Raw genomic sequence first — 72,089 nt, 5'->3', positions numbered from 1 at the left:
GCACTGTTCATACACTTAAGTCCATTCACTCACGTTCCAAACGCGAAACACAATTTAACTCTTTTCTTGACCGAAGACCGAACATACTAATTAAAACCGCAAAGTTACCTCATAACTTTTGACCGACACCAGGACCTCGTCCTGTAGTAGTTCGTCTGACAGCCAAGATCTAAGAAAGACTAAATCTTCTTTATTGACGGCAACGGCTTTATATACGTTCATTTCGCGTTTTTTAGACCCGTCAAGATTTGACTAAAGTTCGAAAAATTGAAGAGATTATATTTTTTACTCGGTTTGATTGATAGTTCTCCACACGGTGGCGCTATATTATTACTTTGATATAGTTTCCGCGGGAGTTTTGAATAATTATCATTCAATAAACAATATATACAGATATTGTATTAATCCGTTTAGTTCATAATCATAATTGTTCCTTTACTTGAACATTTTCCCTAAGGAAGTCAATGTCTCGGCGGTGAACTATCCGCATTGTAACAATGCGACCCGAGTTCAATTCCTGATCGCGATCACATTTTACATTAAAATACTAAAATATTTAATTAAATATAAGATTAATATAATCTATAAATATTTAATTAAATATAAGATTAAATTCATTTATAAATATTTAATTAAATTTAAGATTAATATAATTTATAAATATTTAATTAAATATAAGATTAATTTAATTTATAAATATTTAAAATGATGTAGAATAAATTATAGTACCTAACTTAATAACTTTGTAAAGGACATTCGCCAAAGCTGTTTTTTACAAAAACACCGTAACTTAAGTGGTTAGAGTACATCTCTTGCACGAGGCAGACCCGGGTTCGATTCCCGGCCGGCGCGAAAAATTCGCAAATTGATACTAAGACGAATACCGTGTACAACTGGTGGAAACCCTGCCATTGGACGTTGAGAGGTAGCATTACACTCAGCACTCGGTCTGTCGTAAAGTCATTAAGAAGAAGTTGGAGAGAAAACGCCCATACAAACACAACAGGCTCAACATCCACAACCATCATAACACAAACTCAACACTCACAACCGTCATAACACGTACTCAAAATCCACAACAATCATAACACAAACTCAACACCCACAACACGAAATCAACATTCACGACCTACAACATAACAATAACGAAATATCCTGTGAGCGTTGACCAAAAAAAAGGCCAACCAAACCCAACCTCAAATCAATCCGTTAACGCTCACCGTCACACGGTGGTTTTGCCAACCCTTCGAGAAACTGCGTACGCAATGATTACACTTTGCTACACAAATGCGAACGCATTCGCAGGCCTGACAGACAGACCCACAGACCCACAGACAGACACGGTGATTGTATAACCCCTCCTAGGGGACTTTGTCCCCTCGGAGAGGTAAAAACTATATAAGTCAATTAACGTTAATTTGGTACATAAGCCTCTAGTAATAGAAGATTTGAAAATCCCGAATTATTTATAAAATCAGTTGTAATTGCGCAATCAGAAAGAACTCTTGAATTTAGAAGAGTAGAGTATAGAGATCAGTCTTAACTTCTAACGTAATTAAAAACACGTTGTTAGATCAAATATTAGATTGTTGGAAATTGTCACTTCTATAGTTATCGTTCGAAACGGAAGTCTTTTTTAGGAAGGAAGCCATATCTCTACTAGGAAAGCTTATCGTGGCAGAGTTTCGCCTCGATGTGCCTGACGGTTTAACAATCACCGTGTCTGTCTGTCTGGGCTGCGATCGACTACGCATTTTCGGGGCCAAGTTAATCACTGCGTTCGCAGTTTCTTGGAATTACGGAAAAGTATTTTCCAAAAGAACCTTATCTTTGTCATTGGGTGTAGTATACATTTTGTTCAATTTGCGTTAGCATCGGACGTGATTCGAACCCGAGCCCTCTAGCACGACAGGTGAGCATTCTACCCCAGAACCACGGATACATGTTACGCTTCACTGAAAATAAGAAAATCTTCCGTGCAGAGGTATATTTTGGCTTGCCAAATTGTTTGACGTCACTTTGTTAACTTAACAAACAACTACGTGAGAGGGGAGTGAGCACAGAGGGGATTATTGTTATATCGTAGGTGGGGCCAAAGCTTCAAGAGTTATCTTACCATACGCGATACGTTCATATCTTGAAAATAGATTCTTATTTTAGTACGAAATTTTAACTGCTTAATTTGTATGATTTTCAATTAAGCCTTAAACTCCGGGTTGAAGTTATAGGTTAAATATACACCATCTATTCTTTGAACCTGATCACTAGCCGATGTACCTTTGATTAAAATAATCATAACGCTATTAATAGCAGCCTTAGCATTACCAAAGGCTGTATTAAGTCTCATATTTTTAAGATTTGTGTAAATATTTTTAAGCAGTGTTTAGCCCCTCGCTTCTTGAAGATCCTTTTTGCTTTATAAATGATAAAAATAAATTTTTATCTTGTTTAAGACTTAATTAGACTTGCAATTTTACAACGTTATTAAAATTTCTATGAAGTGGGAAAGAAGTCTGAATTATTTATTTAATAAAATAAGTAAAAAAAACCTTCGATTGAGATAATAATACTTTACTTAAACTAGTTTTGATGGCGGAAGGTCTTAAATCGTGTCGTAACTCAAAATTCATTTCAACTGATTTTTACAGAATACAATCATGGACGGAATGTGCATCTTTACTGTTTGGTTGGTTTTTACGGTAACTTTCACCCATGCTCAGATGAGTTGCAGTTTGGAATCTGCAGATCAAATACGGAAGAAGTATTGCCGTATAAATTCGCCACGTACGTTCACAAATTAATTTAGCATTTTTAAGTAATTTAGAAAATCTCGAGAGGCTTATTCGAAACGGAAACTAATCTTGTGCCACTGGTTAATGTTAGACAAAAAATACCATCTATAGTTACACTGATTACGATGCAGCTTTCTAGTCTGAAATTCACACAATGCAAATTGTATTTCTTCTTCATCCCTTTTAATTTATTTTTATAATGTTAGCTTTTTTTAAATAATAGGCTATGATTATTCACTTGAGGATGTTCCTAAATCTGTAGCTCTAATTATCCGAAACCTTCAGTTTCAAAACTTGAATCTTCATTGTAAAATTGACGAGCAGGCAAAAGATTTAAATAAATGAAAACTCTCACTCGCGAGTTTGAACAGAGAAAATACCATGGTCAAGTAAAATATAAGGAAGCTCAACAACAATACGTCGGAGTTAGGAAAAGTGGAAATTTGAAGTAACAGCTTAAAGGAAAAGATTTGGTCTTTACAAAACAAAATGTCATCTATAACTATTGAAAATGACAAACAAAGTTAGAATAACTGATTTCTGTAAACCACTTTTGGTAATTCAACAGTTCTCGTGAAATAGAGTATCGCATTCTTCAACTATGTTAAAATTTTACACTAGCCTAGATTTATACCAAGATATATTTAACAATATAGAGCCGGATTTAAAAAACCTATCGATAAACAGTGGCTTAAATACATATAAACGCCAAAATGAGGGGGATGACCATAAGCTTCCTGGTCGTCCTATGGCCTTATCGTTTCAAGATCAGTTGTTCCTTGTACTTTGTGGGCTAAAAGCGGGCTTACAGATTCCAGGTTTCTATTTCAACTGTTTCTAACATATGTTTGACTTCGTTTGACCTATTAGAAAAAAGGTTGACAAGCTTTAGAATCTGGCCCTCTTGAGCAATAATAGATAAAAGTAGTATACAAATGAGAGAACGCTCTATGGGGCATCGGGCATCATGCCATATAGAAATAACATGGGGTATCATTTTGACAGTAACTCACCGAGCATGATGCCCCATAGATTTAACACGTGGTATTATTTTGACGGCATCTAGAATAAAAGTACCGGCTCAACATCGAAGCGTTCGCCGACCGTAAATGTACGCATCGGGTATCATGCCCCAAAGAAATAACATGGGGTATTATTTTGACGGTAACTAGCCAGGCATGATACCCCATCGAAATAACACGGGATTTTATTTTGACGGCATCTAGATAGAAGTACCGGCTCAACATCGAAGCGTTCGCCAATTTTAATTGTACCGCGAGCGGGCACCGTATTCCGAGAACGCTCTATGGGGCATCGGGCATCATGCCCCTTAGAAATAACATGATATACCGTCAAAATAATACCCCAACGGGCACCGTGCCGCATAGAATTAACATCGGGAATTTTATTGACGGTATTTGATGTGTTCGGCTTTCGATATTGTACCGCGAGAGAGCTGTGAGCACCGTATCTCATAGAAAATACATGGAGACAGGGATTTGAATATTGACCGTGAATTGTTTAACTGCGTATTGCGCCGATATACCCTTAATTTCCAAAGCCTGCTTAATCTGCTGTTTCGAACGTGGTGGCACAATCCTAATTGTTTAAGGCATGGTACAAAGTACAATAACCTGGGTGAGAGATAGCGGGCACGCCCGGATTACCTGGGGCGCGGTTTTAGCGTGCGCGGATTGAGACGCGGTTAATTTGAATTTTAAACATGGATTTGAGTGTTTTGACGTCATGGAATATTCGCTGTTAAAGAAACATAGAATGAAATTAATTTTAAACTCCATTTAATGTCATTAAGTGTCTATTTTAATCAATAAGATAGAATCATTAAGTACTTTGAGGGTATAAAAAGAAGGAACTCGTTCAGTGTTTAAACCACATTCCAATAGTTTATCACTGAAATAGAAGCAATCCCTAGAAAACCTTAAAAGATGTAAGTATAAAATCTGTTCAAAATTAAATTATTTGTCTCTTAACATATATGTATATTTATTTGATTTTAACTATAAACCTGCTATATTATTTAGCAAAGGACTGAAAATGTTTCCCATATCCCAAGTTAAAGGTATCGCAGTTACACCGGATTGTGAAATCTTTTTTGGAACAATAGATGGGAAAAGGGGGATTAAGCTAACAGGAGAAGAATTACATCTATTATGGATGAAACGGGAAGAGATTTCATCGTTTTTTCAGGCCGAGTACTCCCAATGCTCTACGTCGTTTTTCGAGGGATCACCGACCAGACAAATAGATCTGTGTATTTTACGAAACGTGAAAATTCTCAACATACGAAAAATGTGTCGCGGGACTGAACCGCTTGAAGAAACGCTATTCCCTACCAGAGAGGGCTTTGCGGTCACATATTCGTCGTGGAGGAAATTTACTCAAAATTTATGATGAACTATAAGTATATTTTAATGAGGTCAAACGAGTTCACAATCTAATTAGTGATAATATCGAAATTCAACTACGTAAATTCATTCGAAACAAGTGTTACGGGTGTGAAATATCGCACGAGTCCCAATTACAACATGACTGTTTAATGATGGAGTGGTATCAAAGAGTTGATTTACACTTTTTAGATGCTGTTAGTAACTTAAACTATTTAGAAATCAATATGATGTATTCTGGTAAATCATTTCTGGAAAATAATTTCTGCGAACTTAACGTAAGTAAAATTGTTCGTAAGACGAAGCAAATGTTGTGGAAGAGCAATACGAACCCGACCGGTTACGGACTGAAAAATAACCGGGGTTTGGGGAGATAAAAACTTAACTAAAGTAATTTAAGATTAAACAGGGTTGTGAGCGACTACTACAATCTAGATTAAAAAACATGACAACGGTAAATTTAAACAATAACACTGGATTTATTAGGGAATAACTACTACAATATTTCTCGTTAAAGGGCAGTAGTTGGAATTTCGTTTCGCGAATACGCGCGATCAAACTTGACCATTCGGTCCGGGAAAAATAACACAACTCCTTTTTAAAAACGAGCCAGCTACCCCACACCTCGGAGAAAACCCGCGCGTTACACGAAGGGACGAAATCGGCCAAAACCGAATGCGTCATGGAAATTTCGAGTTGCTTGGAATCTTCCAACTTGTGTTCAGGATATATTGGTCCTCCTTCACACGTACGTTTGGAAACTAAAGGGGCGCGGGAATCGGCGCCAGAAATCTCAACCGTCCGTTGCTGATCAAAGGGTTCCCCCTTGGAGGGGGCACGCGCTGAAAGGGTGGAAAGGGGGCTACTGAAACAGGCGCTTCTCCACAAATACCATTTCTAATGATACAAAAATGGAAAAATACTCAATACAAGATATCAAAAGTAAATGAAACTAAAGTACACTCAAAACATAACAACCAAATGAAATACAATACAATAATATAAAATGCAATAAGAACTTAATTATACAGGGTCTTTTTTTTTGCTCGGAAAAGTGTTTTTTTCAAAAACTATTTATAGTACCGATTTCAAATTTGGAAGGTCAATTCTCTATACCGGGGGACATCAGTTTGAGAAATTTGAGCGTTTTCGGTAATGTTTTTCATCAATTTTGAAAAATTATTTTTCGACCACTAGGTGCGAGATAAAAAATTTCTATTATAAAGTTGTAGGCCGTCATCGAAAACCCTTAAAAATTGTTCACTCGACGAAAAACAACTTATTTATCAGTGAAAATTCGAGCTTGAAAAATTTACAAGTTGGTGAAGCCAAATTACGATTGTTTGAAACGATAATTGAAAAGGGAACAAGTCTAATACAAACGTAGTAGAGTTTTCACACTTGAAAAAATGTACACGTTTGGTTTTTAAATGCAGATATTTTATTCACATAAATTTTTACAAAACATTTTCAATAATATCACCATTGGCTGCAACACAGGTTTGTGCGCGGACAATTAAGTTCTCAAACGCTTTCTCTACCATTTCTGGTGTGACGTCTCGGCAAGCACTGATTATTCGTCTAATGAGTTCCTCCCTAGTTTCAATGGGCGTGGCGTATACCTTTGCTTTAACGAATCCCCAGAGAAAATAATCCAGCGGTGTTAGGTCAGGTGACCTTGCTGGCCAATGCACTGGACCATTTCTCCCTATCCACCTTTCAGGAAACTCGTTGTTGAGGTGCTCAGTTACTGCCGGGAAAAATGCGGAGGGGCGCCATCTTGCTGAAACCACAACTGACGTCTTTCAGCCAATGGAAGGTCGTCGATTGCGTCACTCAGTTCGTTCTGTAGAAAATGTAAATACCTTTGACCGTTGAGATTCGTCGGCAGGAAAGAGGGACCAATCAAACGGTTTCCAACAAGTCCAACCCAAACATTGACCCGTTCAAATTGAACCTGGTGATGATATTCAAAACCCCAATGTGGGTTGATGTCAGACCAAAGATGGCTGTTTTGATGATTAAAGGGCCCATCTCTAGAAAATGACGCTTCGTCGGAGAACAAAACATGGCGCAAAAATTGTCTATCTTCTTGGACAGCATTTAGTAACCAGTTGCTAAATTCATAACGTCTTTGATGGTCTCCGTCAATTAGTCCTTGGTGGAGCGTAGCTCTGTATGGGTGATAGCGATTCTTACGAAGAATTTTCCACACACGATTTGCAGAACAACCCAAATCAGCAGCGGCGTTAGCGCAACTGTGACGAGGATATGCCACAAAGTACGCGAGTACATTGTTCTCGAAATCTAAATCCGGTTTCCCAATCCGCGAAACCTAGGTTGCAAGTGACCAAATTGATTGAAATCGTGAATTGCTCGTCTTACTGTATTTACAGATGGTGCTCCATTTGGATGTCTTTCTGCGAAGATTTCAGTCACTCTTCTAAGGTTTTGCGCTGCTTCTCCATAGTAAATGGCAACTATCTCGGTACGCTCAGCTACTGAATAACGAGGCATTGTTCGAAATATTATCAAACACTGATAATAATCTCCCAAAGTTTTCCTTTAAATACCCAATGCATGTTTAGGATTGACCTATAGCCTCGTGTTTTTTAAATCCGGTCGTTTTTTTAACCAAAGTTTCAACTGGATTAGGTAATTCGGTTTCAATTATCGTTTCAAACAATCGTAATTTGGCTTCACCAACTTGTAAATTTTTCAAGCTCGAATTTTCACTGATAAATAAATTGTTTTTCGTCGAATGAACAATTTTTAAGGGTTTTCGATGACGGCCTACAACTTTATAATAGAAATTTTTTATCTCGCACCTAGTGGTCGAAAAATAATTTTTCAAAATTGGTGAAAAACATTACCGAAAACGCTCAAATTTCTCAAACTGATGTCCCCCGGTATAGAGAATTGACCTTCCAAATTTGAAATAGGTACTACAAATAGTTTTTGAAAAAAAAAACACTTTTCCGAGCAAAAAAAAAGACCCTGTATACAAAATATTATGAATATTTTACACACTCCCCCCTTGAGCAATGCTCAAGTCTATAGGTTTATCAGTGATTTTTAAGTTATATAATAGCTTAATGGGCCTTTTAATATGGGTCCCATTAGATAACCTTACATTACAAGATCTTACAATGTTGTCTCTACCTCTAAAAAGTTCCTCTACAACGGCCACCGTCCGACACAGACGGGGCATTTTGTTTTCTTCAACTATCACAACATCACCCTCTTTTAGTTCAGGAGTCGCGTTTACATAAGCGAGATGATGGGCAGTTCTTAGTTCAAGTAAATATTCGTGCTTCCACCGAGACCAAAGTCTTTCTAAGAGAGCTAGTTGGTGCTTGTAACGAATTCGAATGTCTTCTCGAGTGACGGGACGAACGTCTTTTTCGGAGAATTTTTTGGATGGAAACACGGTTAACCTTCCACCACCAGTTAGGAAGTGGGCGTAGGTCAATGGAATTGGATCCCCAGCTTCTTGGGATACGAAAGTTATAGGCCGCGAATTAATTGTGGCTTCGACTTCGGCTAAAACGGTGGTTAATTCGACGTTTGATAGGTTAGCGTTTCCGAATGTTTGTTTTAAGCTCTTTTCAACTAAACGGTTGAGCCTTTCATAAAATCCACCAACGAATGGTGCGCGATCAACTATAAACCGCCAATTCACACCTAAATTACTAAAGTAATTAATCACATCTGGATTTCTTAAATTCTCGAAAATATCTATTAAATCGGCGTTTGCGCGTTTAAACGACTTGGCATTGTCGGAATCAATCACGGTGGGAAGGGCCCCGAAGGCAGCGAATCTACGGAACGCCAGCAAAAAACACTCAGTGGACATATTTTTGGCTAACTCGAGATAAATGCCGCGCGTAACCGCGCAAGTAAATAAAACGAAATAACACTTCTCGTCTTTCTGATTATGAAGTGGTCCCGCGAAGTCTAGACCGATGACATTAAACGACGGCGTGGGGTCGTCCTCTCTTCAGGGAGAGGTGGCATTTTCGCGACACATGGTTTGACGCGAAACCGACGACACATAATACAACTGGCAACAACCCTTTTTACGAGTTGACGCACGCGGATAATCCAGTAGTTTTCGCGGAGTTGGAAAAGTACGTCGTTAACCCTGGTGGGGTACAGATGCGCGTGGCAGCGCTGGGCGAATAGCTCGGAAAACCGTTGGTTGTTCGGAAGAATCCATGGATGTGTCTCTCTGTAAGTCAGGGATTTCGTCTTTAATCTTCCGCTGATGACTAGTAGTACATCTTCGTCCAATTGAGGGCCTAGATAGCGAATGGGAGACTCCTTGTCGATTTCTTGATTCGCCTGCAACTTGGTAATGTCTTAGGGAAATGATTCTTTTTGGGTGATCTTTATCCATAACTTTTCGGAATCGTGAATTTCTTCCGCTAGTAAAGGGCCTGTCCGCTTATGTTTTCTGAGGTGGAGGAAACTCCTTACGTAAGCAGTTACACGGAATACTTTTGTGATTGAGCTGAATGCTGTGAGATCAAACGGTGGGTTAACTTTGATAGCCGCAGTGACTACTCCTTGCGCCACTAAGCGGGCTTCTGGTCTCATCTCATCCAAAATTTATGGCGGGAATGGCTCCCGATTTGGTTTCACTTCGTAGGGGATCTCGTTGGCCGGTCCGGATAGATACTGTGGTCCGCGCCACCATCTCTAATTAGTTAGGAGGTCTTCGGCGCTTCAACCCCTTGTTGGCAGGTCTGCCAGATTATCTTTTGTTGAGCAGTAATTCCAAATCTTCGGATCGGATGTCGCTTGTATTTGACGTATGCGGTTTGAGATGAAAGGGCGCCACGTACTTGAGTCATCTCTTATCCAACCCAGAATGATTTTGGAGTCTGTCCTCATGTGAACGGCGTCGGGTTTCTTAAGTAGCGCGTTGTCAACGGTTTTTACTAGGCGGGCACCCAGGACTGCACCCATCAGCTCCAGCCGGGGAATACATAGCTTGGCGAGAGGCGTAACTCTGGTTTTGGCAGCAACGAGACGGGCGCCAATTTCTCCGATGTATGTCGTGTAACGGTTGTAAACTGCAGCGGCAAATCCTCTTTCAAACGCATCGACATAGCAATGTAGGTCCGTCGTGAACTGACTGTTCTCTTGAATTCCAGAAAAGTAAAATCTAGGAATCTTTAATTTGCTCAGACTTGAAATTTCGGAACACCAGGAATTAAAAGGGTTTGCCAGTTCTTTCGGGAGAGGATCGTCCCATTTCAGCTTGCGTTTCTTCTGTTTATCCTCATATTCCCACAGCTGTTGATACAGGAACTTCGCACGGACGGTAAATGGGGAGAGGAGACCCAGCGGGTCGTAAATTCTGGCGAGTGATTTTAGTACCCATCTTTTTCTTTCCTGTTTGTCTACGAGGAATTCTATAAATTTGTTGATCTCGAAGCTTAGGGAATCTTGTTGGCTGTTCCAAATGAACCCGAGGACTTTCTGCTGGCCTGGATTGGCGAGGTGATGGGTTAAATTTTCTTCTTGTTGGTTTCCTTCTCCCCTCAGCTCTCGTAGCTCGAGCATTTGTACTCCATTTCCAGAGGTTCATTCTGGCTTTTTTGATGATTTGTTTACTTTCCTTGGTGACCTGGTATGCTTTCTTCACGTTGTCAGCTCCTGATAGTAAATCGTCAACGTACAGACCCGATGTCAGCATTCTGCACGTTTCTTCAAACCGGTCTTCAAACTGGCGGATGTGGAATCTCAGCGTTGCGACTTGGAGGAACGGGCTGCAGGTAGCTCCGAATGGGACTCTAGTGATTCTGAAAGTTTTCAGTTGGGCTTTTCTGGGATTGCTGACATCTGAGGTCCAAAGGAAGTGAAGGGCATCTCTATCGGCGGGATTAACTGAAATTTGCAGGAATGCCTTCTCGATGTCGCTGGAAAAGGCGACGCGATGTTCTCGGAAACGAAGGAGGACCTGGATAAGCTCCGGATTCAGATTAGAACCAGACTCTAGGACGTCGTTGTGGGATGGGAAATTGGAGCTATGGGAGGATGCGTGGTAGACTATACGCCTTTCGTCGTGGCGCTGCTTTCTCTGGTGACCGCTCGGTGCGGGAGATAGTAAGCGAGCTGGGGGACTGTATCCGGATTGATTTCCTCGACGATTCCCTCTGAAAATTGTCTTCTTAAGATGTCGTCGTATTCCCTGAGGTGTACTGGATTGCTGGCTAACTTGTTTAAGAGACTCGTTGTTCGTTTCGTTGCCACAACCAGGTTATCTTCTAAGGCGTCCTTGTTTTGTTTCCAGGGTAGCTGGACTTCATAGCGGTCACTGACTAATTTGACGGTTTGGTTGAAGAAATCTAGGACATCGGTGTCGGCGGGGTTCTCTTGTTCTTCGGGTTTTACACCCATGATTTCCAAGTCCCAAAAAGAGCGTAATTGTTTTGAAACGAGCTCTTCTTCCGACACGCGTTCCGCGGCTACGCGCATCACATCGTAGTCGGCCCGACTGCTACGAATTTCGTCGGGAAGAAGGTGTCGGATGTGCTGTCCATTCAGTGGCAACTGAAGAGTCGGGATGTCCTACCCAGCCTACTGTTGGCCGACTGATTTTAGATATACTGTCGGCCCGAAATAAAAAATCTGAAATAAAAATATTGGTCGGTATTACCGACTTTAAATTTAGAGGTGCAAAAAAGTCGGCAAATGCGACTTATCTGAAACTGACTGTCGGAGAGCCCGACTCATGCATAACTATTTGAACAACAGACGGAAAAGAGTAGGAAAATTGGACCACATTTTTTCACGTATTTCATATGACGGGCTTGAGTCGGTTGCAGTCGGGAGAACCGACCTGACTGTTATCCGACTATCAGACTCTTATCGGACTACTAACCGACAGTGCTGTGCTACATGGGATTTACCGAATTTACGCCAACGATGGCCGAACCGACACTTAACGCGCTGGGCCCCTGGATGGTCCATACAAGAACCGTTTCGATCGCGGCTGTTGACCTTCCGAGTCGCTCGTGACGGTCTCGCGCGACTTCCCAGTAGAAATCCGACCCGATTAACACTTCTACCGACGCGTGTTCGCGGTTAGGACGACGAACATTTGGATAATCGGCCATAATTAAGCCTACTTTGCATTTTCTGAACGATTTCACAAATAGGGACTGAAATTACCGATCCGCATATTTTCGGGGTTTCGAAAGCTGTGATTGACACTGACCGGTTAGGGTCATGGATGTTGCACAATACGACGCGTACTTTCTTTCTCTTGGAATAAATTGGAGTATCGCTACCGAATAACTTCTAATTGCAGACGGCGCGATTCTTCTTCCTTAATGAACGATAATTGACTCCCGGTGTCTAGCAAACAGCGGAGTTGACTGGAGTCTTGGGCGTCGGGGCTTTTCACGGTGGCCAAAGCTGTCTACAGTTTCAGTACGAGTAGTTTTCTCTCCTTCTCCTTCAGTTGCATTAACTTCTCTTCGACGATATCTACACCGGGCGTTCTTTACTTGATCTCTGCTTCAATCGCTTTTATAACGTTCGTGGTACTAGTCCGTAATGCAGAGCGCTTTTTTGTTGCTTTATCAATGTCCGAAATGATGAATAACAGTTCTTACAGTCCGAGAAATTTAGTCCAAAATCAAAACATCCAAAGGTGGCTCCCGGGTTTCGGCACCAAAATGTGGGAGAGCAATACGAACTTGACCGGTTACCGACTGAAAAATAACCGGGGGTTTGGGGAGCAAAAACTTAACTAAAGTAATTTAAGATTAAACAGGGTTGTGAGCGACTACTACAATCTAGATTAAAAAACATGACAACGGTAAATTTAAACAATAACACTGGATTTATTAGGGAGGAACTACTACAATATTTCTCGTTAAAGAGCAGTAGTTGAAACTTCGTTGGAGGGGGCACGCGCTGAAAGGGTGTGAAGGGGGCTACTGAAACAGGCGCCGCTCCACAAATACAATTTCTAATGATACAAAAATGGAAAATACTCAATACAAGATATCAAAAGTAAATGTGTAAAAGTACACTAAAAACATTACAAAAATGAAATAACAACCAAATGAAATAAAATACAATAATATAAAATGCAATAAGAACTTAATTATATACAAAATATTATGAATATTTTACAAATGTTATTATAGAGAAATATAATTATTTCAATGTAATTTGTTAAAAATGAATAGTTGATATCTAGATGGAATCATATATTACCTACTTTATCAAGTTCAGTCTTTAACGTATTAAAAGTAGAATAAAATATGCATACGTAAATTCATATTTTCTTCAAACTTTCAATTCGTTATAATTTGAATTTAAATGAAAACATCATGGATTATAGATGCGTAAATTCTACAGAAATACCTCAACTCGGCGTTCAATACGTTAAAATACTTTTCCGATACGCAAATATAGGTAGAAAGATACTATTAAAACATCTTAACTCTACTTTAAATCAGGTAAAATATTTTTTAGATATGCAAATTCATAGAAAAATACCACAAAAATTTAGATGCTGTTAGTAACTTAAACTATTCGGAAACAATATGATGTATTCTGGTAAATCATTTCTGGAAAATAATTTCTGCGAACTTATCGTAAGTAAAATTGTTTGTCAGACGAAGCAAATGTTATTATAGACAAATATAATTATTTCAATGAAATTTGTTAATTATAGATAGTTGATATCTAGATGGAATCGTATATTACCTACTTTATCAAGTTAAGTCTTTAACGTATTAAAAGTAGAATAAAAGATGCATACGTAGAATTAATTAAATTACAATATGAAAATATATATAGAAAAATTGTATTAATGTGGAATCCGCAACCTAGCTCATGGACATAAAGATATGCAATTCTAAATTAAATCCTTATATTTAATTAAATAGGAAGAAATGGACGCTTCGATCAGAGGCATGTCATTATTTTAACGTATTAAACTTAGAGTAAGAGGCTTTTGTAGTACTTAATACCATTATTTGCCTTTCAGAAATCTATTTTAACATATTGGATGCCAAGAATAGAGGTTTTTGTAGTATTTTCCTCCTATATTTACATATTGTAATGTAATTTAACAAATTGAAGGTAGAGTTTAGAGATTTTGTAGTATTTTACCACCTATATTGGCATTTTGAAAATGTATTTTAACGTGTTGAATTATCTTATTGATTTAAATAGACACTTAATGCCATTAAATGGAGTACTAGAAAACTTTGTTTATCGCCAAATGATGATAAGAGATACATTCTACCCTGCAGGGTTCGTATCTTAGCTCACGGTCATAAAGATATTGAAAAATGATAATGAATGCTTGTATTTACGTATATATAAAAACTGTTATTGCTGTTAATTGTAAAAAAAATATTTTATTTAATACCTTTTGTACATAAACTCTTTAATCATTTTATCGTTTAAATTTTTATATTTCTTAAACCTAGACACAATGTTATACATTTCTATTCCTTTACACCTGTTTATAGCAAAATAGATACACAATGCTCCACATGTATTACTAGAATTATTCTGTAACTGATTAGAATTAAAAGTAACAGTTTTACTGTTTCGTTCAATAAAGTCGATAAATTTAAAATAATCTTGCTGGTTTCCAAAGGAATCCATGAATTCACTATTTTTATGTTTAGAAAAATATATTATAACCCAGTGTTCTCCAGGTCCAGCACTCGTATTGGTATTTACAATAAATAGAGAAGGGAATATTTTTACATATTTAGGTAGTTTATCAGTCGCGAACACGCCTCGGAATATACTTTTAGTATAAAAAGACCACGTTCATAGTCTTCGTGGCGGATGACGTGTCTAATAACGTTCATAGCAACGCCCTTGCAAACCTTTTTATGGTTTAAAATTGACTTTAAAGATTTCCCCAATCGCAACTCTTTTTCTATCTCTTGAGCGGTCTTAGACTCCCCGTACAATTTAATGGAATAAAGCTTTGGACGAAGTCCTACAAAGCTTTGAATTAACTGTGAATTTATCTCGCCTTTAAAATAACCGAGAGCTTTTTTATTCTGATTAGAATGAAGGAAATGCGAAGGTAGATAATCAGAGAAGTCAAAGCGGTTTTTATGAACTTCAAAGTCTTTATAAACATCATCCGTCTTAATGTTGTACGTTAAACTGTCTGTAAATATTTTATATATTAGTACTATCAGAAATACATGAACCGAAATTATCAGCGACTGCTTTTTTATTCTGAGGCGTTTTCCCACAGCGCTAGGGGAGGGTGACAAGGAAGCATTCAAATATTTCAACCCACCCGCGGCCAAGGTATATTTTTGAGTGCATGCCGGGTAGAGTATTATGCCATCTAGTGAGTGAAAAATGAAATAGTTCCAGTTGAACGAAGGTCAAATTATCGAACGTATTATAGTCTGCGAACCTAGGCTTACTAGTTGATAGATTGTGAAGTTGTAGTATCATTTAGTATGCAGTCGGAAAGTAGTTTAACTTTTTAAATAATGGAAGAAAACTTAAGAATACGTGATAAATTGATAGGATATTTAAAAAACCTTAACCGCCCGTTTGTTGCGTCAAGAAAGCAGGTTTTTTTTAACTAAATTGATATCTGATATAATGGTAGCTGTAATTCTTTACACTGACTGAAAAAGGTACTTTTTAAGTATTTTTTTAGTCCGTGTTTTTTTAAAGTTTCTCACGGCGGCCAACAGGGTGAGTATTCAAATCTGTACCACGGACCCGTAGAGGATTGCATTCCGCGGAGGGGGGGACTACAACCGAGTAAAGAGAGGGGGAGACGGGGAAAACGCCTTTAGTATAAGCGGGATAGGTCGCTGATAATTTCGGTTCATGTATTTCTGGTACTATTGAACAAATCATATTAAATTAAATTAACAGTGTCTGTAAATAATAGTGATGCTTTGTTCCCGTACGTATTTTTTATGAATCCATAATGGAACCGATACATGAGGTCCTTAAATAAATCTAGAATGGTGAATCCGGCAAATATAGGCCGGTTAAGAACAATATTAGCTCTCTTCTTATTGCGCCGGCTACCTCTTCATTAAAGATGTTAGAGTGTTCAAACTGCGGGGAACTTGTAACTTTTAACATTCTTTCTGGTTTATGAATCAACTCGAAATTTATATGCTTGCGTAGATTTTCCAATGTTTTTCTAAAGAATTAAATGAAGTAAGGGAAAAAACAGCAAGAAATTATTTAAATTGATTTACCCAAAAACAGACTTAATTATAAGTTTCCAGAAATTCTTTTCAAATGAGCTCTTGGATAATTTCCTCTGTTCAGTGTTGAATCTAACATATTTTTCCAACCATTTTCCTTGAGTGAAGGTTAAAGCTAGATATACCTTGGTTATTTTCAAACCTAATTCTAAATAATATTTTAAATTGCGGTAATGTACTATGTATTTCTATTTATTATTTAAATTAGGAAGAAGTTTCGGTAAACTTTGATTCCCATTAATATTTAATTTTAGTTAGAGATCTTTGGAGTATGGAGATAACATATCAGGTGTGATAACTTTAGATTCCGCCGCTACTGGGAGATCGTTATGTAAGTCATGCAACTCTGGAGGATATTCAAGATCCACCTGCAAAGGAAACAATTCTTTAAAAATATAATTCAATAATTATAACACTTGTTATTTACCTCTAAAATGTATCCGTTTACAACGTTATTGGGAATACTCAGAATATTTTCACCGAGTGTTTGCAAATCATCCCCATGAACCCATTGGAAGTCGCCTAGCGGTAGTGGTTCACACATAACAGTACCATACAAACTATTCGCATCTTCAATTAAGTTAAATTAAGTTAATTAAAATAATTAAAATTAAAATTAAAATTTAAATAATTAAAATTTAAATAATTAAAATTTAAATAATTAAAATTTAAATAATTAAAATTTAAATAATTAAAATTTAAATAATTAAAATTTAAATAATAAAAATTTAAATAAAAAAATAAAAATTAAAATAATAAAAATTAAAATAAAAAAATAAAAATTAAAATAATAAAAATTAAAATAAATAAAATTAAAATTAAAATAATTAAAATTAAAATAATTAAAATTAAAATAATTAAAATTAAAAAATTAAAATTAAAATTAAAAAATTAGAATTAAAATAATTAAAATTAAAATTAAAATAATTAAAATTAAAATAAATAAAATTAAAATAATTAAAATTAAAATTAAAATTAAAATAATTAAAATTAAAATAATTAAAAAAAATATAGTTTTAAATGTAAATTACCTAAATAGCATATATAACTGCTCTCTCATATGTGTCGGGCAAATATTTGTTATTCAGAATAACGAGTTGAGATCATTGAAACACCTCCTCGAATACTTAAAAATTCAATGTAAATACAATAATATTTAAAATATCACAAAAGCGTTACCCTTTTCCATATACTCATAAGGATATACGCCCTTCCACAGAAGCAGATGAACTTTATCGTTATCGAAATATTTCTTAACAATCTGAAATTTACTGGCTCCTTCCAAGACGAGATTAGATACTATTGTATCGAGACTATCACTTAGAAATCAATAAGAGTCTAAAAACCGAAATCTCAGTAAAAAACGATAAAATTAATGTTAAGGTTAATTTCATAATTAAATATATTTTACCTAGTTTGAGCGAAATATAATTTTCACTAGTGGAAGGAATACAGTCAAGTGTCTGTTCCTTAAAATGACCAATCTCCTGGCATATAAGATGTAAATCGTATCTATGATGATTTATTATTATTATTATTATTATTATTATTATTATTATTATTATTATTATTATTATTATTATTATTATTATTATTATTATTATTATTATTATTATTATTATTATTATTATTATTATTATTATTCCTGGTTAATTAACTTATTTAATTTACCTGCTAAGGTTATGAATGAAAATAGGGATAAATTCTGGAACTTTTTTTCCAACAAGCACCCACGAATACGCGCAACTGATATGCGTGTTTACTTTGCTGGTATTTATATCAGGATCTAGATCACATCCTTGAACTCTCGGTAGGATTGCTTCAAAATCGGCGTAAAATATATCCTGCACCTAATAATTCCATTTCATTAGGAGTTAAATTAAATAATTTTTATTTTACTTTTTCCGTCCACACATATTTATCAAAATAAACCGCCTTCGTCTTGGTGGGGAAAACTGTTTTTTGGACGCCGTGGGTGGCGCATTCTTCGATATGCGCATCACGTAGCTGTTCCGCGTTGTTTCCACTGAATCGGTGAATACACATTCTAATTCAGAAAATAATTAGTAGAATGCAAACTAATATATTGGAAACTAAAATACCTGCAATAATAACTTGTGCTTCTGTTTTTTGTTAGATGCTGTAGCAGTTTTCCTAGGTCTCGTATAAGACAGTTATGTCTATTCTCATCATCAATAACTTTAGTTTCGTCGGTGATGTATAGTTAATCAACCTCCCTTTCCTTACCGCACTTGTTAGCGCTTACGTAAAGGGGGAATATGTCTCCCGCGAAGCCGAACACAGATATTAATAATTATACATAAATTCAAATTTTTTAAGTTCCGTAGCGTTTAATTTGAAACGAAAAGATATATCACTGGTATCAAGTTCATTTTCATAAGGTGTATATTTGGAAACACTGTTAGGGTGATGAAGCCTAGAAAGTGGGTGAAGTTTAGCTAGAATTGACCTGAGAAAACATTTCTCGTCATTTTCGTTTCTAATATTAAGAATCGCACGACGTTGAGATAGTTTTTCAGGTAGTTCCATATACGATGACCCCCGTAATGGCTGGTAAGATGCTACATTTAATTCTACAAACAGAATATTATCAATAACTCAACCCGATACTATCAAAAATATAATGTTTTAGTTCAAAATATAACTTATAAATTTTAGTACATACCTGTCGCTTCAAAGTTTTCCGCTGCTTACTGTATTGTTTCAATGCAGTCATTGTTAATGTTGTTTGTAAAGTGCTCGAGAAATAGGGTCGTACTTCCGCTCTTTGTTCCGCACCCCCTTAAGGTCTCATATAGGTTGATCTTACGAATAAGAACCATTTAATTCCACGTTTACTGGCGAGTCTTTCCATTTGAAATTTACTGAAAGCGGCTCGGTAACGTCCGATAAACATCCCCGCATCAATATCATAGTCTTCAGCATTGTAACGGATAGATGCTAACGTATCATTTAAGGCCTGGACCATACTTGAGGATGCTGGTCGTGTTTCATCACGTATTGATGAGGCGGGAACAGGCGATGGCGATGGGTTGTCGGGTAAATCCGCTGTAGATGGTTGTGTATGGGTAGATTCCAGTTGAATGTCTTGAAGCCGGCTAGGGGACGGTGGACGGGAAGACGCTGGTGAACATTGCATTGGTGACGGTGTGCGAGACAGGTTTATAGGTTAGGAAGAGCCGGGTGCATTCAAGTCATGAGTTCGTTGATGGTTCTTGTAATGTTCCAATCTAGCAACAAACTTATGTCTATCACCGTGTACTTCTCCAACATGCCGATTAATATTTGATTTGATGGAAAAACCTTTCGCGCACGTAGGGCAAATATGTTGGGCTTTAGGCATCTTGAATATAGCTACCGCAGTTAACCGTAGAATGACCTCCCAACAACGCTATACAACCCCTTTTATAGTATATTCAAGTATCATTTGAGAACGATACGTTTCTCATACTAAAACTTGAGAAATTCGTTTTAAGAAATACTCGTGATATAGGTTCAAGTGCCAAGCATATTTAAGTACTACTTACGTGCTAATGATATTAAAATGAAGTTTAAAAATATTTTCAATTCTACGTCATTTTAACAACGAATATTCCATGATGTCAAAACACTCAAATCCATGTTTTATATTCAAATTAACCACGTCCCGATCCGCGCGCGTGAAAACCGCGCCCCAGGTAATCCGCGGGCGCGCTATCTCCCACCCAGGTTATAAAGTATCATAATATAATTTCAACTTATTCCATACGATAAAACGCGAGATAAACAAGCCGTACGTTCAAGTACCATATAAGTGTACTCTTCGAGATAAGCGGAAATAAAGATAACATAAAAACAAGCCGGTCCTGAAAAACATATGTTGATATGAGAAAAAACAAATCGTCGCGAAAACTATCATAAATACATTGACTTTTTAACGATTTTACCACTATTTCCCCCCTTAAATCCCGGATCCCCTATCCCGGGATCGGAGTGTCGACGTTACTTTCCTTCTACTCGTAACCTACATCTTTTTGATAAACTACTCGATCGGGGGAAGCCCCTAACATTGGCAAGGTAGGATTGACCCAAAGCCCAATGGGAAATGTTTTCGTATTTTAATGACAATTTTGGTATTTTCCTTTTCTTATTTTTCATAATTTAATCCTTCCTGGTCATTCCTATTTTAAAAACTTTTCGAAAAACCTTAAAAGGAAGGCTTCGTGAACTTCTTTGCGACGATTACAAATAAAATCTTTCCCTATTCCATAGAGGGCAATTTGATTTCCCTCTCAAGTTAAATTCGAAGCTGACAGTTGTAGGCAGTGTTATTTTTAAGGCACCTTGGGTTACAGCTAGAGCACGACTTATAATGCAAATAAACTTCAGTCTAGTTCAATCATTCCTATGTGAGGGAATTTCGGCCACTGACAGGATTTTCAGAAAATGAAAATTACCTTCCTTTCCAACAATTGCTGGCTGATTGATTTCAGAAGGAACAAAATTGTTTTCTATTTGAATATCACGAAGAAATTACCGTCCCGCTTTAAGTCTATCACAGACAATTTGTTAACGATTTTTCATGTTGAGACAGTTCTATTTAGTTCCAAATTCTAGTTAAGTGGAATAACTTGCTTGTCCGGTAATTTCTCACTTGACTTCCCCGGCATGAGGTTAATAAAATAAACACAGGAGATCTTGGTGGTGAAGAGCTTCATTTGAGTACTTGGAACACCCCAAGCTGGTGCCTTTGCAGTACAAGCAAGGTTTTCTGGAATATACTCTCTTCCGTCTCTTCTACAGTTTACAAAGTACAACAATGATTCTTCTACGTGTTTACGAACACCACCTTCGCCAGCACTACATTCACGACACGAACAATCAAATAAGTCCGTATCACAGTTAAGGTTTATAATTACCTCATAAGGCAAAATAAGACTGAATGAGGTTCCGACTTGGCTCTTGACAAGTGTGTGATGAGAGTGACGTAGGTATGATATTCCCAGAAGATGTTTTTGAATGGCCCCTGGTCAAACCACCATCACCTCAATTAATTTATTTGTTTTGAACATCTTATAACATTGAGGCAGGCGTCTCTTCGCTTTGGAATTGATATGCCGTTTCAAAATTGTATTCTCATGAAAACGCTGTGGTTAACCTTTCAGTTACTTGCTCCTATTGCCCTTTGGTAAAGTCACTTTTTATGAAATCTTCAGACTCAACCGAGGTAACAACAAATATTTTAGGATTCAATTATTAAAATTTTGTAATTTATTTTAAGAAATACACTTCTGTGTTTAATTTCTTCGCTGCTTTAATGACTTTATCGTAACTTTAAAGACAGGCCTAACGTCGGGATCTAGCGCCAAATATAGTTTTGCCTAAAAATTTTCATTTTCAGAAGGTAAAATTTATGCACACAACATGGACAGATTTACTAGTGAAAAGTGCAAAGAAGTACGTTGAAATTTTTATATAATTGGTCACATTAAAAATTGTAATGAAAAACACCAATTAAGATGGGTCACTAACATTCCGAGAATATCTCTTTCGAGAAGGGTGTATTATACACTAGAATTATTCAGTAGTCCCTCCAACTGTCATGGCTATTGCTTATAACAAAAAGGAGCTAAACTATAACAAACTTAAAGTAAAGATAAAACTTACGAAATAATCGGACCAATTGATCTTCGAGAATATTATTGAAGCGCGAAACTTGGAAAGCCGAATAGCCTTTGGCGTTTTAATTTTATTCTCGAAGACCTATTAGTCCAAGTATTTCATCAGTTTTAACATAACTTTAAATAAGTTAGGGTTTAGTTTTTGGCCCCTTTTTTTAAGGACGTTTCTACGTTTTTGCGTTTTTTACCGGCATTATTGTCCATAGGTGGTTTTAATTAACTTTAACTTATGGATATTACTTCACAATTTTATATTGAAAATATAGAGAACTAAACCTTTTAAACAAGTATGGAGTTATTGTTAAATATTATCATTATATGTCGACAAACATCTTTATTCTTTAGAGACGCAATTTGATACTGTTGCAAATTTTACAGTGAAAAGATTCTGATCACAGAAACATAGGACCTCAAGAGTTGGGAAATTTACAATTTCATGAAACTGATAACGTGTTAAAATTAATTTTAATTTCTTTTGCAGGTTAATGATAAATTCCTGAAAAATTTAACGAGAGCTTGCTTTGTAAGTTGCGAAAACTTACGTACGAATGTTGCACTCTAGAAACGAACCAGGACAATTCAAAATCTGTTAATTTTAACAAATTTTACCTTTGAAGGCATTGAGGCCTGTAGAAATTTTATTAAGGGTGAAATCTAAATGCGTAATCTAAAAGAGAAGGGCCTCAGCATCATGCTGCGGTTATTTTATAATTAAAATACTAATTTACTTTAATCGGGTCTTTTAGATCCTTTAAATATATTTCGGTTCTAATGAAAAAATGTTGTGTTTTTAATTGAAAGTCGCATTGGGTTGAGCCCGACCTCCTTTTATAGAAAAGGTTGAAACAAGGAATATCAATGATTCACTAGAGCGCAAAAGAGTTAATAAGTTAAAACCTCTTGAAACATCAATTTTTAAACTTTTAAGTACATATTCCTTGACGAATCGATTTCAAGTTCGTTAAGGAATCATCTGTTAGTCACGCTGGTTCCAATTTCAATCGTCCAAAGCTGTTGCGTATGTTCAAATTCGTTTTCTTGAATATAAAATGTTAGTTTTATGACCGACTGTTTATTGCATTAAACACCAGATTAACAAATTTCTATTTATGAATTAAAAAATTGTTTTGGATTTTATAATTTTCGCATTAAAAACCACGTTAAAATTTTATAACTTAGGTTTTGAAATAGTCAAATATCTCAAAATTACGATCGTGTTGGTTAAAAGGTTTTGCTATGGGACAGCCGCACTACTCTCCTAATGGAATTCCAAAAAAGTTATTTTAGCTTGATCAACTTGTCACTTTTTCCAGTCGTATTTTGTCAGTGAAAAAGACCGTCTATTTTTTTTCGTGCCAACGCTATTTGTACATTTTCGGTGACGTTCTATTTTCTCATTGACAATTTTCTTATAGCACCTAGCGGTTAAAATTTTAATTTTCAAAAAACTGGAAATACTTTTCGATTTAGATGCAATTTTGTTATAAAGTGTCCCCCGGCACGTACAACGTACAGTACAAATTTCAACTTTCTAGAAAACATAGTTTTGAAGAAAAAATCACTTTTTCGAGCAAAAAAACACCTTGTATACATACACAATACAAATCATGTTGCGTAAGGTTAGGTTAGTTCTTAACAGTTTTTATCCCTTTCAAACAATTATCATTCACTGAATTTTTTTAAAAGATCGAATTTGCGGATTTCAAATGTTTTAATGTATTTGTCATTTAAACGTCATTTTCACTCTCATATTTTCGCATCCCGAAAATTCATTTTTTTTTTTACATTTATGCCTTGAATTAAGTCAAAATCATTCTACAAAACCAATTGGAAATTAAGTGCTTAAGAGTAAGAAGTGAGGGTTTTTTATATTGCTTCAGTTATTTACTCATAGTGCCCTTACATAAACTTATAAGAAGTCTATCAAAAGCCCAATTTTAATCTAATCTAAAAGCAACGAAGTAGTACTAAAAGAGAAATCTTTGAAATCGTTAAGTAAAATTCCATCCTTAACCTTATTGATTAGATTTTATTGCAAATAAAATTCTTTAACATATTATGAGAAAAAGGATATCGTTAAATCCATCAATTCTAATATATGATATTAATAATAATTAAAATAATAATTAATTGCGCTAATACCCTAGGCCAGTGGCGTAGCTACTGTGGCGGCCACCCGTTTAGGCGTGATTTGGAGGTGACACGGGTCCGTGAAAAAAAAAATTTCACAAACTAGTGACTAGTAAGTATAGCACACCATGATATTCGCCCCGGGTGTCAGCCCATGCTATGATATTCGCCCCGGGTGTAACCCATTCTAGCTACGCCACTGCCGAAGGCACCACCTTAGGCCAAAATTATTCAGGTGGTCGGATTATGCTGTGAAGTAGGTTGGTGGCAAGTTCTTCATGTTATGGGAGCCTACAGATATAGACATACGAATACCATTACCCGCAACACGTTTTCCTCGTGTGATAGTCCGATGGTCACCCAGGACGCTATGGTGAAAACAAATCTTTCGTAAAATCTAATGGCCCGAATTTTCCGAAACCACTCCCCCTTTCTGTTAATTTAGTGCGTAATCGCTATTTGTCGATTTTTAAAAATGTCTCTGCACCAAGCCATAAATCTTTCTATAAACGTAACCAACAACTTGGTTGTTTACAAATTATTTCAGAAAAATAAGCGGTTTCCTACCGAATGGGGCTATAAACCCAGCTATTGCGGAATGTTTTGGAAAGGTATTTAGAAATATTTGGTCGAAAGGGATTTTTTCGATTATTCTTGTTCCGTTTCAACATTCCTATATGTATTTGGTTCTAAGATTTGCTAAAAATATTACCAAGCTCTCTTTCTGATGACCAATTCCAAGATATAATATAAAAGCATGATAGTTTTATTATAGACTTTGGACGATCGATATTTGAACAACCGCTACCAAACCCTAAACAAAAATGAGGTTGCCGTAACATTTTAAGATTAAAACTAAACTAACACTAATTTCTAAAGGCAATATTTCTATTGAATAAGAATTAGCATTTTTAAATGCGTTCTTCCAAAAGAGAAGTAATTAAAATTTTTATCATCTTGCCTAAATAGTTTTTGATTTTAATTTCTACTTTTGAGTTTATTTCTTTTAGAGCACTCTGTTTTCAACGTTTAATTCGAGACTACTTATTAGTCTCATAAAAACTAGTTTGCCTTAAAATGTACCAGGTATAACTTATTAAGTAAGAATAAAGTTAATTAATTTCACGGTTACACATATGATAATTAAATAACATTAAAGACAACAGCCTTTTTGATGATGAAATTTGTAGAAAAACAGAATTTGAACCATTAGCCCTAGATCGTTTTTGGTGGACAAAGTGAATACCGTTTTGTTCGAAATAGATTATCTAACGAAGGTTTTGTTTCATTTTAGACTAAAAAAAAAGATGAAGTACGTAACCTAATTTCATTTAAATACATCTTAGGTTGTGGGTACTGTTGAACAATGTTTGTGAAATCTATGAAATTATTAGGTTGTAGAGTATGAAACTTATGAAGTATACTTAATATACTGTTTCGTTAATGATCCTAACGTCGCTTAGTGTTGAGAGCAATCCACGATCTGTTACTATTGTATATGTTATTGTGTCTTAGGAATTTCTGTGGACAGCGTTCGGGGTACGCGAGACAGGCTAAAGCCTACGTTGGTTTTTCACTTAAGGGCCCACAAAGTCTAATGGTCTTTTTGTAAAAAGGCCACATATGAGATGAAATTTAAAATAATATTTGGCTCCCTATAAAATTAAATGATTTACCTTTTTCTTCACTCATTTAAGAAAAAACTTTCCTTTTATAGTTTAAATATACAATTACTTTGTTTCGTTCTGTATTATACATTCTAATATAAGTATTTCCTTATATAAGTACTCTTTTGCAAATGTTAAAGTTATCGAAGGCACTGAAAAATTTTGGTGGCAAAAACTAAGTTTTAAAATGAAATTGTGTAGAATTAGCTTTTGAATTATGAAAATCACATGATCGAAAATTAATCATTGGGTTGAAATTGTCCAAACTGGAATAAACTATAGGGAAATTGCGATGCCGGTTTGAACCTTTATGCCTGTATAAAAATTGTTATTTAATTTTACTAGCCGTCGTTTGATCATTACAATTCTATTAATAATTTATTTTGACGGAATGTTGTTTACGATTGTGCTAAAAGATTCAGCTCATAAAACTTTATAATTTGACTCGGTCAATTTTGGAAACTAGCTGCATGATTCCGTCGTAATCATAAGCCTTGTACAGTATCGTATTAAGTGTGTAATATATTTTTATATTTGCTCTTTGCTATTTTAGTTTTGCGAGAATTGGACAGGTGTAAGTTCGCATTTTATTTAAATACTTATAAGACAATTAATTTAAGGCTTTCTCTTAATAGAGAACAACCACCAATCTCTTTAAAGAATATGACCAGGTAAGAACGTATTTCTGGAATAAAAATGTAATAGTCAAGGTGGAAAATGCCTTGTATCTGATTCGTGTTTAACACAAATAACCCATCTATATCTTGAGAACTAAAGAACTGTCCTATTTTTGTTACTCTGAATTTAGCTTTTTTCAAAATTTTATTTCGTTAATTATAATAGACATATTATTTAATAAATATATTGGTTGAGGGTAGAGTAGGGCAAAACATCGGTTTCCGACGCATAAGGGGTTTGAGGTCGCTGCGCATATGAACCTGCCCAGTGATAGCGCGAGAAAGTTGAGCATTTTAAGTCGGCGCCCTTTCACCAATAATGTTGCATCTCTAATCGCTTGGTTAGAAGATTACTTGTAAAGTAATTTTTGATAGGTACTGACCAATTTAAATTGTAATAAATCTTCACTATATGCCACTAGGAACGCTGAGATAAAATATTTTTCGGTCGTTATTACAAACTATCTCGCGTGACGCTTACATCATCTGGCAAAGTAGACTGTTTCCTCTGTGCCGTTTCCAGCTTGCGGGTTTCCAATGCCGTTTACGGGGACCAGAGGATGAGCAAAACTACAAGATTTCCGTGACGTGAGAGTTAATGGTCGAGTTCTTCTTGTCTATAAAATCTCTTTTCCCACTTAAAGCAAAAGAATGCTTTTAATTGTCCGTAACTGCAAAAATAATGTAGAGAATAATTTAATTTTCTATATTTAAAATCATATTAAACATTAATCGCACTCACAACAAACGTGCACAATCTAACCAATTTCCCACAAAAACTTCATAATAATAATTATAATTATCAGCTAGGCTAATATCTAAGGCACCACAACATAACTTCAAATGCTCTACTTTCACGCGCCGGCATCCAGCAGACGCGTGATCAGCAACAACAAAATAAGAGATTCAATAAGCAAAATTATGTACAATAGACCTTTCCATAAAATGTTACGTTACGAGGGGGAAGGAAAACGGTTTTTGCAAGTATTTTTTAGATCAACGTTACATATATTACTTCTTGTTTTTACGCTCGCTCGATTCTTGAGCTCGGTATGTCGTCTGCTACCGAGTGCAAGTACTTAATTAATACAAATGAAATTTGTTATATCAAATGTTTAAAGTATAAAAGTATTTCTTTTACTTAATAAGTCATAAAAGGAGATAATTTAAATATTTAAAATAACGAAAAATTTACCACGGTTATTAATGTTTATAGCCTTGTGAACTATGTTCATTGTCAGCCACAGTAGTGTATCAGGTAAATATTGTTGTTTAAATAAAATACAAGCTAATAAATATCTAAGTATTGACAATACTTTCAAAGAGTTCATATGAGCATTGCATTAATAATTCATTTAATTAGTATCGAAGATAAATTAAAATTCGTTTGAACTCTGAAGTCAATAAGCCTAAACCCAGCTCCGTGTAAAACGTGTGGGGAAATCTTACCTTAAAATGCAAAAAGTACAGCCAATTTTTTGTTAAGTTTTAGCGAAATTGGTGGTGTGTGACGTAGAAAAAACAGTATAAGCACGTATAAATATTTTATGGAAAGGCCTATTACGTCAAAATAGGAATCCGTCCGTCTCGTGAACTATGAAAATAACATTTGTACGATTTTTCTTAACTTTAAGAATTGTTTTAAACGACTATCACCACCGTGAGCTAGGCGTAACTAATCTCTTTATTAACTGAACCAGCCGATGGAATCAAAGTTTGTTTAACTTTAACTGACGTATAATATGATATGCCACTTAATTGTACAAGAAAGAAGAGGGAGTAACGAGCAGAATATATGGGACATTTTAACCCCTATTAACGTTACAAGTACACCATCTAATTGTTTATTTCCGTTTCTGTTCAAAGATCGATGACATTAAATAACTTCATTTGCGGGTTGAATTTCTCACAGTTTTCGCCAGAAATTAAATAATGAAAATATAGGGTTTTTCGATCGTTCACGGTTCACAATTACAAGTTTTCGTTGCTCTTTGAACGCTACGCAATTTAAACTGGCCAAGCGGTGCACATGCTCACCATAGTCCACCTTCGCGAAAAGAAAATGCTTTCCGTTGAACTTTTATTAATTTTTCCTTCTTCCTTAAACTATTATCTCGCAATCGTCTCCTTAAGAAATGTTTGCCATAGTTACAAAATAATTTTAAGATTCGTCTTGGAGGCTGTTCACAAATGATATAATCAACTTTTCTCCCCCTCGTAACAAAGCGTCACATTTTGAAAGAGCCCCTCCCCGTTAATAACCTGGCAAATTCTCAACCTCCCTGAATAACAAGAGCAGCATGAACAATAAAATACAGCGTCCAACCAAAAAGGGATTTCTGATAAACAAATAGAAGTGTATTAACTTTTAGTAAAAAGGGCCAACGAAATGCAAAACAGAAGTAAACCTCACTTATCTCTGGTGAAAAGGTTTATTTATTTCAGTTAAAAAAATTAATTTACTTGTTTTAAAAAAGGCCAATTAAATGTAAAAGTTTAAATACGTGCAAAACACCGCAAAACACCGCGTAAAACCTGAAAGTTTCTTTACTTCTTTAAAACAGACCAACAAAATGCAAAGCAGAAGTAAACCTCACTTACGTCTGGTAAAATAAGCTACCGAAGCCTCTGTCCAAATGTTTCAAAATAATTAAATTGAATTAATTGCTATTTAAAGCAATATTGTTTAGGCATGGACGCAGAGTCGTACGAAGTCCTATGCCATCGGAACCCTACAGTCAGCATTAAATGTACAAAGTAGGAGTATAAAATAGAGATATACGTTTCAAGACAATAACAAACACATTTAATACGACAAAGGTACTGTTTTGAACTAGATACCTTTAGGGGACCTACCTCATCACAAAACCATGATAAAAAATAATTAAATTAGATTAACGGCTCTTGAGGTCAGTTTCACGGAAGCACTAACGCACGGTGGGGAAACCTTCACAGAAATTCCGGGTGGTGGTTCAGTTAATGTCGCGCTTATTTGGAACTGAATGATCTTGGTTTGGCAGGTAAAGCGAAGCCTTTTAAACAATTTAGATGGACAGTCCTAGCAAAATGTAAACAGAGCTGTTGCAAATGAGGTCAACGACATTTTAAAGAAACCAATTCATTCAATACCAATTTATATTACGATGTTGATCTCAGAAAATTATTAAATTGATAGGGTACCTGAAAATTATTGATAATTTAGGTTCTGGTTTAGAGTTATGAAACGTGACGTCACATATTCCCACATACAACATTTAGTCCCGCTTACTTCGTTACGTAATTTGTGAACGGCTTCTTGAAGATTTGTTTTAGGTATTTCTATTATAATTATATCCAGATATACTAATATTTTTCTCTTTGATATTTCAAACAGTGCGTTCGTGAGGAAATTCGAAAATAATAAGGCAATTAGTAGCTGTTAAAAGTATAAAATTAAAGCTCATTAAAATGAATTAAAACAAAGTTGAGCAAACTGATGTAATTATTTATCCTCTGGTTCAATCCCCAAAATCATCTAAAACACATGGTGTTTGAGGTTATTTTCAGTTTGAACCAATATTTCAAATAGTTTATATGAAAGCAAAATACACAAATTCTGTATTATTGACGTTTTTTGGGGCTAAACCAAGCTATGGTGAAATAGGCGTCATGCAGGTAGGTTAGAAATAAATGGTTTACGTAACTAGAACTAACGAGAAACTCGATGCAATAAGTAAGATCTTGAATAGCGTCGAATGGGTAAGGGAGCAAATCAAATATATTCTTTGTTGTACCATATGCTCCTCTAACCACTACAGGGGTTCATGTTTAAGTTTAACCGAGTTAAAAAGTTGACCACATAAATTGACCTTACTAGCTGTAAATTATAGTACAAGGTGTTATTTACCATTTATTATCATCAACTTCGATACAATGTACGATAACAGGCCTAACAAATAAAATTTAAAAAAGAGTTTTTATTTTATTTATTATCGGCATTATCTGAAATGTTTCAATCAAACATTCTTACAGATATTTGTTCTTTGATTGTTTGTAGACTATTTAGTTGAAGACATCTTATACTTTTAAGGCACTTGATGTGCCACAGAGGCTTAACCAGCTTTTTTAACCAATAAGGTTGGTTGCCCAATAGGCTACGATAGCCGTGATTAAATGGTCATATCTCCACATGTGACTTCGGTCTGGCAGGGTCAAGGAACTGAGTTTTCGGCGCCAGCTGTCCGAAGGGAGCTGGGTTGTGGTGTTCCCTTTGTTTCGCCTTTCTGTACATTTTCTCAAGGGCGTTATAGCTCTTTTCCTACGTATGCTGGCGGTCTGCTGGAGAGGACATAGAATCCACCCTAATTCTCACAGCTGTGTGGGAAATGGATTGGTGGCGTGGTTAACACTTTAGCCTCGCATCAAGAAGAGGCTGGTTCGATCCAATCTTTTGGGACTTGGTGAAAAATTGGAACTACTCCTGCTGGGTAGAGTTTTAATGTTATCTCCCCACTGTTTAGAGGGGTTAACCCCGAGCTTATCTAGGATATGAATTTGCATTTTTTACTAACTTTTAGACCTAAAAGCCACTTAAGACGCAAAATAACTGATACGTTTGGCACCCTTCTCAATTTCATTCCCTTACCACCGTTTAAATACGCCCTTACTTTTAACTTCTGGAAATTTTATGCCTATGAGACTCGTTTTTTTTGGGTAGAACATCATCTTGAAAGCTCAATATTTATTTTGGGGACCAGGTGCTGTATAGTACCCATTTCTGTGATTTTGGCATTCTTCTATTGGAAATTAAGGTATTTAATAATAATCTCAACAAAAAGCCATTCTGAATCATCAGCTAAGAAGTGTCGTAACAAACCAAAGCAAGAGAGTATTAATGAAACCTTACTTCGCATTCATAGTTCAAAAGAAGAGGCTAAGAACAAGAGACATGAAGAGAAAATGGCCCTCATCCGTGATACCCTTACCCCACAATCTTCAAATATGTGATTGAAGATATTATGTGCGTTAAAAATATAAGCTACAAAGTGATATTTAGTGTTTAAAACATTCAGTATCTTTGAAAGGTTGTTTTCACTCTAATAGAAACATGGTGATACTAATAATATTTTATTATATATTATAAGTCTAAAGCTACTCTGTGAAATAGTGAATACTAGCTATAGCCTTAAAGGCATTAAAGTAATTAACCTAAGTGTTCAAAATAAAAATCTTTTGTCTGAAATGTAATATTTTGATATATTTAAATGCATTTATTTCAAAATTCTTTTCTTGAAAGTTAATAAACAAAAAAGCCAAGCCTGTAGTTTACTCATTAGCAAACATTGCGCAAATGCGATTTCTCTTGTTTTCTCCTAGAAGCTTTAATAATTCATCTCTTCTATTTCGTGGAAAGTGTGGTTCCCCTTCTCTCTCCTCTTCATCAGTAGAGCTATTATCATCAAAGTTATCATCATCCCTCAAAGATCCCGATTATTAATACAAATGTTATGAAGAGCGCAACAGGCTAAGATGAATTTCGCTATGGTATCCACTCTGTGAAAATCAGTTCGAACCAACTGACGAAAGCGCTGTTTCAATATTCCAAAACAGTTCTCAATTAAAACTCTAGTTCCAGATAGACGTTCATTGAAACGCAATTGATTTTCAGATACATTTCCGTAATTTCGAACCACTCCCTAATTAGAAAAGCTCCATCTCCTAGTATATGATAGTCATCACCGCAAACAGCAGGAAGTTCCTTGCTAATGAATGACAAGCGAAAGACACGAGAGTCATGAATCTTGCTAGATATCCCCGTGTAGACATCCAAAAATTTCCTTTCTTAATCACAAATTCCCTGAAGTGTTATTGCTGGTTTGTCATGACGGTTAACGTAGGTAGACTTTATTGTATGTGCTGACGTTCGTATATTAATATATGACCCATCCACACATCCAATAACACCTGGAAATCCACTAACCTGCATCCAAACATTTTAATAACTAACTACCTTATAATAACAATCGAGTATAAAGAGTAAAAATAATATTACTGCTCTAAAATTTTCTTCCATTTCTTCAATATCTTCATCAGTGACAGGAAATTTAATAACTGAAAGGGCTAGATCGACTGAAAAATTAACTACTCGCTGCATTTGCCTATGGAACGATGATTCACTGACTCCAAAACGACCAGCTACATCTCTTGTAGCACTTTTGTTACCCGCATTCCTAGAAATATATTTCAATATATTAATTTTTTCAATTATTATAATAGGAGATAAATTCACTAAAGAAAGGACAGAATATGAACTTCTGCTGGATAGAAATTTGAATTTTGAAACCTGGTTATTAGCTCATCACATGTGTCACGTTCAAGTCTAAAATTCCTTCGGAACTATGAAGTTCATTAGTATGAATCAGGCACGACCAAAGATATATGAAATATGCTATTACATATATCTATGGGCGCAACTACATGTTTAATATGATTTCAAATTATTTACGAATAAAAAATAATTACTTCTTCGTTGGAGTAATTATAAACAACTTCTTCAACATAATTGTTAATTTTTGGGCGGTCATTTCTTGTGTTATAATTCCAAACAGTGCCAATTTCATCTTCTGAACTATCTGAAGATGATTCCAACAATAAAAAAGCAAGTTTCACAGCGTCTCGTCTTTCTAAGCCTTGGACTGTCATTTTGCAAATGGAAAACGCAAAAAAATGCTTCGATCTCGATCTCTTTCTGTTGATCGGTGGAAAACGGCAGATCGGATTTCGGTGATCTCGGAGCACCCGAGAGCAGCAAATGGAACACGTGAAACTTGATTGGAGCAGATCCGAGCACGCAAACGGAACTTAAAAAGTTGATAAGAGTGCTCGAGAGCAGTCGAATGGAAAACGCTATAAGCCTAAATATTAAAAAATTCAAAACGAGTTGCGTAGCAACTGAAAGCCGAATAGGGGGAGAGTGGTGGAGATTAGTATATACGCAATGTTAAGTTAAAAGGAACCACTTATGGACTGCATTATAAAGGATGATAAAATTAGCGAATTAGTAGATAAGTCCATTAGAAAAGGGATATCTAATATCTCGAATAATAATCATGCTAGAGTAACTAGGCCAATTGGATAAGCGTTACCACAATGCGTTTTACTCCCACGTTAAATATCTTCCCAATTGCTTAGTAGTCATCCACGACGGCGGGAATACGTAACAAAAAGGACCATTTCCTATCATCAGATCTGATTCAACCATAAACCTATTTGTGAAAAAGAATTGGAAAATTAAAGCAGCATTAAGGTTTTCCCTGCATTTATCTGGACACGTCTGCGTAGGTTCATTTCAATTTCAGTGTATTGCAATATCCATTTTCGATGTGTTACATTAAGATAAGGGCTAAGTCGATAGTCCATTTGTTAGCCCTTTGATGCTTTGTAATAAAGAGGGTGGAAGTATATTAATTAAAAAATATAATTTGAGCATTCTAACTAAGATAATGAAATCGATAAAGAATTTTGTATAATTACGGTTTTTAGATTTTTTTGGAAAGGTTTCATAAGCTTCAGTAGTTACTAATGTTGCTAAGGTGTCAAATTATTTGACTCCATCGTACATTTTCTTTGTGCCGTTTTATATTTGACGTTTTATTTCGTATACGAAATATATATCATATCTTAATTTTTGTCATATTTAGTTAAAAGTTATTAAAAGCAACTTCGGTTGCACTCAAATGAGTATTTACCAGCTATATTCTAAATAGATCAAATTATTTTTATCGTATTTCATCTTTTTGTATTAGAAAATATGTTCGTCTTATTTTGCATGAATTTACTCTTTTTAGGACGTAAAATTTTGTCGGTTAGCGGAAATTCTTAAATTTTTAAAGGAATCTGTAATACTTGTGATATGATAAATTAATTTGAGCTATAGGTTCCAATACACACCCAAAAATAACAATGAAAAGAATTTACCTAATTTAAATTATAGCAATTTAAAATACGCTTATATTACATAAATAAAAGCTTAGTTTGATGAAAATATAAGTAATGTTTTAATAAATTACCCTAATTGGCGGGTCAGCCGAGAAATCTATTCTAAACTACGGCAGTGCCACCTAGTCACACTGCCCAGAACTATATTTCGGTGATACGGGTAATGGTGTTTGTGAAAATGCACGTTTTATAACATCAATTAAAACATTTTACTAATGAGTTTAGCATATTTTCGAAAGCTTGTTCGAATGCTTCGCCTTAACATATACGATATTTATTTGTTACTTTATTTATTAAATTCTTATTTGAAAGTTAAATAACACTATGAGTAGGCCTTGGCAGAATTCATACATTGGATTTATTTGAATTTTAAAGTTTTAACACTTGCAATTAATTGAATTTTGGGAATCTTATCGAACATGACGTTTCAAATAGGTATGTAGGAATTTAATTATTATTATCTTCTCAATAAAAAAACCCAGTTTGTAATCATTTCATAGAGTTCTAAGACTAGTAGATATTTTGTCATCGGTTCCACGAATTTCTTTTTTATGGTAAGAGGGGAAAACGCAAATGCCCTGACTGACCTTAACTTCTTTTCCCCACTTTTTTTTCATCATCGACTCGTTCACATTATGGGTGAGAGCTGTGGGTTATATTTATAATAACTACTAGGTAAGCATCAGTTTTCTCTATTTTCTTCGCTTGTAAAACTTTTGACAGCCTCGCGACGCGTTTCGTATTTTGAAAGAAAGTTCTTTTTCGTCTTCATTCTTGTTTCTTCCGTATGTATTGAAAATCGTTTACCAGCTCTTTAGTTTTTATCGTGGTTTTGTCCATTGTAAAATGTAGCTTTGTTTTCCTTAAAAAGTTTGAATCAAAGTAAAGGAGAAAAAACTCGCGAATTCCAGCCATTACACGCGCTCCGCTCAATTTTATGTCGAGTACGCCCGTTTCGGGTTTTGAGATGCCATGGTTATTATACGTATGTTGCGTTAAATAACGCTATATAACCACTCTCCTCGTTGCCAGAATTAAAGCCCCATTTTCATGCTCGCTGGTAGCGGGTAAAAATTGACAAAATCCGCTTCCGCTACACACTTTTTCACTTTCCGCGTCGATCTGTTTCAAACAGATATTTTAGCTTTATTTTCACGCTTGCGAGTAGCGGATGCGAATTTTGACAATTTTTATCCGCTACCAGCGAGCATGAAAATGGGCCTTTACAGAATTAGAATCTTCCGAACTTGCGGATCTACGCGAAGACCCGTTATCAGACATTGACATATGGTTAGCGGAAAATGTATACGGTTTGTAAAATGTTTCTTTCCTATATCTGTATAACAGCCTACCGTCATTTTAATCCTTTAGCAAAAGCTTTGTTTCGGGCACCGTCAATTTAAGCCTCAGACCCCACGTCTACTACAGCAGCATATTTCGCGGATAGTGTGGTCCTACTGGCGCCATTACCACTCCAAACAAATTAAGAAAGGCTGATTTTCGAAAGGGCAAAAACGGCGAGTTCTCTTCGCCGCGGCGAGAATTCTACGCCCCGAACCGTTCGGTTCTTATACATCTTTAAAATTAATATACCTTTTAAAAAATATTATTTGCGGTTAATAATTTTTGCACCATTAGGTTCCCCTTATTAAGAACGTTGGTAAGGTGGAACTGTAAAGCGTAAAAAATGTGGTGGAGCTATTGTTGAAAATAACCAAAGAAGCTGAATCGAAAATCCGTAAAATAAATTCTTCTGATTTGTTCTCGCACAATTTTACTGATGAAATTTTGATAGAAACCCCAAATGTGTCCGATGAATATGAAACCCCGTTTCCTAAGAAATCTACAGAAGATAATTTCTTTAAGGAATGTGTCAAAGTAAATTTGGAAAGAGCAGAAATTAGATCAAATATCATTCGAATGGAGATAATTCTGTATGAATATACTTTATTTCAGAACAACAAATCACGTAAGGAACTTAACAAGTTCATGACATGGTTCATGATATCTTGATTAAGAGATGGGTATGCATTTCGTTCACCATTGTTTATGTTTTTAAAGTGTTCATCTTTTTTGAACGGAGCCAATATTGTGCGACTTTCATAAGCAGATATAACAATCTAATAGGAGTATCATGATATGAAGCAACTGCGATTAATTCTTCAGGCGTAACTTCTAATTGCACTAGCTTGCCTTGTCTCTTTTTATATTTTTATTTAATATAGCCTAAAAATACCAAAACTCACTATAATTATATATTTTCCTTTCAGACCATGATGTTATAGAAACATACTTAAATCTTGGGTAGAAAAGTAATTTGCTACAAGCGAAAGCGCAAATGGAATATCTGTTGTCTTAATTTTTTTGGTAAAGAAACTTCATCTGTTATTGTAGGTTGATCACTTTGGTTTCTCTTTCTCTTTCTAATAGTTGTATCATTCTTTGAACCCACAAACGCGTTCAAATCCTTCCACGCCGAAGGAGGTATTAAAGTTCCCAAAATGTCAGTTTGTGATTCCTTATTTACTTGAGCATTTGACTGTTTCTCAGAAGCTTCTTGTAAATAAAAATTGCATTGCGTTGCTTGAACTTTAGGTACAGTGTTCAGTCCCAGAGGAGGAAGCGGTTTTTTCCGGGCATATTGATACTAATAATAAGCTAAAAAATAAAACGTACTATAAACAATGAAATGAATCTACACAACACAGCCGACACGCGATTACCGGAAAAACGAAGCGGATGTCGTGAAGATAATCGCTCGCTTCAAATACCTACCCAGAAGCCTCTAGAGGACACTTTTTTAAGAAAAAGGCACGAATTTCTAGCAATCCTATTGGCTCTCTGATTCAAATGTTATCCAGTGCGATTAAAAGCATAGCAACCACGGTGGAAGCTACAAGAAGGGGGCAGTGCAAGACTTTCTCTCCAATATTTACTTTTGGTTTGATCTACAAATGTAAAGCAGGATTAAGAATTTTTTAACTTTTGGATATATCGTCTTAAAAAAATGAGATTTACTATTTATAATTTCAAAAACTCTGGTTCTTCTTGGAGCTAGTTGGTTCTTTCTTTTCCATGCTCAGCTAGTTTCCAAAATAAAATAATGCGACAAAAGTCCCTCTGCAGTAATGAATTGTTTTTTTCTTCTCATTGATACTTGAACTTTCTGCAAGTATTTAGAAATACATATATATATACATGATTTTAATTTAAGTTGACACCGACAGATCCCAGACTGTTAGATTGTAACACCCCTGACCAATATGAATATTTCATACAATTATATAATTAAAAACAACGTGGCAACCTTAGGGTAATTCACTGAACGAACCTGATATATATACAATTTGATACTACGGGCAGAGAGATTAGTTAAGCGCCAACTATAGCTTCTTTGTAAATTTGTATTCAGGTGGATAATTTTCCCCTAGGGGTTTTTTTTCAATTTTTTCTTAATCCTTTGACTTAAAGATAAAGTTTTACTTCCCGAAATTTCATTATAAATTACCTTCCATAATAACCCCTGTAGCACACGGGAGTCGGTTACGGGTCGAAAAGTCGGTTTTAGGTCTCAAGCAAGGCAAGAACTACGCACAGCACACTAGACAATGGCCGATATATTTCACAAACGATCGATAATTTTGAAAATCTTAGGGGGTCAATAGACGATTGGGGTACATTTGTTCGAATTTCATTCTACAAATGTCCGAATGCCGGAAAACAGGATCGTATGTCCGAAAACGTATTTCATTTGCCCGAAAAATTTATCACAACTTTTGTTGGTGATTTAGTCGTTCAATTTATAATAACTTTACTGGCGAATTTCATTTGTTCGAATAATCGTTTGTCCGTTTTTTCGAACATTAGGAATTGGTTGTTTTTTTTTAAATATTGTTAATATAAGAAAATAGTAACATTCACGTGAACCTAAGGTAACCTAACCTAAAATATCCACAACATTCAACGCAATTCCCACTTACTATATCGGCCAAAGGAAAAATGGACATGTAATAGGATAAAAGATTAGACATTATAATGCTTATATCCGTTCATTATTGAAATATTTGACATTTCAGAAAAAACAACTTGAACAAACAACGATATTTACAATGTAGTTTTTTATTTTTTATTCTGGCACTAAAAAAAATCCGGACAAAAAAAAACAGCAACAAGAAATACTAATTTAGCGACAGAATTCGGCCAAGTGATGCTACCGATTCGGACGAATGAAACAAACAAGTTGTCCAATTCGAAAAATTGAAACATTTTTTATTTCGGCGGTTCGGACGAATGAAATTCGAACATTTGTTCCACCGTTCGGACGAATGAAATTCGAACATTTGTTCCACCGTTCGGACGATTGAAATTTGAACAAATGTACCTACCTCCAATAGACATCTTCGACGAGCTTAAGCGCTACCTCCCGGCGACTAGGCGGTATTAAATTAAGGAGCGGATTTTCAAATTAATTTTCGTTGATATTGGTGCAAAATATTTTAACACACTCTTTTAAATTTTATACGTGGGGACCTCCATCATCTTTTCATGTAACATCTGGGGACATTTTAAGAGTCATACAAAATATTGGATATTCTTACAAAATCGACAATTTGTGTTTGAAAAATGTTTGTTTTAAAGACTTGGGGACTTTCCCAATCTTTATAATTGACATGAGGGGACATGGTAATATACTATTTTTTAATAGATTTTTTTTAATTTTGTTGTTTTAAGTTGGCTTTGTTTTATTAATTTTGTATTAAATTGTTTTTAAAATCAAATTTAATCTCATGCAACATTCGGGAACATTTAAAAACTTACACATTCAATTACTAACGATACACAAAATATTGGGATATTCTTATAATATTCCAATTTTTGAGGTTTGAAAATATTTGTCTTAAGTTGGAGACATAAACTATTCCCTTGTTCCGGAGTATTACTTTTTCTGAAAAGAAGTTGTAAAGGAGTAAATCAGATTTTGTCGTCTGCTAGCCAGAATTTTCCTGCTGAAAAGGCCATAGGCAGCCATTTTTGAAAAAAAAACTCAACTATTCGCCACCACCGAATCGGAATAAAATCACGTCATAGCCTTACTCTTCTTACCCTACTCCGAAATCCCGGAACCAGCGAAAAGAAACCAACTACTGATCTTTTAATTCAACATCCGGGGACATTTAAAAACTCACACATTCGATATCCAATAAAATATTAGAATGTATTTAGAAAACTTTTAATATTGCTTTTGAAATTTTTTTGTTTTAGTTTCTTTTACCTAGTAATTAGGATTAAATCAATTTTATCACGGTATAATCAATCATTTAAATGGTGATATAATAATGATTAAATTATTTCAATGAAGACGTAATCATGAATAAATCATATTAATGATGACGCAATCATGATTAAATCATTTTAGTGACGTCGTAATCCTGATTAAAACATTTTAATCACGATTTAAAAAATTTCATCACGAATTTTGTTATGTTAATCGTGTTTTAATCTTTTAATCACTTATTCACGGTTTAATAATCTAAATCATGATTTAATGCTTTTAAACACGATTTTATCATTATTTAACTATTTTAATCACAAAGTAAACAATTACATCACGATACAAACATTTTTATTACGATTTAATCATTTTTATCTTGATTTAATCACTTTTCCCGATTGAATCATATTAATTACGATGCATTCATTTCAATAAGTATTTATTCGGTTTAAATTAAATTTAATCCTTGAATCATAATTAAATCTATTGAGGATCTAATTTAAGTTTACTCCTGCTAATATAATCTCCCTGTAATTAACAAGTGGGGACCCGGACTTAAAATATGTCGCAATGACCTGTTACTGCTTAAGTACTTTTGGTACTAATTTAGATTTTTTAGTCCCCAGTTTTAAGGTGAAAAGATTGTAGGTCTCAAGGTCCCCACGTTTAAAGTTAACGTTTTGCGTAACGATTGTTTAATTATATGCCGATTGGAAATAAATTAACTATCAAATTAGCTATTAATTAAGCATATGTTTCTAAGGTCCTCATTTGTCTAAGGTATACAAACTAGGGTTTGTTGGTGCGTGTAATTTGTGTGTTATGGGGTTTTTGTATTTCTACTCTCCGTCTGTTACGAGTTATAGACTTTTGGGACGGACCGAGCACTTAGGGTTACGTTAAACATCTAAAGACCTTTTCACACGAGCCAACTTTTTAAATCAAAATGCTGAGTCAGCAAAAATGGATCAGTGATCCATTTTTTTCTCGCGTACTTTTCTGGTGGATCAACTCATCGAACTTTTATTCACACGAACCAACTAGTTGACTAAACTCAAGTTGAATCATCTAGTTGGGTCAAAAAGTTGGCTCGTGTGAAAAGGCCTTTAGTATCCAAATGGCAGGGTTTCTACCAAATGTTCACGGTGCACGTGTTATTATCCATCAAAGCGTCGGGTGGGATTTGAGCCCGAGCAATCCTTCTTGACGGGTATACATTTTGTCTGGCCAACTTCGTATTTTCCCTTTCTGAAATTTTGGACTTTCGTACATCACGAAGCAATATGAATTGATAGTCTTCAATTTAGTCAAGTCCTCTTAAACTAATGGCGTTGTCTAGATAATCCTATATTTTACTGGTAATTTGTAATAAAATAAATAATGGTTCTTTAGGAGGAGGGGTATCTTGCAGAGACCCAAATTGGTGTGTGGTTGAAATTTTAAATTGCATTTAAGGACATTGTGTCATAGTGTGTGATAGATCTTTCTAAATATATTATTGTTTTACTAAAATTACATGATAATTTAACCTTAATTTAATAATGAAGTAAAGTAGCAATTTATTCATTTCAGATATACCACACAAATGATATAAAAATTTTAAAAGTAGAACCACCAACCAGTTTGAGCCTCTAAATGACACCCCCCATAAGCAAAAATGTGTAGAATATATAATCACTGGACAAAGCTAACATTTTAATACCGTAACGGTATTCGATGCACAATTCTATTATAACTTGATACGCAAATCTATAAAATATACTTTAAATTGAAGTCTTATTTTATGGATGATAAGCTACGTGTTCTTAGGATCTAACAGCTACTGTATAGTTGTCGCACGAAAACCATGTTATCAACTACCCGTACTTCCCTGCATTGTTTATACATGTAATCGAACAGTTCTAGAAAAAAATATAATTTTCCTATTTTGATTACACGGAACAATTATTTTTACTTAAATATTACCCTTCTCTCCCACAGCTTTATGAGTCCTTCGCAAGCCATGTGTTCGTTGCTTTTGAAAAGCTTTTAGTCTGTTGCTTAACAGAGTTTTTAGGATACGTTGAAAGAACGGTATAAGATCGAATACAGTTTCGTACATGTAAGTTATTTTACTATTAAAGTTGACTATGTTCCCTCGGAAGGGTTTTACAACCACCGGGTTTGTTTGTTGTTAGTGTGTTTGTTGGGGCGTGTTAGTGTTGTGCGTGTTGTGTTTGCGTTGTGCGTATACGGGGTTTCTTCCCTCCAACTTCTATTTATTGACATTAAGGACGGACTCAGCGCTATGGCTTACTTTAAACATCTTAGCTTCCAATTTGCTGGGCTTCTACCAAATTTTCCCGGTAAACGTCTTTTTGTTACTCGCGATAGTATCAAGCGGGATCCGAACTCAATCCTTCTTGCATGAACAGAACCACCGACACACAACGATATTTAAAGAAACAACTTTGGGGAAAGTCTGTCTTCCTTTACGTTTGTATGAGTTTGTAGAAGTCGATTTACTCTAAGATTTTAATTATTTATATATTAAATTAAAATTAATTGATCTTATTTAAAATTCGGTTGATGCCAGGAATAGAACCAATTTATTCTATAAGGTTTTTCATATTTCACAATTAAATCAAAATTAATTAATTATTTTAATTTAAAATACCTTCGTGGCCAGGAATCGAGCTAGGCCTATATTTTTAGCTGGCGGATCTTTTACAGCTGAGCCATTGACTTCCACGTCTTCAAATTTAAAATAAATAATATAATGGGTACTTACGATATAGGAAAACGGTGCTGTGGGGTTCTAATATCCAGCTATCCAAGATGGCGGCTTTTTCAAAATGGCCGAAATAGATAACATTAAAAGTCTCATATCTTGGCCACTATTTGACGTACTTTCAATTGAAAGAATAAGGTGCCCCCTATATTTCGTGTTTTATGACGATTTTTCATAAATGCCGCCATCTAGCGTTAAATTAAAAACTATAAATTTACGTTATTTTAAAATTGCTTTTTAACCGTTTATGAGTAAAATTATTTAAATTTATAGATTAAGTGAATTAACATTTCGCACCATAACTTATATTAAATCTTTATTTCTTGATGGTAGAACAATATTCTTCGTTTGAGTAGATATATCCAGGGGTTCAATTGGTGATGGACTTTTTCTTTTACCCACAATGTACGGATCAAGTGGTTTATCTGTATTATGGATAGTTCTTTTTTTGTCTTTTCTACTAATGTGAGATACAGATCTTGGGGGTAGGCACGAGCCTGACGTGTGCTGCACAATCATTCCGTTCACTCGATGCGTAGTTCCGGAACCACTTAGGACCTCTTCTTGCCAATCGATATTACGAACGCCAGTATTGTTGGAACGTTAGGGTAAATCCCGTTAGGAAGTGGTACACTGCCCGACATTTCAATCTTCTCGATACAAAGTGCAGTGTCGATAACTTAGTATACGAACCGCAATTCCCCAGCCTGTTTAATATTTTAATTGTTTCAACGTTGCTTGTCAGAACACGCTAGTAAAATATGCTTTGGTGTAAATACTTTTCCCATTGATACAGCGTAAACCATGTCTTGAGCGATGGACCGCGATACTCTTTTTACTCGATCAGATGTTGTGACGTTATTTTCACCGAGCAAATCGCTTAAAAATGGCGTTAAGTTTTCTGGAAATGACAAGTAGTCAGAGTTCAGTTCTTGGGGTTGGGGTGGCCAATGCTGCTCTATAAGTGTACCTTTTATTTCAGTTCGCAGAGAAAAAGCCGTCTCTCTAAAGTGTGATTTTGACTTTTCGGAGTTTATACAAGTTTCATTGTATCTTGAGATTTACGAAATGATCCAAAAGGATTTCGAACGACAAACTATCTTGCCTGACAAAGACCCTTCGCTGAACGTTAAAGAAATGTAAAGACTCGCCAAATTCAGCTTCCAGGTTCTTTCTCAAATGCTTTTTTGTCGAATCTCTTATTTCTGAGTTTGGAACCCCATTTGCGAAACCATTTTGTTAGTAAGATATAAAAAAGAACATACCGGCTCTTGCAAAAATATTTCATATCTAAGACTATGATATAATCGGGTGAGAGATCTTCTTGCTGCTTGTTGGTATTCATCACCATTTTTTATTAATTCATCGGTCTTTTCCGAAACCGCACCTGTAGGTTTCTTCGAATAAAGCCTATAACATGTTTTATGATAATGCGCTTCAGCAGCGACAATATCTCTCGATGAAATGGCTAAAATTCTTTCATCACGTCTTTCGATGGCAATTTATCGAACAGTTTTGTCGGATCTTAGTTCTACAGCTTGCACTAATGGCTCTCGAGTATTTTCGCCTTTTTAGTACTTATTTGTTTTTAGGAAAGTATGCAAATGTTTTCAAGAACTGTGCTACTTGAGGGAGCTTGCCTTAAAGAACGTCTAGGATTTAAATCCGCGGAAGAACTGCTACCTTGGGAACTCGATGTTTTTTGTTTTTCTATAATTGCAAGGTTTGTTTTAGACGTTAAACTATTTCTACATTGTCTATGATAGAATACGTCAGATATTAAAGTTGAGGAGTCACTTGATCAAGTCAGAATAGGTCCAAACTCTCTCATTTTGGCCGCGTCGCAAAGAGTTTGCCACGATCTTTCATCTTGAGGTGTACTAAGTTTATCCCTTTGATTAGATCTTTTGTTACAAATTATGCAAATCTTGAGTACCTTATCACATTTTTCAATAGATTTCGACGTAAAACTCGGTAGGTAGAATATCAATTTCCTCTCACACGCGCATCTCGCAGATTGAAATAAATGTTGTTGTCGAAATAATGGCAGCCTCTAAAATTACTCTTTAACCCCTCCGAATTACAAATAAGTAATCGCATAAAATTAACTAGCCTCCACTGCCAAAGAGACGGATATATATTAAATTAGCTTGAGATAAGGTCCAGTGAAAAGCGCGCGACGTATAAAAGAGCTTCGTTAGCTGGACTTTGGTACTTTTATGACAATCAGCTCGGGAACTGTGACCCGGAAACATAGGACACCACTGTATTGTTTGTCAGTTATACGAGAGAGTTGACAAAAAGGAAACAAAGTAGTGGCTGCAAGAGCCATAGAGAGAGACTAGCGAAAATCCTTCTAAAGCGACCATTACACGGCGTCCCCTATTACGTAAATTACTATATCTTTGTTTCTATTTCACCAATGACGCTCGTACTTACATGAATAAATAGATAACATGATCAGATAGATGTCTGTCGTTTTTAAAAATATTACAATAAATTATCTTACTCATAAACGGTTAAAAAGCAGTTTTAAAAATAACGTAAATTTATAGTTTTTTAATTTACCGCTAGATGGCGGCATATATGAAAAATCGTCATAAAACACGAAATATAGGGGCTCCTTAATCTTTCAATTGATGTAATAAACATGAAAAACATGAATATACGTCAAGTAGTGGCCGAGATATGAACTTTTAATGTTATCTATTTCCGCCATTTTGAAAAAGCCGCCATCTTGGATAGCTGGACATTAGAACCCCACAGCACCGTTTTTCCTATATCTTAAGTACCCATGATCATGAAAAAAAAATGGAATTTAGCCACCTGAGTTGGTACCCGAAAGTTAGTCTGGCTAACAGGATAAGTTTATATTTGTACAGTACTACAGACAGGTGACGCTAGCATCTCCTTTCAAAATAAACTTATATAGCCCAAAGGCTGAGTCGGCTCTCTTGTTATTTCAACATGAACAATATCTTCCGAGGAGAGGTATATTTTGCCTAGCCAACTTGTTTTGTATAATTTACACTTAATATTTTTAATACGAGCTTAAAGGTTATAATACGTAGGAGGGTGGCATTACTTATAAAATGAATTAAATAATGCCTGAAATCATAGGTCCTGTTGAATTCCAACGAATTCCAGTAAGCTGAATTGTTATTAATAATAATTAATATAACAAAATGTAAGTCGTTGAATTTTCTGTTTTAAAACCAGCCTTAACCCACCCTATCCCAAATTAATAATCTGTCAAGTTAGTTTCATAGAATTTAACATTTAACAAAACGTGACATAAAATCATAAACACATGTATACAGGGTGCTTAAGAGAAGTCTGGCACAAATTTACAGGCGTGTCCTTTGGGTAACAAGGCGTGAAAAATGGCCTCCAAAACGCGCGAAAGTGCCGTTTCTATTAGTCCTTGGACCCAATTGTTTCCTTTTACTTAGCGTTTAGTTTTTTATCGAAAAATATGAAAAAACGATCACTAGTATCAAAGGTTCGTTATTAATTGAAAGAAGTATTCTACGTGTAGAAATTCACAATAACCAGTTGCTTCATAGTGACCACGTCAATTAAAAGAAATTTAGTTGATGAATAAGTACAAATTGAACTGAATAATAATAATAATAATGGTTGCGCTCCCTACGAATTATTCGTCGGAGGTCAAGTTTCATGCACGGTGGAAGCTAGCAAATTAGAAATTTAGGCAGTCGCTTGACGAAATTAGATTTCTTATATGGTTGGGAACCGTTGCGTCATCAAGACCCGGTTCGGTCGCGAATAGTTTCACAGCGATCAATAATGCGTTGTCGTAGGTCGTCTTGTTTACCAATTTTTCAAGATATCCACAGAACTAAAAGTTGGGTTAGGGTAGAAATTCGTTTTATTTGAGTAACAAGGAGTAAAAAAATCTTATAAGAAATTGAAATAAAAATTTCTACAAGCAAAAGCTTATTAAGCGTTCGCATCTTGAAGTAAGCTATCGTTACATTTAAAAATAATGACAAGGTGATTTAAATTACCAAGAGACAGTAAAAAAATATTTTCTTTGTTTTATGGTTACTTAGAGGTTACCTAACAACATTACATTGATCATTGTAGTTACAAAAATATGTTCGAAATGGCCCAAATGGCGAGTAGGCAAGCTTGGACGTGTCTTCGGAAAGATTCTCGAACGCGACGAAATATTTCTGTTTGGATTGTGTCACAGTCGTCAATTATGCGTTAACGTATATCTTCAACTTTTCGAAGTGGCTGACTCTGCAACATTTCCGCTTCGACCGATCCACCTCTGAAGAAACTCGGCATCAATACCAGCTATAACCCGAAGGCTAAAATGAGGGGGTGCTCTGTCGCGCATAAACCACACTCGTTGTCTTACTGCTAGCGGCAAGTCTTGAAGTAGATCTGATAAAGTGTCTTGTAAAAATGTTAAGTACGATTCACCAGTTAGTCTAGGTGGTAGAGAATAAGGTTCAATTAAATGGTTGCTAACAATTCCACATCAGACGTTGAGACTAGCCTGCACTTCATGTGACCCAACGGTTGTCGCGTGTGGATTTTCTTGCTGCCACTCGTGAAGATGATGATAATTGAAGATTCCGTCACCGGAAAAATTAGCGTCGTCAGAAACTAGGAGCGTATTTAACCAAGTGACGTCGTTAGTCTTGAATAATCGGCCTCATTTAAAGATTTAACATTTTGTAAATGGAATAGGTGGTACTGTGCCCTCGAAGGACACACCCGACAAGACAGTACATGGTCGGCTCGCAATTGACGTACATTTTGCTTCGTACTTGTCGTAGGATCATCCTCGAATATAGTAAGTGCTCGTTCCTCCACGTCTTCTGGAACGTCTCCTTATGCAGAAGCAGGTCCCGTGGGTTCAATTTTTCCAGTGTCTCTAAAGCGTCTGTCAACCGCCGCAAGCGGTGGTCGATTTGAAAGTGGTCTTTGAAGTTAATTCTCCTGATACAAGCGCCGCATTTCCATCATATTACCCTGAGCTAGTCCATAGATAAGATGCATATCAGCATATTCTGCATTCGTGAAGTAGTGAAGTACGCTATGGCATAACAGGTTCAAGATAAGAAATGTGAATTTTGTTATTGAGGCCCCTAAATTTATTGCAAATTCGAGCCTCTTACCCGTCCAAAAATATTATTAGAACATGTGACTAAACTGTAGACTACATTTTTTTGCCGTTGACTATTTAATGAGACCATTTATAACACAAGCCAACTACAGTGTACTAGCATTCAGAAAATAAAACATGGAGATCAGCTAGATACGTTCCATAACGCCTCACAAGGCGTCAAATTTGTACTTTCTATTGGAATTAGAAGAAATAAAAACGAAGTCAATAATTCCCTTTTTTTAATTGGCGTAGTCACTTAGAAACCCATTGTTATTGTTAAAACGTATTTCTACACGTAGCTTACTTCTTTCATTTTAATAACGCACTTTCGATACTATGGTGGTTTCGGGTTAGTTGGGCTAAAATTGGACACTTTTAACAAAAAAACCTCCCGCCTGAAGCAGACGACGCAGATGATTTTCAAAAGTCATTTCCTTTAGCCCTAACCTTTGACTTAGTTGGGCAAAATTTTTCTGCTTCTCAGATTTTAAGTTATCAAGATGGATGAACTTGAATCAGGAAATAGTGATTATCTAATTTGATATTAGTTAAAAAGTTTCAGGAATTTACTAGTCAACGAAATAAGGTTTAGTGGGTTTACTTCATGCAAGATTTATTTTAATATATGCTCAATAAATAAAATGAACCCTATTATATTCAATAATGTAGTAAACATTTTGCTAGGACCTTTAAAATATAATATTTTTAGAAATTTAAATACACCACACTTGTGGCTAACTTTGGACACTTAAAACGCATTATATAACAATCATTAAAAATGTATAAAGTTATTTTAAGTTTGCAAAGTATGACATTTTTTAAGAAATATTAGGAGGAGGAAGTTATTCGGTTATACAAATTGAAGCCAGAATAGGCTTTTAAAATCTAAGAGTTTAGTTTGAGGGAAGTAAGGGTTTTCATATTTGATATTGGGAGTAGAGCAGTTGCCCACAGTTGGTTTTGATATGTAGGACAGTGATTTGGTCAACAAATCTAAATCGAGGAAGGTATATTTGAACCCATACTACTCCATTTGGCCAGAAAACAGGTCTTTTTATTACTAATTTCCCCTTAAAATTAGTGTTTTTGGCCTTTTTATGGTTTATTTCGCAATGGAAAGTTAAGAGCAAAACTTGTGATTACTGAATTTGGTCCATTTGGAAAGAATATATTCTATGTAACGATCTATTTAAAAATATAATAACTAAAGTGTTTTACTTTCAGAAAATATGGGTAGTATAGTGTATTAGTCAGTAACCAAAACCAAGATAAATTATCGAAAGTGGTCCGACAAAAATCTGCGCTCAGCCATGGAAGCTGTGAATGCAAAGAAGATGTCTTGGAGAAAGGTGGCCATGGTTACGTATTTAGGCCAGTGTTGGGCATTTTCGTTAAAGAACCGCTCACGCTCACGTCTTTTTGAGCGGTAAAATCGGCGCTCCTCTCTTTCTGCTCTTTTTTGAGCGGTAAAATCGGTGCTCTTCTCTTTCCACTCTTTGTTGAGCGGTAAAATCGGCGCTCCTCTCTTTCTGCTCTTTTTTGAGCGGTAAAATCGGTGCTCTTCTCTTTCCACTCTTTGTTGAGCGGTAAAATCGGCGCTCCTCTCTTTCTGCTCTTTTTTGAGCGGTAAAATCGGTGCTCTTCTCTTTCTGCTCTTTTTTGAGCGGTAAAATCGGTGCTCTTCTCTTTCCGCTCTTTGTTGAGCGGTAAAATCGGCGCTCCTCTCTTTCTGCTCTTTTTTGAGCGGTAAAATCGGTGCTCTTCTCTTTCCGCTCTTTGTTGAGCGGTAAAATCGGCGCTCCTCTCTTTCTGCTCTTTTTTGAGCGGTAAAATCGGTGCTCTTCTCTTTCCACTCTTTGTTGAGCGGTAAAATCGGCGCTCCTCTCTTTCTGCTCTTTTTTGAGCGGTAAAATCGGTGCTCTTCTCTTTCCGCTCTTTGTTGAGCGGTAAAATCGGCGCTCCTCTCTTTCTGCTCTTTTTTGAGCGGTAAAATCGGTGCTCTTCTCTTTCCGCTCTTTGTTGAGCGGTAAAATCGGCGCTCCTCTCTTTCTGCTCGTTTTTGAGCGGTAAAATCGGTGCTCTTCTCTTTCCGTTCTTTGTTGAGCGGTAAAATCGGCGCTCCTCTCTTTCTGCTCTTTTTTGAGCGGTAAAATCGGTGCTCTTCTCTTTCCACTCTTTTTTGAGCGGTAAAATCGGTGCTCTTCTCTTTCCGCTCTTTGTTGAGCGGTAAAATCGGCGCTCCTCTCTTTCTGCTCTTTTTTGAGCGGTAAAATCGGTGCTCTTCTCTTTCCGCTCTTTGTTGAGCGGTAAAATCGGCGCTCCTCTCTTTCTGCTCTTTTTTGAGCGGTAAAATCGGTGCTCTTCTCTTTCCACTCTTTTTTGAGCGGTAAAATCGGTGCTCTTCTCTTTCCGCTCTTTGTTGAGCGGTAAAATCGGCGCTCCTCTCTTTCTGCTCTTTTTTGAGCGGTAAAATCGGTGCTCTTCTCTTTCCACTCTTTGTTGAGCGGTAAAATCGGCGCTCCTCTCTTTCTGCTCTTTTTTGAGCGGTAAAATCGGTGCTCTTCTCTTTCCGCTCTTTGTTGAGCGGTAAAATCGGCGCTCCTCTCTTTCTGCTCTTTTTTGAGCGGTAAAATCGGTGCTCTTCTCTTTCCGCTCTTTGTTGAGCGGTAAAATCGGCGCTCCTCTCTTTCTGCTCTTTTTTGAGCGGTAAAATCGGTGCTCTTCTCTTTCCACTCTTTGTTGAGCGGTAAAATCGGCGCTCCTCTCTTTCTGCTCTTTTTTGAGCGGTAAAATCGGTGCTCTTCTCTTTCCACTCTTTGTTGAGCGGTAAAATCGGCGCTCCTCTCTTTCTGCTCTTTTTTGAGCGGTAAAATCGGTGCTCTTCTCTTTCTGCTCTTTTTTGAGCGGTAAAATCGGTGCTCTTCTCTTTCCGCTCTTTGTTGAGCGGTAAAATCGGCGCTCCTCTCTTTCTGCTCTTTTTTGAGCGGTAAAATCGGTGCTCTTCTCTTTCCGCTCTTTGTTGAGCGGTAAAATCGGCGCTCCTCTCTTTCTGCTCTTTTTTGAGCGGTAAAATCGGTGCTCTTCTCTTTCCGCTCTTTGTTGAGCGGTAAAATCGGCGCTCCTCTCTTTCTGCTCTTTTTTGAGCGGTAAAATCGGTGCTCTTCTCTTTCCACTCTTTTTTGAGCGGTAAAATCGGTGCTCTTCTCTTTCCACTCTTTGTTGAGCGGTAAAATCGGCGCTCCTCTCTTTCTGCTCTTTTTTGAGCGGTAAAATCGGTGCTTTTCTCTTTCCACTCTTTTTTGAGCGGTAAAATCGGTGCTCTTCTCTTTCCACTCTTTGTTGAGCGGTAAAATCGGCGCTCCTCTCTTTCTGCTCTTTTTTGAGCGGTAAAATCGGTGCTCTTCTCTTTCCACTCTTTTTTGAGCGGTAAAATCGGTGCTCTTCTCTTTCCGCTCTTTGTTGAGCGGTAAAATCGGCGCTCCTCTCTTTCTGCTCTTTTTTGAGCGGTAAAATCGGTGCTTTTCTCTTTCCACTCTTTTTTGAGCGGTAAAATCGGTGCTCTTCTCTTTCCACTCTTTGTTGAGCGGTAAAATCGGCGCTCCTCTCTTTCTGCTCTTTTTTGAGCGGTAAAATCGGTGCTCTTCTCTTTCCACTCTTTTTTGAGCGGTAAAATCGGTGCTCTTCTCTTTCCGCTCTTTGTTGAGCGGTAAAATCGGCGCTCCTCTCTTTCTGCTCTTTTTTGAGCGGTAAAATCGGTGCTTTTCTCTTTCCACTCTTTTTTGAGCGGTAAAATCGGTGCTCTTCTCTTTCCACTCTTTGTTGAGCGGTAAAATCGGCGCTCCTCTCTTTCTGCTCTTTTTTGAGCGGTAAAATCGGTGCTCTTCTCTTTCCGCTCTTTGTTGAGCGGTAAAATCGGCGCTCCTCTCTTTCTGCTCTTTTTTGAGCGGTAAAATCGGTGCTCTTCTCTTTCCACTCTTTTTTGAGCGGTAAAATCGGTGCTCTTCTCTTTCCACTCTTTGTTGAGCGGTAAAATCGGCGCTCCTCTCTTTCTGCTCTTTTTTGAGCGGTAAAATCGGTGCTTTTCTCTTTCCACTCTTTTTTGAGCGGTAAAATCGGTGCTCTTCTCTTTCCACTCTTTGTTGAGCGGTAAAATCGGCGCTCCTCTCTTTCTGCTCTTTTTTGAGCGGTAAAATCGGTGCTCTTCTCTTTCCACTCTTTTTTGAGCGGTAAAATCGGTGCTCTTCTCTTTCCGCTCTTTGTTGAGCGGTAAAATCGGCGCTCCTCTCTTTCTGCTCTTTTTTGAGCGGTAAAATCGGTGCTCTTCTCTTTCCACTCTTTGTTGAGCGGTAAAATCGGCGCTCCTCTCTTTCTGCTCTTTTTTGAGCGGTAAAATCGGTGCTCTTCTCTTTCCGCTCTTTGTTGAGCGGTAAAATCGGCGCTCCTCTCTTTCTGCTCTATTTTGAGCGGTAAAATCGGTGCTCTTCTCTTTCCGCTCTTTGTTGAGCGGTAAAATCGGCGCTCCTCTCTTTCTGCTCTTTTTTGAGCGGTAAAATCGGTGCTCTTCTCTTTCCACTCTTTGTTGAGCGGTAAAATCGGCGCTCCTCTCTTTCTGCTCTTTTTTGAGCGGTAAAATCGGTGCTCTTCTCTTTCCACTCTTTGTTGAGCGGTAAAATCGGCGCTCCTCTCTTTCTGCTCTTTTTTGAGCGGTAAAATCGGTGCTCTTCTCTTTCCACTCTTTGTTGAGCGGTAAAATCGGCGCTCCTCTCTTTCTGCTCTTTTTTGAGCGGTAAAATCGGTGCTCTTCTCTTTCCGCTCTTTGTTGAGCGGTAAAATCGGCGCTCCTCTCTTTCTGCTCTTTTTTGAGCGGTAAAATCGGTGCTCTTCTCTTTCCGCTCTTTGTTGAGCGGTAAAATCGGCGCTCCTCTCTTTCTGCTCTTTTTTGAGCGGTAAAATCGGTGCTCTTCTCTTTCCACTCTTTTTTGAGCGGTAAAATCGGTGCTCTTCTCTTTCCACTCTTTTTTGAGCGGTAAAATCGGTGCTCTTCTCTTTCCGCTCTTTGTTGAGCGGTAAAATCGGCGCTCCTCTCTTTCTGCTCTTTTTTGAGCGGTAAAATCGGTGCTCTTCTCTTTCCGCTCTTTGTTGAGCGGTAAAATCGGCGCTCCTCTCTTTCTGCTCTTTTTTGAGCGGTAAAATCGGTGCTCTTCTCTTTCCGCTCTTTGTTGAGCGGTAAAATCGGCGCTCTTTTAAAAAGATATTTTACCGCTCATTTTCGTTTATAATAACAAATCCACTCACAATGAGATGAGCGGTGCCCAACACTGATTTAGGCTCACTAGACCTATTGACTATACAAGCGACTGGCGAAAAATCATCAAAGTGCATGAGCAGATACGCTAGGAAATTCGTATTATCTCTTTATCGTAGATAGACCTATTAACTAAACAAGCGATTCTCGAAAACCCTTCGAATCCACATGTTACAATTACTTCCCGATAGCAATTTCTAAAAATATACCAAGTCGTCAATGTCCGAATCAAATTTTTCCAAGACAAAACTATGATTTCTACTACCGACCACCTCAAAATATCTAATATCGTCGAGTAACATGTTACTATTACTTTTCAATCGCAATCTAAAAAGACATACCGAGTCGTTAATGTGTGGTCTTGTTTAACTTATTTTAATTAACACCTTAGTTCTTAAATCTCAAACATACATACTATACGTACACTTTTTTGTGTATTGTGGGAAAGCATCCAAAGGGGTTTCTCTAGAGCCAAAACTTGGTTTAAGATTTAAAGTTTAAAGATTAACTTCTGATTTCATTTCTTAATTTTTATCTAAAACTAGGAGAAAATATGGGGATCAACTATTCGTTTGATTTCGCGAGGCGGCACTTGCAGGGAAATCTCAAAAATTGCGTTTTCGCCTAAACAGAAGGGTCGGACATACGTCAACATTCGGTAAACATGCAGAAAAAGGGATTTTAGAAATCTTAAAATCCGTTTGAATATCTTTAAATCGTAGAAATTACTGTCAAAATCAGTTTGAGAGTGCAAATCCCGTATTAAAAATTAGACGTGGACCAACCGCTGGGTCTAAACTGTGAAATGAACTAAAATTATTATAAAATCAACCCCTTTAACATCGAACAAACGAGTTATAACCTAAAAACGGCAATGAAACCATTTATTCAATGTATTTTTCAAAGTTGTCCAAAGTTAGGCATTACTGTCTAAAGTTAGCTATATACGTCCAAAGATAACTCCATTGTGTCCAATGTTATCTAATTATCTACAATAAAAATCGTGTCCAATCTTAACCTCGTGTGTCCAATCTTAGCGTCGCGTGTCGAAAGATAATTTCATTGTGTCCAATCTTAGCGTCTGGCGTCCAATGTTACCCCACCCCCTGTCCATTTCAACACCGTTTTGTCCAAAGTTCGGCTCGAAACCTTCGTTGAAGAAAATAAGTATTTCAGCTATTAAAATGCTTAATTTTAACGTTGAAAAAGGATAGGAAGTAGAATTAGGAATGGTTTTACATATTCCACTATTTATATTTCTCCAAAACATAATTTATAAAGAGGCAAGGTACATTTTATAAAAAGTGTCCAATCTATCCCGCACTTACCCTAATTTGTTGTTATCGAAAAAGAAAAGGAAACAATGCTTAGTGAAAGGAAACAATTGAGTACAAGGAATAATAGAAACTTTACGTTTGCGCGTTTTTCGACGTTTTGGAGGCCGATTTTTAACGGACATTTACTAAGATACGGTTCAATTTTGGAAAACGTTTCTTAGGACTCCTTGATACCCAAAGAACACGTCTGTAAATTTGTGCCAGACTTACCTAAAACACTCTGTATAATATTGTGTTTATTACTATTTTAAAATTATTTTAGAAGCAACATTGTCCAAGCCACTAGTTTGTTAATACGCCATTATTAGTAATTATTTAGGTGCTACGGTGAGACGAAATCCACCCGAATATCTAAATAATATTTGATTATTAATTGTTTTATTATCATCATAATAACCGTCTTAATGAAATGTGTTTTTATCAAAATTTCGCAATCTACCAAAACAGTACTATATTTTGGAAAATGTATGATCATATTCGGTTGAATGGGATTCGATTGAAAGGTAGTATTCGAAATTAAAAAGTTCTACAAATTTAATTGTTCTGTTTCTCTTTGGCAGGATAACGGCAGATTTTAAGTGTAGAGTTTTTAGTATAATTTTTTTTACAGTGTATATACTTAGTCCCCGAAGATATCTACAGTTGGTTTAGACAGGGGGTAGAAACGTACGCGGAATGCGTTGTCTCATGCGATTCCCTAGTGGGAGAGGTGGGGGTGGAAGTCTGAAAAGTTTCAGCAGGTTCGTCTGTTTCGGTATCTGGACCTCGTTCGGGCCTCGGGCTAAAAATGAATCACGCTTATTGTCAAAAGAAACAACCGAAATTTAAAAAGCCGAATGGTTAGTATTACAATTTTAATTATCATCGATGTAGTCATAAATTGTTTGTTTTAAATATAATTTCAGTGGTAAACTTTAAAAAACGCTTCAAAATTAATATCTTTGCCCAATGAAGAGATTGAATCTCCTGATTTACCTTTTGTAAAAATAAGTTTTAAATGCTTAATTTCAAATGTTTTTCTATATTTTTATTCTTTTTAAACAGCTTTGTATGGAAAAAAATTATGGCAAATCCAATAAAAATGATGACAAATGAAGCATTCCATTACTTGTCCATATTTACAATTGAAGGCACCAACGTATTAATAAACTTCGCTACAATTTCAATTTAACCCAACTTATGATTAAAAATGATTTGTGACAGTTATTTAGTTTACACCTTGGTAAAATAAAATAATCCTTAGTTTAATATTATATCTGGTTCATGTAACTTAAAACAAATACCTTTGAGATCGAATCAGTAAAATAAAGAAAATTTACGCTTCAAATCAAACTTGTTCGAACCCTCGGGCCTCGTTCTGCAGTCCCGACTTTTTTTTGTTTAGACTGCCGGCAGCCAGCACCGACCGCGAATACGAGATTTAAGACTGAACCGAACTGAATTTTTCAGACTTTTTACCCCCTCGTTATTACATTGCCCTCCGCAACTAGGGAATCGCACGTATAGAAGGGAGCCCGTAGGAATCTCGCCGCATTTCCAATCTAGGGTACGTAGTCTAGATTATCTTTGGTTTAGATTACCTTTAAGGGGGAAGAATACAGTAAAAGCCTCTTTTTCGTCCAAGGTGAACGTTTCTGGTTTAACAATAACATAATTGAATTATATTTTTCTTATTAGGCTGAACCTTCCTCTAGTGCTTAAAATAATTTTGATAATTCCAATATTAATAGTAAACGAGATATTAGGTCCTAACTAAAGGGTAGTTTGGGCGCTTGCCCAACCTGTTTAGCTCCCGGACCGAATTCAAACGTTATAACTTGATTACTTTTAAATTTATAATTGTCAAAATTATTTAAGTCACTAATCAAGAGGCTGTTCTACACTTAGATATTAATTTTATAAGTTAAAATACAAAGTTAAAAGAGTTCAGCTTGAAATAGTGCGAAAGTAGACAATGGCCACTGTAGTCTTCCCCATTAAAATAACCCTTTATAGTAAGCAATTTAAAAGTGATGGTTTAATTACTAATTATTTTTAGAATATTCAATAAACGAGATCTTTTTTAATATAGTTTACAATTTGTTATGTATTTTAGTTATGAAGTATATTAAAACAATTTAATTTTTAAAATAATCCTAAATATATTTGACCAAAACAATTAAGCGTTAAGGGAATTAATAATTTCTACTATAAACATAAATCTAAAATAAATATCAGTTGCAGCTATAATTTTTAGTAGATTTTCATCAACATAAATATTTTTTTAAACAGATCCTTTTGAAAAATATTTGGCAAAAGTAATTAAGCACAATTTCTACGTAAAATAATAAATCGTAAATAAACAACAACTGCAAAGATTATCTTTAACGGAAAAATATTTTGAAACAAAGACTTAGTTTTAAAGAAATTTATTAAGTATGGTTATTATTCCAAAAGTCTAGCGACCGATCATCCCTTCTTCAAACTCTCATTAAAATAGAATTATAAATTCATAGTTGTTCATTTTCGATCCCTAATTGTTTGAATGAGAGACAACGTTTTGAAAAAATTATATAATTGTCTTAGTGTGTTTTAACCGTAAATGTACATCGAAAAATATTTTATTGAGATAATTGAGTAAATATCTTAATTTTCTTTCAGTTGGGAAGCAATGCAAATATCCATTATGTTACAAGCGATAACTTACCGTGCATGCCAAAATGGATAAATGGAATTGTACTTCGTTACGTTCTTAGAAATATTCAAAATGTTACGTAAGTAAATTCCCATATTTAGATTAAGAAAATTAATCCAAAGTTGAATTTGTATTTTTCTTGCTCTTGATAAAAACATGATTTCACATATTTCGATTACTAACGATAGTTAAACAAATTAAGTTTGCTAAATTTTTAAATTAATATTAGTTTGACCGTTTTTACGAGTAATTTTGAATATCCGAAGAATTTTAAGTATAAAATGTAATCAGATGTTGGATTTCGATTTTTCTTGCTAATGGTAAAACCGTTTTCAGAATTTTTAATCGATGTAAAATTCGTAGCCTGATTCCAATTCTAAGCCGTTTAAAACGGAATTAAATTAAAAATAATTAAGATGATTCAATTGTATTGATTTACATTTGTGGAATCCAGATGGTGCTTTATTTTCTAAACTTGGGGCTAAACATTATTCATTAATATTAATTAAATTAATTAATTAATAAAATACTTAAAATAATTTCAACCTCGTGCTGTGTCATTATTAACATTACTTTCAGATTAATACCCTTGGAAAGCATATTCGGCTGCGATAACGAAGTAAGTACTTGTATTTAAGGATAAAAGCAGATGATCCAACTGCGACTGGTAAGGGAAGAGTGGGCATTATTCAGACATCACAGATTTAAATTAATGGAACTAGCCCCAGAAAAATCGCTACAAAAATAAGAAATAAATGCCATTTGAATTTGGATTTTATTTTTAGCTCGTATTTGCAATCGTAAATGTAAACTTTGTCACCAACAGCCTTTCCCTTTTGCTATATCGTTGTGTTGGGCTAACTCTGCTGGGGAAGGTCTTGATGAGTCATCCTCGCTCGCGTTGCCCACTTTCGAAATTCTCAGATAGTGGTGACCTCTGACGCCAAGAGTGAGTCTGCTAAGATTTCTTGACGGGCTTTCTTGGCTCTTAACGGGTCACAGTGTGCAAAACGAGGGAGTCAGGGTCCGACTCTTGGAATCCATAAGGCCACGGTAAAAAGTCTTATCTCCACCTTGCACTTCGATCAGGTAGGGGCCGGAAACTACTGGAGAGGGTCCAGGCATCCTAGCGGCTTCGGAGGATTGGGTTGTCTGCTGCGGGGTGGCGGATCTCCGTATGAGGCACAGTGATACTGTTTTCCGACCTCCTCTTGGAGCCACACCGGGATCTCCAGTGCCAGCTGTACCGGGTTACGTGGATCGCTGTGTGACCGTCGTTCCCCTTTAGGAGCTCTTTCTAAAAAGGTGTGACTCTCTACCTATACGTAAGTAGGGTATCGACTCGAGGTGGTATATCATCCACTCCTTATCCCACTGCTGTAAGCGAAGTGGAAGCTGGTCAACCCATTGCTGCGCGTATTGTTGGGATGAGTGACTCGCGTCAAGGGAGACCGTCAGTATTAGTTTTCTACTACCCATGTCTGTTTTTCTAAAATTAAAATCAACGACGGATACTTCATGGTTAAAAAATTTGTATTTTAAAAAATTTGGCCAAATTTTTAAAAATTAAAATTTTTTAACCATGAAGTATCCGTCGTTGATTTTAATTTTAGTTTATACATCGAGACCATGGTCATAAAATTTAATTTATACGATGTCTGTTTTTGTCACCCTTTCGGGCTTGTGGACTCTTGCGTAGGGCAGTATGATGGGACCACCGGAGTAGAAGGCGTTAAGAGATATAAACTGAGCTGGGAGCACCGGTATAGAATTATCTGGCCACCAGGCAGGCTTTCTTCTCCACCTTATTATGCTGGAGACAGGTAGCGTCCTCCGAGTGGGTCCACTATATAATGGGCGTCGCGACACTCAACAATTTTCTTTTTCGATTCAAAGTGTGATCTATCGGGCCGTATGTTTTAAGTCTTCTATCTTCTAGATAAGTTTAATTTCTACTTTGCCTTATTCCACCTCAAAGCTGGTAAATATAGTGTATCCATAACTATAAGTCTTAAATTTTGTCCTTTTATTTATTTATTAGTTATTTATTTATTTGTACGTCATGTTCCTAGAACCTTTGAAATTTTAACTCAATGTTGAGGGCCCGATTTCCAACTAAACTCGCCCAATTCCCAATAACTGGCATGGTTATTAATCTAATTCAAGTTTACTCATAATTCAATTTTATTTTACTCGACTTTGGACTTTCGCCTCTTTACTTCCCTTATCTATATTAAGGATCTATATATTTTTTTCCTTCAAAAATGTCGCGTGGTCGCGCCGTTATTTATTTTCCTCTCTTGAGTTCATTGTGCCCGTCCCAACCTTAGAACCGTTTTAACGGGTTAGTGTGAAAGGCGTAGAAGGGGAGGTTTAGTTGGGATTTTTTACGTGTGTTGCGTTTTTGCTACGCTTGTTGCGTTTTTGTTACCGTGTCTTGAGTGTCGGTAACACTTTCAATCGAGATGTTCTCCAATTATCACAATTAATATATATATATATATATCTAATCCTCGTCGTAGTAAACAAAATATAGTTAATGTTTCGTTGACTTGAGCATTTGAGATTAGTTTAAGAGATTCAATAGAATAATGAGGGGCAAGATTTACGAAAATATCTCGTTATTAGAGAAGTCTTAAGCGTTTGAGTTAAACGATGTTATTTTTACAAGAATGTTTCGCCTTCAGAATTGTGCTAGTAATAGAAAAACAATTTACCGTAGACTCTTAAGTTAGTTAAACCCATTGCCTTACAAAACCTTATGTAATAAAACTCAATCGACGTTGTTTAAAGATCAATTATTATAATAATAATAGGGCAATAGAGCCTATAGGAAATAAACCTTAAAGCAACTTTTCTACACGTTTCATCATCAACAAGCATATGTTGATTAACGTGGCACATGATTTTTAAACTCCTAATGGGTAATGTCTTATTTACAAGTTATAATGAATGCTTTATCTTCGTATTAAACTTGTCAAGAATTATCACCACTTCAATTTGCACCCATATTGTGTTACTATAAATTTTAATAACTCTTTTGCAAATTGGCATTTTAATCCTTAGTCCAATTGCAAAGAGCCAACTGCTTGTATACAAAACAGCACTACCTGGGAAAATATATTAAAAGCATAATAGAAATTGGTATTTGTGGTTTTCAGATATGAGTAGCTTCACGGTTTTAAGCCATTGGATCACATCAGTTGTGTGTTGGCAGAACATATTAATTAACGTACGTTAACCAGCAGTGATAAAAGTTATAAGTTACAGCTGTTATTAACCATTAGTTGGGTACTAAATGAATAAAATTTCCAACAAATAAGATAAGTCGTTTATTTAAAATTCACTTTGTAAAGCCCGCATTTGTATCCGCAGTCCCTAACAGTCTTTCCCTTTACTTCAGAAAGTTATCTCGTTGTTTTGGGCCAACGCTGCTGGGGAAGGTAGGGATGACTCATCCTCGCTCGCGTCGTCCACCTTTGGAATTCTCCGAAAATGGCGACCTCTGACCCCAAGGGTTAAGAGCGGGATCAAGTTACCGGTGACACTTACTATCGCACCAGAGTGAGTCCGCAAAGGTTTCTTGGCGGGCTTTCTTCTCCAGCCAATTAGGTAAGAGACCGGTAGCTTCATCCGAGGGGACCGCTATATAAGGAACGTCGGGACAATGGACTCACTCTCTTGGTTACGGACTCCGACCTTACCAGTCAAATCTTTTCTATTCTTTCTTCTAGAGAAAGTATAGTTGCCATGATTTATTATCGTTGGTAAATATATTTATTATTATTAATAAAGAGTATTTTACAGTTTGACTCTCGTACATGGTTTATACATAAGCCGACAATTTCCAGGCTTCACAACTTACACACATAGTGAATCTAAATATTTGGTTTTTCAAATCGAAAAAAAAAACATTTTTGCCGGTTTGTTCGGCATGCAAAATCTACAAAAGATAAAGGTTGGAAATTTTCAGAGTTTATTTTGTAGCTAAAGCAGACTAAATGTTCAAAATTGTTTTTCTAAAAACAAAATGTTTCAAATGTGTGTAGGTAATTTTAAGCAACTGCGTTTTTCACAGACTTTTCTCTAAAATGTAAGAAATGGTGCGTTTCTCATAACAAGGAATACATCGTGGAGGATTTTGACGTGTTTCATGCGGGGCTCCGTGATAATATTTAAGCTGTTTTTGCGTTTAATTTATAGTTCGCTTAAGAATCTCAATGTTATTTATAAAAGCTATTTTTATTTATTATTAATTCGGGAGTATCTAGTAAACCCCATCCCCTGTAGCACAAAGAGTCGATTTAGGGTCGGGCTTTAGTCGAATAGTCGCTTTTCGGTCCTGGTCCAAATGCCGACTCTAAAAGTCTTAAACCTTTTTGAGATAATTTCGCGTAAGTACGCTTTTGATCCCTTTTAAGGTTGGTTTGGTGACCATATATTTTGGACTACTTGTCGACTCAAAAACGACCTTACTAAGTTTAGTATTAATTTATAAGAGTAACGAAATTCAGATAGTAAATAAGAAACAAACTTTCTTATTATGCCCTGTAGCACATTTAATTCGGGCCGACGTCGGACAAAGACCTCAAATGGCTAGGCTGGCCGACGGTCGGCCGACCTATAGTCTTTCAGTCGAAATGCCCTAGGGAGTCGGCCGGCCTTTAAAGCATGACTCTGTGCCGACTAAAAATGTACCTGTTTCTTACTCCAGAACGACGTTGGGCCACAGTCGGCCCAATTTCAAACCGTGACTCTATAACGACTATTAATGTGATGGTTAACCGACTCCAAAACGTCGTCGGGCCGACTGCCTAAAATTGCGTATTTCTATTGCGTATCGATTCTGATGCTAGAGGGTTTATACGAAAAACCAAGACACCGGAATCAATTCTAGTAGGATTGTCCGCCATCTTGGAAAATAGCCGCCAATGTTTAAAAGATTGTTACTCGAACCCAACCAACACGTTGAATAAAATATGAGTAGTCACTTTTATTCCACGTGTTTTGACAATCTTTGGTAAGTCTGTTAACCCTGTAACGCCGCGCCTTAATTACAGAGAGTTGATTTAGGCTCGGTCTTTGGTTGTAAAGTCACTTTTTGGTCCTAGTCCAGATGCCGACTCTAAAAGTCGTAAACGTTTTTGCGATAATTGCAGTTAAGTACGTTTTTTATCCCTTTTAAAGTCGGTATGGTGACCTAATAGATTGGACCACTTACCGACCCAATAAGTCTTATCAATGCAACTATTAATTAGAGTCCGAACGTGGACCTTAAATTGTAATTGCAGTCGTGACTTGAAAAAGCCATTGCACATTTATAACACTACTAATGGTCGACTTATATCCAACAGTTTATTTTTAAATTAATCGCGCAGAATTGTGAAAATAAGCGATTCAATAAAACAAATTAAAACAGTTTTTAAAATAATTTCTTTTCTTTACTCTATTTTGTCGAAAAAGATCATATATTCAGCCTGAAAATGTTTGTTTTTTCAAAAATCTCTTAACTCAAGTAGGTCATATTCGTGTAATTAAATATTTTAGGGAAATACATTGTCAATTCAAATCGAGGGAATGTTCTGCGAGCACTGCTTAAACATTTTCTGCCTCTTAAACTGCTTGGATTGAATCTGAAATTACGATAAATCGTTGATTCATGTTTACAAACTTAGAAAAAGATGTTACCAATACAAACACAGCTAAATATTTTTTAGGAAATCAATTTGGTACATTTTTTAGGTCGAGTCGGAAAAACGGTTAAATTGGTCGTCGGCCCAACGTCGTTTCGGAGTCGCTAAACTGTCTACTGGAAGTCGGCTCAGATTCGGCAGTAGTCATTTAAGAGTCAGTTATATATCCATATTAAGTAAAATTTTCTAGTCGATCGACGGTCGCGACCATTATTCTACTAGGACAATATTTGTCGGCCCCATATGCGGCTAGGACATTTCGACTAAAAAAAGGAAGGTCGGCCGACCATGCTGATTGACCTTTTTTGTCGACGTCGGCCCGACCTCAAATTGCTACATGAGATTACTTTTTTAAGTTGGCATACAGTCAATCGTTAAAGGTAGGCCGACCGTCGGCCGACCCTTTTTCGGGTAGGACATTTCGACTCAAAATAGTACGGTCGGCCGACCACAGATTTTTAATAATTCGTCGACGTCGGCCCGACTCTGAAACAATTATTTTGTGCTGCAGGGGTATAACAGACTTAGGGCCCGTTTCAGAGACATTTTCATAACTCTCTGAATTCAAAAACGCGCGAGTCAGTGCCGTAGAATCAGTATTAAAAAAGTTGTCAAAAATGAGTTTTGACGATTCCCGCCAAACTTTTAATTTTTGGCGGACGAAACCGAAAAATAACGAAAGATATTGGAAAATAAATAAGAGTTGCAATTGGTTTCATCGAGCTATCTATTATAGTTTTCTAGCAGAATTAAAAAGAGGGCAAAAATTTCACCTGTCGAAGACTTTTTAAACAGAGTTTACATAAGGGACACGAATTCAATCTTATTTACATTCGAGCCCGCCAAATTAACTAGCATCTGTGACCTCAGTGATGCTATAGTATAAATTAAGTCATGCGGCCTTTAAAAAACGGAAATAATTGCTATAGAATGTACCATAAGGAGATGCAAGGTGCAGGTAGACTTTCACCATCCTTATCTAAAAACGTTTAAAAAATTTATTTTAACAAGTGGGTCACGTGACCCAAATAAAAGTCTTACACGAACCAAAAAAAAATAAGCACGACGATTTATTTGAGTGTACATATATTTATTTAACTACTATTCCCCAGCGCCAGTCTAAACTTAGTTACGATTCCCGCGTCCTCTCCCCAGCCATTTCGCGGTACAGCTCTACCCCAGTGCCAGTCTAGACGTAGTGACGATTCCCGCGTCCTCTCCCCAGCCATTTCGCGGTACAGCTCTACCCCAGCACCAGTCTAGACGTAGTGACGATTCCCGCGTCCTCTCCCCAGCCATTTCGCGGTACAGCTCTACATCAGTACCAGTCTAGACGTAGTGACGATTCCCGCGTCCTCTCCCCAGTTATTTCGTGGTACAGCTCTACCCCAGCATAAGTCTAGACGTAGTGACGATTCCCGCGTCCTCTCCAAAGCCATTTCGCGGTACAGCTCTACCCCAGCACCAGTCTAGACGAAGTGACGATTCCCGCGTCCTCTCCCCAGTTATTTCGCGGTACAGCTCTACCCCAGCACCAGTCTAGACGTAGTGACGATTCCCGCGTCCTCTCCCCAACCATTTCGCGGTACAGCTCTACCCCAGCACCAGTCTAGACGTAGTGACGATTCCCGCGTCATCTCCCCAGCCATTTCGCGGTACAGCTCTACCCCAGCACCAGTCTAGACGTAGTGACCATTCCCGCGTCCTCTCCCTAGCCATTTCACGGTACAGCTCTACCCCAGCACCAGTCTAGACGTAGTGACGATTCCCGCGTCCTCTCCCCAGCCATTTCGCGGTACAGCTCTACCCCAGCACCAGTCTAGACGTAGTGACGATTACCGCGTCTTCTCCCCAGCCATTACGCGGTACAGCTCTACCCCAGCACCAGTCTAGACGTAGTGACGATTCCCGCGTCGTCTCCCCAGCCATTTCGCGGTACAGCTCTACCCCAGCACCAGTCTAGACGTAGTGACGATTCCCGCGTCCTCTCCCCAGTTATTTCGCGGTACAGCTCTACCCCAGCACCAGTCTAGACGTAGTGACGATTCCCGCGTCCTCTCCCCAGACATTTCGCGGTACAGCTCTACCCCAGCACCAGTCTAGACGTAGTGACGATTCCCGCGTCCTCTCCCCAGCCATTTCGCGGTACAGCTCTACCCCAGCACCAGTCTAGACGTAGTGACGATTCCCGCGTCATCTCCCCAGCCATTTCGCGGTACAGCTCTACCCCAGAACCAGTCTAGACGTAGTGACGATTCCCGCGTCCTCTCCCCAGCCATTTCGCGGTACAGCTCTACCCCAGCACCAGTCTAGACGTAGTGACGATTCCCGCGTCCTCTCCCCAGCCATTTCGCGGTACAGCTCTACATCAGTACCAGTCTAGACGTAGTGACGATTCCCGCGTCCTCTCCCCAGTTATTTCGTGGTACAGCTCTACCCCAGCATAAGTCTAGACGTAGTGACGATTCCCGCGTCCTCTCCAAAGCCATTTCGCGGTACAGCTCTACCCCAGCACCAGTCTAGACGAAGTGACGATTCCCGCGTCCTCTCCCCAGTTATTTCGCGGTACAGCTCTACCCCAGCACCAGTCTAGACGTAGTGACGATTCCCGCGTCCTCTCCCCAACCATTTCGCGGTACAGCTCTACCCCAGCACCAGTCTAGACGTAGTGACGATTCCCGCGTCATCTCCCCAGCCATTTCGCGGTACAGCTCTACCCCAGCACCAGTCTAGACGTAGTGACCATTCCCGCGTCCTCTCCCTAGCCATTTCACGGTACAGCTCTACCCCAGCACCAGTCTAGACGTAGTGACGATTCCCGCGTCCTCTCCCCAGCCATTTCGCGGTACAGCTCTACCCCAGCACCAGTCTAGACGTAGTGACGATTACCGCGTCTTCTCCCCAGCCATTACGCGGTACAGCTCTACCCCAGCACCAGTCTAGACGTAGTGACGATTCCCGCGTCGTCTCCCCAGCCATTTCGCGGTACAGCTCTACCCCAGCACCAGTCTAGACGTAGTGACGATTCCCGCGTCCTCTCCCCAGTTATTTCGCGGTACAGCTCTACCCCAGCACCAGTCTAGACGTAGTGACGATTCCCGCGTCCTCTCCCCAGACATTTCGCGGTACAGCTCTACCCCAGCACCAGTCTAGACGTAGTGACGATTCCCGCGTCCTCTCCCCAGCCATTTCGCGGTACAGCTCTACCCCAGCACCAGTCTAGACGTAGTGACGATTCCCGCGTCATCTCCCCAGCCATTTCGCGGTACAGCTCTACCCCAGAACCAGTCTAGACGTAGTGACGATTCCCGCGTCCTCTCCCCAGCCATTTCGCGGTACAGCTCTACCCCAGCACCAGTCTAGACGTAGTGACGATTCCCGCGTCCTCTCCCCAGCCATTTCGCGGTACAGCTCTACCCCAGCACCAGTCTAGACGTAGTGACGATTCCCGCGTCCTCTCCCCAGCCATTTCGCGGTACAGCTCTACATCAGCACCAGTCTAGACGTAGTGACGATTCCCGCGTCCTCTCCCCAGTTATTTCGTGGTACAGCTCTACCCCAGCACCAGTCTAGACGTAGTGACGATTCCCGCGTCCTCTCCCCAACCATTTCGCGGTACAGCTCTACCCCAGCACCAGTCTAGACGTAGTGACGATTCCCGCGTCATCTCCCCAGCCATTTCGCGGTACAGCTCTACCCCAGCACCAGTCTAGACGTAGTGACCATTCCCGCGTCCTCTCCCTAGCCATTTCACGGTACAGCTTTACCCCAGCACCAGTCTAGACGTAGTGACGATTCCCGCGTCCTCTCCCCAGCCATTTCGCGGTACAGCTCTACCCCAGCACCAGTCTAGACGTAGTGACGATTACCGCGTCTTCTCCCCAGCCATTACGCGGTACAGCTCTACCCCAGCACCAGTCTAGACGTAGTGACGATTCCCGCGTCCTCTCCCCAGCCATTTCGCGGTACAGCTCTACCCCAGCACCAGTCTAGACGTAGTGACGATTCCCGCGTCCTCTCCCCAGTTATTTCGCGGTACAGCTCTACCCCAGCACCAGTCTAGACGTAGTGACGATTCCCGCGTCCTCTCCCCAGACATTTCGCGGTACAGCTCTACCCCAGCACCAGTCTAGACGTAGTGACGATTCCCGCGTCCTCTCCCCAGCCATTTCGCGGTACAGCTCTACCCCAGCACCAGTCTAGACGTAGTGACGATTCCCGCGTCATCTCCCCAGCCATTTCGCGGTACAGCTCTACCCCAGCACCAGTCTAGACGTAGTGACGATTCCCGCGTCCTCTCCCCAGCCATTTCGCGGTACAGCTCTACCCCAGCACCAGTCTAGACGTAGTGACGATTCCCGCGTCCTCTCACCAGCCATTTCGCGGTACAGCTCTACCCCAGCACCAGTCTATACGTAGTGACGATTCCCGCGTCTTCTCCCCAGCCATTTCGCGGTACAGCTCTACTTCAGCACCAGTCTAGACGTAGTGACGATTCCCGCGTCCTCTCCAAAGCCATTTCGCGGTACAGCTCTACATCAGCACCAGTCTAGACGTAGTGACGATTCCCGCGTCCTCTCCCCAGTTATTTCGTGGTACAGCTCTACCCCAGCACCAGTCTAGACGTAGTGACGATTCCCGCGTCCTCTCCAAAGCCATTTCGCGGTACAGCTCTACCCCAGCACCAGTCTAGACGTAGTGACGATTCCCGCGTCCTCTCCCCAGTTATTTCGCGGTACAGCTCTACCCCAGCACCAGTCTAGACGTAGTCACGATTCCCGCGTCCTCTCCCCAACCATTTCGCGGTACAGCTCTACCCCAGCACCAGTCTAGACGTAGTGACGATTCCCGCGTCCTCTCCCCAGCCATTTCACGGTACAGCTCTACCCCAGCACCAGTCTAGACGTAGTGACGATTCCCGCGTCCTCTCCCCAGCCATTTCGCGGTACAGCTCTACCCCAGCACCAGTCTAGACGTAGTGACGATTCCCGCGTCCACTCCCCAGCCATTTCGCGGTACAGCTCTACCCCAGCACCAGTCTAGACGTAGTGACGATTCCCGCGTCCACTCCCCAGCCATTTCGCGGTACAGCTCTACCCCAGCACCAGTCTAGACGTAGTGACGATTCCCGCGTCCTCTCCCCAGCCATTTCACGGTACAGCTCTACCCCAGCACCAGTCTAGACGTAGTGACGATTCCCGCGTCCTCTCCCCAGCCATTTCGCGGTACAGCTCTACCCCAGCACCAGTCTAGACGTAGTGACGATTCCCGCGTCCTCTCCCCAGTTATTTCGCGGTACAGCTCTACCCCAGCACCAGTCTAGACGTAGTGACGATTCCCGCGTCCTCTCCCCAGACATTTCGCGGTACAGCTCTACCCCAGCACCAGTCTAGACGTAGTGACGATTCCCGCGTCCTCTCCCCAGCCATTTCGCGGTACAGCTCTACCCCAGCACCAGTCTAGACGTAGTGACGATTCCCGCGTCATCTCCCCAGCCATTTCGCGGTACAGCTCTACCCCAGCACCAGTCTAGACGTAGTGACGATTCCCGCGTCCTCTCCCCAGCCATTTCGCGGTACAGCTCTACCCCAGCACCAGTCTAGACGTAGTGACGATTCCCGCGTCCTCTCACCAGCCATTTCGCGGTACAGCTCTACCCCAGCACCAGTCTATACGTAGTGACGATTCCCGCGTCTTCTCCCCAGCCATTTCGCGGTACAGCTCTACTTCAGCACCAGTCTAGACGTAGTGACGATTCCCGCGTCCTCTCCAAAGCCATTTCGCGGTACAGCTCTACATCAGCACCAGTCTAGACGTAGTGACGATTCCCGCGTCCTCTCCCCAGTTATTTCGTGGTACAGCTCTACCCCAGCACCAGTCTAGACGTAGTGACGATTCCCGCGTCCTCTCCAAAGCCATTTCGCGGTACAGCTCTACCCCAGCACCAGTCTAGACGTAGTGACGATTCCCGCGTCCTCTCCCCAGTTATTTCGCGGTACAGCTCTACCCCAGCACCAGTCTAGACGTAGTCACGATTCCCGCGTCCTCTCCCCAACCATTTCGCGGTACAGCTCTACCCCAGCACCAGTCTAGACGTAGTGACGATTCCCGCGTCATCTCCCCAGCCATTTCGTGGTACAGCTCTACCCCAGCACCAGTCTAGACGTAGTGACCATTCCCGCGTCCTCTCCCTAGCCATTTCACGGTACAGCTCTACCCCAGCACCAGTCTAGACGTAGTGACGATTTCCGCGTCTTCTCCCCAGCCATTTCGCGGTACAGCTCTACCCCAGCACCAGTCTAGACGTAGTGACGATTCCCGCGTCCTCTCCCCAGCCATTTCGCGGTACAGCTCTACCCCAGCACCAGTCTAGACGTAGTGACGATTACCGCGTCTTCTCCCCAGCCATTACGCGGTACAGCTCTACCCCAGCACCAGTCTAGACGTAGTGACGATTCCCACTTCCTCTCCCCAGCCATTTCGCGGTACAGCTCTACCCCAGCACCAGTCTAGACGTAGTGACGATTCCCGCGTCCTCTCCCCAGTTATTTCGCGGTACAGCTCTACCCCAGCACCAGTCTAGACGTAGTGACGATTCCCGCGTCCTCTCCCCAGTTATTTCGCGGTACAGCTCTACCCCAGCACCAGTCTAGACGTAGTGACGATTCCCGCGTCCTCTCCCCAGACATTTCGCGGTACAGCTCTACCCCAGCACCAGTCTAGACGTAGTGACGATTCCCGCGTCCTCTCCCCAGCCATTTCGCGGTACAGCTCTACCCCAGCACCAGTCTAGACGTAGTGACGATTCCCGCGTCATCTCCCCAGCCATTTCGCGGGACAGCTCTACCCCAGCACCAGTCTAGACGTAGTGACGATTCCCGCGTCCTCTCCCCGGCCATTTCGCGGTACAGCTCTACCCCAGCACCAGTCTAGACGTAGTGACGATTCCCGCGTCCTCTCACCAGCCATTTCGCGGTACAGCTCTACCCCAGCACCATTCTAGACGTAGTGACGATTCCCGCGTCCTCTCCCTAGCCATTTCGCGGTACAGCTCTACCCCAGCACCAGTCTAGACGTAGTGACGATTCCCGCGTCTTCTCCCCAGCCATTTCGCGGTACAGCTCTACCCCAGCACCAGTCTAGACGTAGTGACGATTCCCGCGTCCTCTCCCCAGCCATTTCGCGGTACAGCTCTACCCCAGCACCAGTCTAGACGTAGTGACGATTCCCGCGTCTTCTCCCCAGCCATTTCGCGGTACAGCTTTACCCCAGCACCAGTCTAGACGTAGTGACGATTCCCGCGTCCACTCCCCAGCCATTTCGCGGTACAGCTCTACCCCAGCACCAGTCTAGACGTAGTGACGATTCCCGCGTCCACTCCCCAGCCATTTCGCGGTACAGCTCTACCCCAGCACCAGTCTAGACGTAGTGACGATTCCCGCGTCCTCTCCCCAGCCATTTCGCGGTACAGCTCTACCCCAGCACCATTCTAGACGTAGTGACGATTCCCGCGTCCTCTCCCTAGCCATTTCGCGGTACAGCTCTACCCCAGCACCAGTCTAGACGTAGTGACGATTCCCGCGTCTTCTCCCCAGCCATTTCGCGGTACAGCTCTACCCCAGCACCAGTCTAGACGTAGTGACGATTCCCGCGTCCTCTCCCCAGCCATTTCGCGGTACAGCTCTACCCCAGCACCAGTCTAGACGTAGTGACGATTCCCGCGTCTTCTCCCCAGCCATTTCGCGGTACAGCTTTACCCCAGCACCAGTCTAGACGTAGTGACGATTCCCGCGTCCACTCCCCAGCCATTTCGCGGTACAGCTCTACCCCAGCACCAGTCTAGACGTAGTGACGATTCCCGCGTCCTCTCCCCAGCCATTTCGCGGTACAGCTCTACCCCAGCACCAGTCTAGACGTAGTGACGATTCCCGCGTCCTCTCCCCAGCCATTTCGCGGTACAGCCCTACCCCAGCGCCAGTCTAAACGTAGTGACGATTCCCGCCTCCTCTCCCCAGCCATTTCGCGGTACAGCCGTACCCAAGCGCCAGTCTAGACGTAGTGACGATTCCCGCGTCCTCTCTTGTGTGTCACGTGACTCTCCCGTGTCTCTTTCTCTAAGAGTTGTAGGAAGACTCTTCTAGCTTTTGATTGTTACTTCTAGAGGCTGATTTCCTCACGTGGCTATTATTCGCAATCGCGTGCGAGGATTCTTCTAAGTTTAGTATGATTTCTACCGTGCCGTGTCATGCCTACGGCGGCGGCGGCGGCAGACGCCGGACAACGAAGTGAGACCAGGAGTCTTACTAAGAGCCTATACGGCTCGTGCAAGACTAAAAAGGTGATAGAACCATTCTGAATAGTTATAGGTCCATTCCTATTTTATCTATAATTGAAAAATATTTGATCGGTGCTTTCGAGCGCGCAATAGGAACACAACTTAATTTCTCAAAACAAGTTTGCGTTCAACGTAACGGAGAACTAGCTATATCGAAGTATAGAAACAGTTTGTCAATTAACTGGATAACGGCAATAACGTAAGGAGGGGGGGGGGGTATTTCTTTATCGAAAGCAAGACATTCGAAATCAACTTCGAGTAGAGATCGAGAGTAGTTAAAAAAAGCTTTTAAACTATAGTGTTTAGTTATCATGGGCTTCAGAAATAATTAACTTTGAAATCTCGAATGCATTTATTGTTTATAATAGGGATGCGATTTCAATCATGAATATTTAAGCGCCATAACGCTTGTCAGAATGTTATATGTATTCTTTTATGGGAATGAATTTTACAAAACCACCTCTTACTAAATATGATCCATTTGATTGGCCTTTAAGCACGCCGCCCGTGGGTGCTAGATCCGTCTAAAAATGGCAATCCCGCTTTCCTCTTATTGGGAGGGGCCTCTCAATCAAGCAGAAACTTTCCCGGTGTTGCTATTGACGGCTAATGTAACACTTCTATATTTAAAAGGGAGTTGAGGATGCGTTGGACGTGGTGTATCAAGCTCTTTCGCCACGTGGATTGGAACTTATAACCAACAAAGGGGAGAGCATCACTTCGTTTTACTACCAGGAGGTGCATTGTATCTACATCTGCTTAGACGGGGAAGGACATTTGGAAAAAGTGCTTTTGCCCAACGAAGCACCTGATCCACTCATTTGGAACCTACTCTGTATAGCCTTCTTTGCAATTTCAATCATCAGTGCTTTGCTTTTTACACCTAATAGGACGTCGGATGCGAACCGACCAAAATGCTTGTTGAACAAGATTTTCGAAAGCTGCTTCTTCTACATCTCCCATTTTCTTCAAAACGGTTTGAATA

The sequence above is a fragment of the Leiobunum rupestre genome, chromosome 2, assembly GCF_980474605.1.
Source record: "Leiobunum rupestre chromosome 2, qqLeiRupe1.1.hap1, whole genome shotgun sequence".
NCBI classification, from domain to species: Eukaryota; Metazoa; Arthropoda; class Arachnida; order Opiliones; family Sclerosomatidae; genus Leiobunum; species Leiobunum rupestre.
The sequence above is the reverse complement of the archived record's forward strand: the minus strand, read 5'-3'. Positions refer to the sequence as shown.